Consider the following 60,948-nt stretch of genomic DNA (forward strand, 5'->3'; position numbering starts at 1 on the left):
ACATAGTCAGAACGTTTGTTAATTCCGAAATTGTCAAAGTTATTTATACCAACACTGTTCATGGCTGTCGTAACTTGTTCAGCACACAAGAGAAGGCCTATATACCCAATGCCTTAAACTTTGACACGGAGTTTAGGGAAATGTGAAAGAGTGGAAGAACAATCATACGGACCTCTTATACAATTGTAATTGTTCTGTGTGTTCGCTACTATTAAAATAGGACACATACAAGCGAGTTGTGGTTGCAAATGTGGAACATTAGCAGTGTAAATGATGGGCGGAGATTTTCACCCATTCAATAACTACTAGAATGTGTCTGTCTTTCCCCAACAATTTGTAAACTATTGCCTGCTGCACATGTACTTACCGGATGTGACGCAACTTAGTCTCTGTTTGGAGTAGGTATACAAACTGTCTACAAGACTTCGAAGGACACGCCCGACTATTTCAGTTGTTTTTAGAGTTTCGGTAATATTGACAATGATGAAGCCCTTGTTTTGGCATGAAAGATAATTTCAAAGGTTTATGACCAGAACTATCTCTTTGAAACCACTCCACCATAATAATTATTCAAGTTTGAAAAGTAAAGATGTAAGTTTAGTCAGGTTACCTTCCTGCGAGATGGCACTGAAACAGTATGTTTTACGTACTTCGTTTCAAACTAAAAATGTGGACCGCATTACACATTGCTAAACCACTATCCGGTCACCTTTAGAATACGGTTGGCGAGAGTAAAATGATGCATTACACCCCGTGTATTTTAAAGGGCATATTTCAGCAGAATTCTTGCAGGATCTTGTGTCTTCATTGAAAGGAAAATCTGCATGTGAAAGAGTCATGTGTTTGTTCACTTCAAAACCTTACATGCCCGGGGCTTTGATCCTGTAAAGGGTCAGAATTATGTAGAAATTTCAAATCATGTTCCTTGACAATTAACCAGAAGATATAATTCTGTTGTGTGGATCTCTTTGATTGGAATGTTAAATTGTAACTATTTTCGAAGTATTGAGTGCTTTTTAGTTTTAATGAATTTCATGAATGATCTTATGCAAAATATGCCTTCATCACAGTAGGATGCAGGTAAAAATAATATTGATCATTTATTGATGATGTTGAATGTCAGCCGGCAAGGTAACTACTGTAATTTTAACAGAATATGTGTTGATCTTGTGTAATAGAACCAATATTTGAAAAACGCCAATTTCCAGAATAAATCGATTTCTTATTCATTTTTTTTTTCAACATTTTCGAGATAATTCATTGATAATTGATATAAGAAATTGTCTGAATCTAGAATTTAACCTAAATTGTTGTATATTTCTTCAAATTTTGAAAGTATGGAAGAAAAAAAGAAAAACAGAATTTGATCTTTGACCTCATTTTATGCAAAACTGTTACCACATTTCTTTTTGACGACATCGATATTTCAATAGTACTCATTTTTCCGAATCCAATGATATATAATATAGCAATATAGTATGTTTGACGATTAAATCTAAAATATATTGGGTCTGGTCACCGTACTATAGACAGACAGTGGGAAAAGTTTAGTTGATTATATATGAAATCATCGAGGCATGACAGGAGTGGGCAACCCTCTGGTCAGTCAGAGCCCCCACCCCTTTATGGAAAGTTCTGGATACGCCACTGAGATTTGCAGGTTTTCTTTGTAAAGATACCTTAAAATATCACCAACTCTGACTGAGCACACAGTTTGATTCATTTTAGCTCATTAGCTGGGCTCACTGGCTAAAAATTTTCATTAGCCCGTACGAAAATTTCAACAGGAGTTCAACTGGACTTCAGCTGGACTTGAGACGTATTCCAGTCTGACTTTGAAAAGTCCAGTCTGACATGAGCCGTACACGTACTTTTTCTTATACTTCGGTTATTTGCCAGCCGGTATTTTCTTAAAAGTCCAACCGCACTTTTTGTAATTCTGACAAGAAAATAAACACGGCTGGACTTTTGAGGGAAATTATTCTTTCTGTAGATTGATCAGCAGGATTTTTGTCTTAGAAAATTTTACAGTCATTTATGAGCAGGAATTAAGACTTAGAAAATTTTCATCAGCCAAATCTGCCCTTACAGAAATAAAAAGTTTGTCACTAGGATTCTGTTCTTTGAAAGGAACAATTTCTTTCAAAATGGAAAAGAGTTATAAATGAAAATTTGCAAGTTATAATAATGATATCATATTCTTTTACAATATACTTTAAGATCAAACTATAAGATGTGATCTTTTCCCCTAAAATTTTCAATTCCATTATAACATATCTAAAATAAACTGTAAATGGAAAGTTGAAATTTAATATAGGTGATATAATTTTGATTGAATTATATACCAGTTAATATGTTTTCAACAATTATTTAACATTTTTACTTTTTCATGAAATAAAACCCCTAGCAAAATTACATCTATTAATTGGTTAAATTTATACATTTTCTAGTATATTTATATTTAATAAGATGAATGCATAAAATAAATAATTATCATCATTCTTTAATATCAATTAGAAACTTGAGCCATAACAGTGATTTAATAGCAGTAGTCTTGTGTTTTAGAAAAATAAAAAACTCAAAGAGATTTTGCAGTGCACTTTTTTTCATTCCTGCAGAAGGTGCAACAATAAACTAAGTTGGGGAAAAAGTTTGAGAACTTCCCCACAGGTAATAATTGTAGTGAGATGTGTTGATAGATGGACAATAGATACCTGACAATAATTGGTGATTTAAACTGTGTACCTGGGTGGACTAGATCATGGGAAACTCATAAATATTGAACGATCGAATAAAAGAGGGTGAGTTTGGGTAAATTCTGTCATCCTAGAATAAAGCAGCCAACAGGAAAGTCTCAATGTGCGCTAGGTCCAATTGGTCCGTTTTGCTTTTAAATTATTTTTCGGAATTATTTACAGAAATATAAAGGTGCACTTGATCAATTGTAAAGTTATAGAGTTTTGTGTATTCTTGTTGAAAGTATGAGTGCTACAGCACCAACAAAACTGATAGTTACATAGTTTTTAAAAGGTGCATTTTCTTTAAATTCCATTCCCAAAGTAAAAAGAAAATATTTGAAAAATAGAATGAAATTCAAAACAGTGTGGCTGTGGCCATTGATTGACACATTAAATTCATCCATTGACTGGAACAATTTAGTGAACGTTTGTATGTAACAACTACTGCTCACTATGTACTTTTTAAAGACACCTAAACTATGGGGTCACCAAAGGTTCTCAACACCTTAATAAAGTAATTCGAAAAACTAATCAGAAATAACACGATGTTTTGATTTATATCAATTATATAAATCAAAACATAAAGGTTATTCCTGATTAATTTTTTGAATTATTTTATAATTAAAGGCGTTAAGAAACCTTTGGTGACCCCACAGTTTAAATGTCTATCGTAGGTACGTCGTGAACAGTGGTCGTTACAGACAAACGTTCACGTAAATTGTCCCAGTCAATGGATGATTTAATGTGTCAATCAATGGCCACAGTCACACTGTTTTGAATTTCATTCTAAAAACCAAGGAAAACATGAGCAGCATTCCATAAAAACTCCACGAAAAAAAATAATAATTATATATATACTAACAAAGAAAATAAGAACTGCCATGAAAACAAAACAAACAATAAAAACCTAAATACATTACAGAACATCTTTTTAACAAAGAAAATAAGAACTGCCATGAAAACAAAACAAACAATAAAAACCTAAATACATTACAGAACATCTTTTTCAAGTGTTAACTGTTTGGTGTTTTTTTTTTTTTTTTTCTTAAATATTTATTTCAATGTTTCCCTTTAGTTATTTTCTTGATTTTATGTCTTTTATCAGTTTAGCTAGAATATAAATCAGTTATAATGATTTAAGGTCAAGAAGTGATCATTTGGATTTTAGAGTTGTGGCAACGAAGTTACCCCTGATCCGAGGATGTTTTTTTTTTTCAAATTTAAAATTAGAGGCGTTCACTCGTTTTACCTCATGTTTGCAAAAGACCTTGTTTCATTGATCTGATCATTGATAAGATTCAAAAAGATTCCTTGCCTCTTCCATTCCAAAGTTCTATATATATGCTTTTTCATATATATATATATATATATATGTACTAAAAGTTCCGAAATTATTTTGTGATTTTTATCAAAATCTTTTGTACGATTGCTGTCCTGGGTTAAAATATTTAATATTCTTCCCCCTAATTTATTGATCATTTAGATTTTCAACTGTTTTGATTAAACGTAATTGTATATCATATATTATATACATATCAAGTCAATATAATATGTCTACGACTCAAAATGATCTTACAAATTCCAAAATGTATATATTTTTTATGTAAAAGAAATTTCGAAGGGTAGAAGATCACAGCCGATAGTCCAAAATTATTGAATAAACGAATGCTCCCTCTTGTCCCCTTATGTCAAGTTAGGTCAATTGTCGTTCGTTCGTAAGATGATGAGAAACCTCTGTTTAGAGACAAACAATTTTAACTGAGATAAAATGAATAAGTTGTACTTATTATCTGAATAAAAAATGCACATGAATTTTGCAAGAGGCTATTCCCATGTGATAATTATGAATTATATTGATTAATGTGTTATGTTCAGTTGAGTTTACGAATTAGAACATTATTGTGGTAAATAAAGACTGGTCTAAACACTATATATTGACCTTATACTTCAGGATTATTGATCGTTACCCAACCATATACTATAAAAATAAAGAATGTAGATATCCACTTCGATTCTTTAGTTGTGCTAACAGTGAGAAAACGTACCAAATAACAAAATAGATTTAAATTTTCAATAATGTCGGACAAGAAAACAGTAGAATTGTATTACGATGTACTATCTCCATATTCATGGTTTGGATTTGAGGTGAGTTAGTATTTTGGGGGTTTTACGCTTTAGTGAAATAATAGTGAAAAAGTCAGACAATGGTTTTTTTTTTATTTTGCGAGAATACAGAGGATTACTGTCGACTTATAGCTCATTATAAGCTAAGCTACAAGTCGACAGTTATCCTTACTATAAGCTCTGTTGGGATTTCAAAATCTATCTTCCTTGGACATTTGGGTTTATGCATATTAGAGAACATTAACGTCAGGCATTAAAAAGGGGAGCACCAACCATTTGAGTTTCTAATACAATTATGGCGATTTTCTGAACATTTGACATATTCATTGATGTTTAGAAATTGCTTAAATGCAATGTCGTTGGATTCAAACAAAATTGAGCAAACAAAATGAATCGGAATGAATCAGATCTTGTATCAAGTGTATCTCTTAGAACAACGTTTAACACAGTATACATATAAAAATTTGAAGTAATGTATAATCATTTAAAAAATCATATTTCAGTATTTAATTTAGAACATTTCACCACCTTGGGATTTAAATGTTTTTAAACCAAAACTAGGTATTATTGAAGTTAATCTGTATGTTCTTATTATTGACCTTAAAGCGGACTAATACTTTATAAAAAAAATAACATTTCAGTTATATTAATTCAGCCGGTCCACTTCCGGTGAAAAGTACAATGTGTCTAAATTCACAAAGAAAATTTACAAAAAAAGAAATAACATTTCAGTTATATTAATTCAGCCGGTACACTTCCGGTGAAAAGTACAATGTTTTTAAATTCACAAAGAAAATTTACAAAATAGTTTTTGTGTCATGTCTAAGCTACCAAGACGAGACGTGCGATTAAAAAATCGATCCTATGTAGATTGTAAACAAACTATCTGTTGTTTCTGGATACAAGGTTATTTCCTGAGATACTTGGTTTATTACACACATCTTTATACTTAAGAATTGAATGCTTCTTTTTGTAACTTTATTGGGGTGTAAAAGCGTTGACCGAAGTACATTTTGTATGAAGCGCGGAAGCGCTTCATTCTAAAAATGTGCGCATGGTCAACGCTTTTACAACCCTATGAAGTTACAAAATGAAGCATTCAATACTTATAATTACATTTTTTAGCTAGGATCATGAAAACACGATTTACATCAAGTTTTTATTTAATTTACCTGTGCACTTTATTATGGGACCTCGTGTCATCATGAATGATAAGTTTTATTGTGTGATACAACTGCTTAAGGATTAACACGTGATGTGCAGTTTGCCAATCATAATAATGTATTATAATGAAACATACATCTAATGTAATTATTTAAGAATTGAATGCTCTTTTTTGTAAATTTATTGGGGTGTAAAAGCGTTGACCGAAGTACATTTTGTATGAAGCGCGCGGAAGCGCTTCATACTAAAAATGTGCGCACGGTCAACGCTTTTACAACCCTATAAAGTTACAAAAAAAAGCATTCAATACTTATAATTACATTTTTACCTATAGGATCATGAAAACACACCTTTTATCAAGATTTTATTTCATTTACCTGTGCACTTTATTGTGGGACCTCGTGTCATCATGAATGAAAAGTTTTATTGTGTGATACAACTGCTTAAGCAATAACACTTGATGCACAGTTAGCCAATCAGAATAACGTATTACAGTGAAACTTACATTTAATGTAATTATAAGAAGATAATTTAAATATTTTTCTTTCTAATTTTCCTACTTATCTGGTTGAAAGTCCCTTTGGTATCGGTCGTTTGCCTCTCTTTTGTATCAATTAATTTTGCGAAAGTGTAACTGTAAAACATCTTATGAAATTAACGGTCTTACTCGTTATAATATAACATTTTTAAAGTATTATAGATGAATATATAAACATCTGTGCTATTTTTTTGATTCCTACATCTAACTTCATATTCGAAGTCAAAGTTAGTGTCCAATAATTTGAAGTCATAGTTAGTGTCTGCCTAAAAAAAACCATTTATATAGATATAGGGAGATGTGGTGTGAGTGCCAATGAATGGCTTTGGAATGAGCTGCCAGATGAGCTTCGAAAGCTATCATCTTTAAATCAATTCAAGAACTTGATAAATTCTTGGTCTGGCAGCTCATGTCAATGCTTTGCCTGCAAAACCACTTAATCTATGTTCATTATTTTTTTGGTTTGTTGCTTTATTTTCAGCATGGCAAATTTATTTTATTATCTTTACTATAGTGCTTCTGCTGCTTTGTGCTAATTTTAGAAACTTTATGTGCTTTTAATGTGCTTTCTATGTGCAAACCTATTTATTTGTGCTTTTGTTTTAATCTCATAATTGCATGTATCAGTATGTGTTTAACTTATACGATGCTTAAAGAACTTTTGTGCTGCATGGTTATATACTGATATGAACTCTTGCTTTATATGTTTAATGTTGTGTGCATGACTCGATATGTATGTTTTGTTTTACTTGTTGTTATGTCGGTTTTAAAAGCTCTTCAGAGCTTATGTTTGTAATTGCTTGCTTATACCGACTCTAAATAAAGCTTTATGTCTTATGTCTTATGTCTTATGACAACTCTCCATCCAAATAACAATTTATAAAAGTAAACCATTATAGGTCAATGTACGGCCTTCAACACGGAGCCTTGGCTCACACCGAACAAAAAGCTACAAAGGACCCCAAAATAACTAGTGTAAAACATTCAAACGGGAAAACCAACGGTCTAATCTATATAAAAAACGAGAAACAACGAGAAACACGTATAAATTACATAAACAAACGACAACTACTGTACAACAGATTCCTGACGTAGGACAGGTGCAAATATTTGCAGCGGGATTAAACGTTTTAATGGGTACCAAACCTTCTCCCTTTTTCTGAAACAATAGCATAACATCACAACATAGAAAACACACGATAAAATATCAAGTGGAAGGCTTAACTCAACCAAAAAAACGTAAATTAACACACTATGAACGAATAAATTTGATATGCGATACATGAGTGCAATTGCATAGTTAGTAAAATGTTAGGGACAAACATACAAGGCCAAAAAGCAAACAAAAAAGTCCAAACAAAGCCATGGCAAAACACCACCGCGAAATATTTAACCCTTCGAAAATAATCACTTTAGAAAAAAAAACGGTTTTTTATCTACAGGTAAATGAAAAATAACTTTGTCGTTTTAGGTATACTACTCATGTGTATAAAATTCTACCAATAATTAGGAATACCAAGAAACTTATGTCATATAAATACATAATTTAACACTAGATACAAATTGGGGTGAATATCAACAATAAAACTATACAATTAGAGCTAGCTAAAACTTCCCTGTACAGATTTAAGAAGAATAATCTTGATGTTCATACAAATGTAGTACGAAGAAGTGAAAATTAGTAGATATTTCAAATAATCAAAGCTGGTATATATAGACAAGATCCATATTAAAATAAAATAACAAAAAACATTATTAAAAGTATCAACAGGTCCAATTAACAAGAAAATACGATTTGAGAGTACTCGCAGTTACTGACAGCTATTTAAAAGCCAAAAAACAATTAATAATTAAAAAAATCATGCGTCAGAGACTAAAATCAACTAAAACACATCCCAGGGATTTAGTATTTTAACGTCATGAACAGTCAGAGAAGACATGACTTGTGCAATGCCAAAAAATAAATGTATCGACAGGTAGTAGGATAGTGAGGAGCGACTTCTTTAGAGATAAAAAAAAAATAACGTGTTTGTGTCTCTGTACATCCCGCCTCAAAAGAAGATACAATTTAGTTATGTTTTAATTTGCTAATGACAAAATCGATATTAGTGCCAATGTAAACTATATTCAGAGATTTGATTACAATATTGGTACGATAACCCTTACTTATCAGTTTGTTAAAAGGTTCGATGAGTTTACATGTGTTTATTTGAGCGGTTAGGATTATGTTTATTTTGCATCTCCGGAATGATGTTTTCTTCACAAGTGATAACAAAATTCCCAATGACAATTCAAATTGATTGTTTTAGCTTTCATTTTAGACAAAAGAATCAGTTATGAAAGAAAAAAATATTTAAAAAAAAATATATCAAATTTTAATGTTTACTTTATTCTAAACTATTTATGTTACAATTGAAGAAACCTGCATGCACAACAATATTTGCCAGATCTGTTGAAACTATAGTTCTCAGATTGCGGATGTGGGATCGTAGAAGGCATAACATTGGAAATATGTATAGACAATGTGTTCATATATATTTCATGTTTGGAATCCCGCCTCAAATTTCAACAATCTTGATTCAATTCCTGATATGAGGCATACGTCATTAGGCTACTGACCCAAAAATACACAAAAATCAACAAAAGACATCAATATGTACATATCGGATCTTCCACAATAAACAGCTTCCTATACAAAATATTCAGCAGTTGATCGGTCAGAGTCTATGAAAGTTGTTGATAAAAAATTTAACAATGATAGCCAAGTCTGCTATTTGAATTTTCTGCTATTATGAACGCCTCGTCTACATTTTTGGGCGGTTTAAAGTGTAATCTACTGTTATTTGTATACTTATAGATTCTGGAACGTTATGTATCTAAATGGAAGAAGATGGACCTAAAATTGAAACCGGTCTCATTAGGTGATATAATGAAAGCATCAGGTAATTGCAGAGGTTTGGGAAGTAGTAAAATGTTAATTCCTCTCAAAGCACCTAATTTTATTGCATTATTTACTTATGACTGATATTATGATTTCTATTATAAAAAGGAGATGTGGTATAATTACCAATTAAAACAACAGAGGAAGATAAAAGCAAGTAAGTATTCCAAGTATTGAAATCGAGAAAGGGCGGTACCGGACCATTCAAGCTGATATACGACTTTGTAAAGTTTGCGGAACTGGAGCCGTAGAAGACGAAAAACACTGTGTATTACATTGCCCTTCCTATTCATTACAGAGAAATAGTATGTGTATGGACTGTCAGAGTTATAACTGTAATTTTGATTATATGTCTGATCCGGATAAATAAAATTTTTACTTATGATATAATGTTAAAATAGTGTCAAAATTTATCACTTAGTCTAACATTTCTAATATTTGAACACAAACATTAATGAGAAAAAAATTAACTACTTGTTTATTGTATAATTTAATTGATATCTGATACTCATAACATATAATTATGAGAAGCAATTTAGTCCATAATAAGAGATGGACGAAAGATACCAAAGGGACAGTCAAACTCATAAATCTAAAACAAACTGACAACGCCATGGCTAAAAATGAAAAGGAGAAACAAACAACAGCACACACGACACAACATAGAAAACTAAAGAATAAACAACACGAACCCATAAGCCTATGAAGGCTGACTTACAACAAAATGTGTTTCATATTTGTATTATTGTGTTATATCAGGTTGCACTTTAATAAAACAATATAGATGTCTACTGACTGCGCTAAAAAAAATAATACTAAGTGGCTCTATTTAATTATGACTTGGTTGTAGGTTACAGCCATTTTGGATTTCGATTTAAGTCCTAAACAATACCTGTAACTGGTATTGATTACATTATCTTTAGATTGTCTTGAAAATATATGAAACATTTGCCGCTGGACGTTAATCAATTACAATCAATGAATCATTATATATTCGTCGCAAGACTGGACCTATTTCTACATTTCAATTCTGTTCGACAGTGGCTATTTTTTCTTCCTTTGCAGATAATCAGCCTCCTGGTGTTAATCCAATCAAAATGCAATACATAGGAAAAGATCTAATGAGACTCGCAAAACACACTCAAATACCAATGAAAATTCCTTCTGTAAGTAAAAAGTAAAAAGAAAATCATTTTATGTGAATAAATAGTATTTCGTTCACCATTCATACTCTTCAACTTTGTACTTGTTTTGCTTTATAACTTTTATTTATCATAAGACATTGAACATTAAATCAATAACAATTTAGATGAACACATGGAGGTCTCGCAATATTTTACAGAAAAGAGAAAGATGGTCAGAGAGTGCAGAACAAAGGTCCAAACATAGAATAGAGAAAAATAAGCAAAAAGACCCCCTTCTAAAATTGTATCAATTCATGTTAAACATATTTCTGAAAAGGGGTTTCTGATTTTTTAAATCATGAATTTGCATGAATGATATCCAACAACACATAAACAGCATAAGATCATCAATGATGTCAATACAAAATTTTATTTTTTGTGTTATAATTTACTAGTAGTTTTAGTTTCCAATATTTATAACAATAGGGTTTATTTCTTTAAAAAAAAAAACACAAAAAAAACACGTCGATTAAAGACTAAGATTTATTTTAGAACCCGGAGGAGGTGATATTTAAAAAAGGTTCAAAGTCAGCCATGTTGTTTGTAACTGCAGTAGATATGGATTACCAAGAATACACAGAGGAACTTTCCCGCCAGTTTTGGATGAGAGTATGGAGCAGAGTAAGAGAAAATATTCATTAGATGTAACGTGTGTATCTACAAAACCTTCCAAACATTCATGTTAAATTGTTCATTCTGGTTATTTCTACACATTTGTTTTAGTCATAATGAATGTAAAAACAGAAATACATAAATTTAAGGCCTGTTCTAATATGACCGATAATAAAAGATTAAACTATAAAACTACACGATAGGTTGAAATACCGTAGAAAGGAGTATGCGCAAAGGAATTTCGTCAACAAGCTATCCTCAGGCTGACAGCAGTACAGTTTTAGTACTGACACTTTTGTCTGATTTTTAAATGAATTTTAACTGTAGCGGAATTAATTACTTTAACTCGATCTTTCGCCAATATATAAAGTATTTCAGGTGACATAAATATTTTAGTAAACCAACATTTAAGAAATATATAATGCGTGCCATATTGCCTTCTTCTGCAATCAAGACCTTAAAACTCGATCGATAACATTGTATGTTTGTTTTACTTTCAGGATGAAGGAATAACAGAAGATACACATTTCACACAGGTATTTACCAAAATTTTACACAACAAAATGTAATAATCGGAATTGCTTAATTATCAATGTAGTACCTCCTTGTAGTTTTGATGATTGGTACTTTTCGATGTTGTTTTTATCTCTGCTTTTGGTTTTTGTCGTTTTTTCAATGATTTGTCCGTTTTTACTAAACATACTTGAAACTTTCAAACTTTATGCTTAAATCTTATAAGGTACTCAAAAATATAACTTTCATAATAGCAATTTATATTTTTCAATGTTGTGCACTGAGATTTAACACAATACATAGGAAACAAGATGTCAAGTATTCCCAAATGTCTTTTAAAAGAATTGAAACGAACTAAGTATAAGCTAGATACTGGAGTTAAAATTATTATTTTAAGAATGAAAACGTACTTGAATAATGTTATATATTTATTTGACTATAATTATAATCTTTTTGCAGGCAGCAAAGAAGGCAGGAATGAAAGATGACATCATCAAAAAAGCATTAAAAAGATCAAAAGACAAAGATGTTGCTGACAGACTGCAAGCTTTTGCTGATGAAGCACGGGCTAATGGGGTAGGTTATACTTATACAAATGAAGAGGCATCGGTTAAGCTTATAGGTAATAAGTCAATGATTGATTGGACATTGGTCCCTGGGAAAGAAAAATGGCAAGTGAGACATTGGCTTATGGGAAATGAAACGCCTGATGAAACATTGGCTTATGGGGAAAGTATAAACGCTGATGAGGCTTTGACGGGCTAATAAATAAAAGGATTTAGGGAAGGTAAATGACTGGTGATGCATTGGCTTATGTGGTTTTGTAAGATGTCGAAATTATGGAGTATATTTCTATTAAACGTATATGGCTGATAATGCGTTGGCTAATTGGATAGATTATACGTTAATGGTTGATGATGCATTTACTTATGGGATATGTTACACATTAAATTTTTATGAGTCATTGGGTATTCGGATAGGTTATACGTCAATGGTTGATGAGGTATTTGCTAGCGGTAAAGGTTATGCGTCAATGGTTGATGAGGTATTTGCTAGCGGTATAGGTTATGCGTCAATGGTTTATGAGGTATTTGCTAGTGGTATAGGTTATGCGTCAATGGTTGATGAGGTACTTGCTAGCGGTATAGGTTATGCGTTGATTGTTGATGAGGTATTTGCTAGTGGTATTGGTTATGCGTCAATGGTTGATGAGGTATTTTTTAGTGGTATAGATTATGCGTTGATGGCTGATGAGGTATTTGCTAGCGGTATAGGTTATTATAGGATTAAACACATTTTATAGAGGTTATTGATGTGTAAACCGGAGCGATTAACTCACAAACTGAATAAAGTCCGAAGGACTTTTATGTCAAGTTTGTGAGTAAGAGACCCGGTTTACACATCAATAACCTCTAGAAAAAATGTGTTTAATCCTTATAATTCTTCAGCCAAACATACGCGATTATTAATTTACATTATTTGTTTGATGGCTACGATATTTACCATGCATCAAAAGCACATTTGCATCTCGTAACTAAGGAGCACGCCGCCATCTTGACTTTCTAAAAACCATCAATGTCCGATAAATGCAACAAAATCTAAAATGAAATAGCACCTACCTCACAAACTTCATTTAAATTAGATATTATCCGAATTTGAAGCGTACACGTAACGAAATAATATTTCCCTTGAAAATTTTCATTCGTTTGACGTCGTGTTTTGCCCTGACGTAAATTCGCCAAATCCTTCATGAAATTTCGCGGAACTTTATTTAAATTTTATTTTTATACATTTTCGAAGCTTTACTGCATCTATTTTATTTCTTTGTTTTGTTATATATGCATTAGAATACAGACAACTGTTATGCAATTGTTTTATAATCTCAATTTGCTGAAAATCCCATTATCCTGCAAGAACGTGTATCGCGCATGAATAAATTACGAAAGTAGTTTCGGAAACATGGTTTATCGAAGTGTAAACCAAGAGAAAAATTCTAATTGACCAATCCAATTCAAATATTTATAGATATGCAAATGATATAAGAATTATACGTCAATGGTTGATTGGATATTTTCTAGTGGTATAGGTTATGCGTCAATGGTTTATGAGGTATTTGCCAGCGGTATAGGTTATGCGTTGATGGTTCATGATGTATTTGCTAGTGGTATAGGTTATGCGTCAATGGTTGATGAGGTATTTGCTAGCAGTATAGGTTATGCGTTGATGGTTGATGAGGTATATGCTAGTGGTATAGGTTATGCGTTAATGGTTGATGAGGTATTTGCTAGCAGTATAGGTTATGCGTTGATTGTTGATGAGGTATTTGCTAGCGGTATAGGTTATACGTCAATGGTTGGTGGGTATTTCCTAGTGGTATAGGTTATGCGTCAATGGTTGATGAGGTATTTGCTAGTGGTAAAGGTTATGCGTCAATGGTTTATGAGGTATTTGCTAGCGGTATAGGTTATGCGTTGATGGTTGATGATGTATTTGCTAGTGGTATAGGTTATGCGTTAATGGTTGATGAGGTATTTTCTAGCAGTATAGGTTATGCGTTGATTGTTAATGAGGTATTTGCTAGTAGTATAGGTTATGCGTTAATGGTTGTTGAGGTATTTGCTAGCGGTAAATGTTATGCGTCAATGGTTGATGAGGTATTTGCTAGTGGTATAGGTTATGCGTCAATGGTTGATGAGGTACTTGCTAGCGGTATAGGTTATGCGTTGATTGTTGATGAGGTATTTGCTAGTGGTATTGGTTATGCGTCAATGGTTGATGAGGTATTTGCTAGCGGTATAGGTTGTGCGTCAATGGTTGATGAGGTATTTGCTAGCGGTATAGGTTATGCGTCAATGGTTGATGAGGTATTTTTTAGTGGTATAGATTATGCGTTGGTGGCTGATGAGGTATTTGCTAGCGGTATAGGTTATTATAGGATTAAACACATTTTATAGAGGTTATTGATGTGTAAACCGGAGCGATTAACTCACAAACTGAATAAAGTCCGAAGGACTTTTATGTCAAGTTTGTGAGTAAGAGACCCGGTTTACACATCAATAACCTCTAGAAAAAATGTGTTTAATCCTTATAATTCTTCAGCCAAACATACGCGATTATTAATTTACATTATTTGTTTGATGGCTACGATATTTACCATGCATCAAAAGCACATTTGCATGTCGTAACTAAGGAGCACGCCGCCATCTTGACTTTCTAAAAACCATCAATGTCCGATAAATGCAACAAAATCTAAAATGAAATAACACCTACCTCACAAACTTCATTTAAATTAGATATTATCCGAATTTGAAGCGTACACGTAACGAAATAATATTTCCCTTGAAAATTTTCATTCGTTTGACGTCGTGTTTTGCCCTGACGTAAATTCGCCAAATCCTTCATGAAATTTCGCGGAACTTTATTTAAATTTTATTTTTATACATTTTCGAAGCTTTATTGCATCTATTTTATTTCTTTGTTTTGTTATATATGCATTAGAATACAGACAACTGTTATGCAATTGTTTTATAATCTCAATTTGCTGAAAATCCCATTATCCTGCAAGAACGTGTATCGCGCATGAATAAATTACGAAAGTAGTTTCGGAAACATGGTTTATCGAAGTGTAAACCAAGAGAAAAATTCTAATTGACCAATCCAATTCAAATATTTATAGATATGCAAATGATATAAGAATTATACGTCAATGGTTGATTGGATATTTTCTAGTGGTATAGGTTATGCGTCAATGGTTTATGAGGTATTTGCCAGCGGTATAGGTTATGCGTTGATGGTTCATGATGTATTTGCTAGTGGTATAGGTTATGCGTCAATGGTTGATGAGGTATTTGCTAGCAGTATAGGTTATGCGTTGATTGTTGATGAGGTATATGCTAGTGGTATAGGTTATGCGTTAATGGTTGATGAGGTATTTGCTAGCAGTATAGGTTATGCGTTGATTGTTGATGAGGTATTTGCTAGTGGTATAGGTTATACGTCAATGGTTGGTGGGTATTTCCTAGTGGTATAGGTTATGCGTCAATGGTTGATGAGGTATTTGGTAGTGGTAAAGGTTATGCGTCAATGGTTTATGAGGTATTTGCTAGCGGTATAGGTTATGCGTTGATGGTTGATGATGTATTTGCTAGTGGTATAGGTTATGCGTTAATGGTTGATGAGGTATTTTCTAGCAGTATAGGTTATGCGTTGATTGTTAATGAGGTATTTGCTAGTAGTATAGGTTATGCGTTAATGGTTGTTGAGGTATTTGCTAGCGGTAAATGTTATGCGTCAATGGTTGATGAGGTATTTGCTAGTGGTATAGGTTATGCGTCAATGGTTGATGAGGTACTTGCTAGCGGTATAGGTTATGCGTTGATTGTTGATGAGGTATTTGCTAGTGGTATTGGTTATGCGTCAATGGTTGATGAGGTATTTGCTAGCGGTATAGGTTGTGCGTCAATGGTTGATGAGGTATTTGCTAGCGGTATAGGTTATGCGTCAATGGTTGATGAGGTATTTTCTAGTGGTATATGTTATGCGTTGATGGTTGATGAGGTATTTGCTAGCGGTATAGGTTATACGTCAATGGTTGATGGGATATTTTCTAGTGGTATAGGTTATTCGTCAATGGTTTATGAGGTATTTACTAGTGGTATAGGTTATGCGTTGATGGTTGATGATGTATTTGCTTGTGGTATAGGTTATGCGTTAATGGTTGATGAGGTATTTGCTAGCGGTAAAGGTTATGCGTCAATGGTTGATGAGGTATTTGCAAGTGGTATAGGTAATGCGTTGATGGTTGATGAGGTATTTGCTAGTTGCATAGGTTATGCGTCAATGGTTGATGAGGTATTTGCTAGTGGTATTGGTTATGCATCAATGGTTGATAAGGTATTTGCTAGTGGTATAGGTTATACGTCAATGGTTGATAAGGTATTAGCTAGTGGTATAGGTTATGCGTCAATGGTTGATGAGGTATTTGCTAGCGGTATAGGTTATGCGTCAATGGTTGATGGGGTATTTGCTAGTGGTATAGGTTATACGTCAATGGTTGATGAGGTATTTGCTAGCGGTATAGGTTATGCGGTGATGGTTGATGAGGTATTTGCTAGTTGTATAGGTTATGCGTTAATGGTTGATGTGGTATTTGCTAGTGGTATAGGTTATGCGTCAATGGTTGATATTTTCAAGGGAAATTAGCCTTTAGTATCTGATATATTTTGTCTTCGAAAAACATAGCTTATAATAACGTATCATCACATTTAAACTTATTCGCCTCTTTTATAACAATTTCAAGAACTATTTCAATTGAAAACTTTTTTTCCTCATTATTTGACTACTAATAAGACATTTTGACGTTATTTATATTTATAATGCAGGCATTTGGGGCACCAACAATGATTGTTCATGTAAATGGCGAAAAGGAAATGTTATTTGGTTCAGATAGATTTAATATTCTAGCTGAAATGTTGGGTAAGTAATAATCTAATGATGTGACCTTTATTAATTTATTATGAAAAAAGAATTGTAAACAACAGATTAATTTCCGAACTAGTTGTATTTTTAGGGAGGGGGGATCTTTTATCAACATGTCGTTAAAATTTGGTTGATGAGATACATCATTTCAAACCTGGACAAATAAATTCGATCTTTCGAACATATTTAATTTGTATGATCCTACTATCGACGAGAGCAAGTAAATACTACATGTAGTAGTATTTTCAAACTTAGTTTTAAACTTTTTTTTATCGAATTGATTATAATAAATCATAAAAAAAAATCCAAGTGAGATATTCTTCATTGTTTGCTATAAACAGAAGAAGGTATATTAAGTAATTGTCCGATTGAATACTTTATTAAAACTATTGGCGTTGGCGCGGTGACAAGTGAGCAGTCTAATCCTATGTCTCTGAAAACTGGGACAACACATGAAGTATATTTATCAATGCAATTGCGACCAAACGAAAACATAGCCAAATGAAAGCAGCATACTGTCTTTTATAATAGGCAGGTGTTTATACGATATGACAAGTTCTAAATCATCCAGTCTATAAAACTTTTATTATTCCACTGATAGATATACAAACACGAATGGAATACTCAAACATTAATATTCAAAAATAAGGGAAATGAATGGAAATTTCATTTAGCCATTTTCGGTTTATCAGACTATCAGTAAGTAACTTAGATATTTTCTCTTTTTGCAGGTGAGAAATATGATGGACCGCAGAATCAAATATCAAAGAATAAAGTATAAGACGACCGTGTAGTAGTAGATGCATTTCTATTTTGACAAATATTTACTTGATACTATAAAAAATAGTATTTATTAATTGTGCTGGTAACTTATTTCATTATTGTATATACTGTCATTAAAATGATTTTCACTTCGATTCAACTTTTTTCAATAAAGAATAAACAATATTGGGCTTATGAAATACGAAGATTTAAATAAGAATTCGATTTAGGTTATTTAGGTGGATTGGATGAGAAGAAAATAACAAAAATTCATATAATTGAAAATCGAAAAATACCATGATTCAGAAGGGTTAAACGTTTTACATTCAGAATTTCCACAAGTCATTTAGTTTTATTAAATATTGGAAGAGAAATCCTCAAACCTAGAGAATTCAATTTATTCAGGACAGAAGCAGCAGGCAGTTCCTATAAAAGAGAGACGAAAGATACCAAAGTCAAACTCATAAATCGAAAATAAACGCCTGGCTAAAAATGAAAGAAGACAAACAGACAAACACTAGAACACATGACACAACATAGAAAACAAAAGAATAAGCAACACGAACCCCTCCCAAAAACTAGGTGTTTACTTATCTCAAGTGCTCCGGAAGAGTAAGCAGATCCTGCTCAACATGTGGCACCCGTCGTGTTGCCTATGTTATAACAAATCCTGTAAATAGTCTAATTCGGTAGGTCACATTCATGAAAGGGAAGGGAATTGTAGTTACGACGCAAGAAACATATCCGATATAATTTGTGAAACGGTTATTCCATAACGGTCAACCAACTCGTGATGGCGTCCGTAAAATTTACGAAGGGATGATTTCAACTTCACCATTTGGAACTCTTGGTTTAATAGCTTCCTTGAGAGCAGCAGCCCTCTATCAAGGAAATCATGATAGGAAATACAAGCACAGGGATATCGTATCAATTGGGAGATATATACCCTGTATGCAGGTACTGCTGGAATGTTGCTACTTAGAAATGGAAAATTCACAATTGGAAAGCTGAAATTATCTCTTTTGTCGTAAAGTTTTGTTTTCAACCGACCCTTATTGTCAATTTCTAGATGTAAGTCAAGATATGAGGCCGACTTAACTGTATCTGTTGTATCCTTTATCTCTGTAGTTCGATGGGATAGATGCGTTCAACAGTCACCAAATTTTGAATTATTTAGTGAAAGAACGTCATCTATATAGCGGAAAGTGGAGTTAAAGGATATTGCTAACTTCTTATCTTTCTTCCAAAGAAGTTCCTGTATGAAGTCAGCCTCATAATAATAAAGAAACAAGTCGGAAAGAAGAGGGGCACAACTGGTTCCCATTTGAATGCCGACAGTCTGTTGAAAAAAAAAGTTCTCCGAACGTAACAAATATGTTGTCAATTAAAAATTAAAGCATCTTGATAATGTCAGTTTCAGAGAATTTTTTGTTTGAATCAGGGTGATCCTTTGCAAAGTAGGATTTATCCCTCTCTAAGACAAGATACTTGTATTTACGTTGGTCATTCTTTTTTATGAAACAAATCAATACCAACTCTTTCAGTTTGTATTTTAGTTTGGAATGTGGAATACTTGTGTACAGTGTAGAAAAGTCAAACGTTTTATTACTCTTGCAAGATGAAAGAGAGTTAGATCGTATGTACTCTAAAAGATCTTTGGAATTTTTAAGTATCCACATCTGATTCACGCCACTTCTAGAATAGGCAGTTTCACAATAACTTTGGAGCCCGGCTTTGATTGCTCATAAAATAGATGTTAATAATTTAAAAAGTTGTTGACATAGGGAGAAATACACAAAAAATATTCCAGACATTAAACGTAATGTATCAATAGTTTCAAACCAAAAAAAGCGTTCGGTTTTTCAAAAGCTATCCCCCGAAAACAGTAATGAGTCATATTTATCGATCGATTTTGGCAATATGGATAAACATGTTTGCCCCAACTATTTAGAAGATACTCTTCTTGGGAGCATCTGCTTTTAAGATTAAATGTCGTTCTGTCTATATAGAAATGGTAGTCTCACTCCAATCCCCATATTGTCTTGGGGTTTGTTTTAATCGTGTTGTTTTTATTGCCTCTTGACTCTTTTCAATTTAAGTCATAGAATTATACTGGTTTTTTTTAAATTATATATTCTAACTGCATCTGTTCAACATTTCCCCCATTTGGCATTTTTCTTATTCATGGTAGCATCAACAAAATAGTTTTCGACTTACAAAAATTGATTGCCTTGGTTCCGACGCCTAGGAAGGAAACCACGAAAACATTCTAGATCACAACAAATAATGCCGAGTTAAGTATTTTTCAAATTACATCGGACATTATTAAAAATAATCAGAAACTGCAGTAATCAGCAAAAATTATCAGCATTTAAAAATCTACAGAAAAGTCACATTAGATTGAAATCGTTAATTGACTCTTTGAAACGATAGTGACTGGCAATGCTAGTCATATAACATGTATAAGACATTTAAGGAAGCAAGCTATCATTATCCTTTAACATCTCGTTCCGCCTTATACATAATGCTCTCACTAAATATTCCAAATGTTGAAAGCTTCTGTCCTATAGAACTTGAAAGAAAGAACAACACAGATACAGTTAATTTCACCTTTTATATTGACGTGTGTATTACGAAATTGACAATGAAGATTGGTTGAAAACAAAATTTTACGACGAAATGGAGGTCTAAATTCCCAATTGTGAACTTTCGATTTCAATGTAACAACATTCCATCAGCCCAGTATATGAGGTATATATCTCCAAGTTTATTCGATATTCCAGAGCTAACTTTTCCTATAAGGATTTCCTTGGCAGAGGATTGCTGTCCCTTTGAAGGTTTTACGGACGCAATAGGTTGGTTATCTATCTTGAAAAGTCTTTTTTACAGATGATCACGGATATGTTTTACTTGTTGTAACAACAATCTCGTCTTCTTTTTTCTCGATTGGGACATGACCGAATTTGTCTTTACCTTTAAAAATTGACGGGTTCCACTAGCACAGTGTAGATACTATTCTGTACGCTATCCGGAAGTCGAGATTTTCGAAGCGATGATTTCCAACTGGCTAACAGGACGGTTTTGCCTACGGTAACTTTTCTCATCATTTGTTTACTCCTATATCTACAAAGTGCTTTGAACATCGTCAAGGTATATATAGCATCATAAATATGAGATACTGTAACAAAAACATGCATTAGAATATAAAATATACGTGTGCATCACATCAACTTGGTAGAAAAAAGTGAAATCGATGGACAATTTTGCTCTCGTAGTACAAAGCAAATAATCTTTTATTGCAAATATTTGCATCAGTTTACAGTTAAATATATACTGTTTCAATATTCTTTTCGTATTTAAGTAGAATATTCGTATTTCCCATAAAAAATATGTTTTCCTTGAGGATCTAAAAATCAATTACTGTACGATCAGTCTAGAACTGACTGTATTCTAGAAGCGATTTCAGATTTTTTGACTGTATGACCAGTCGTGATTTTGAAGAAAAAACAACAGCAATTTGAATGTATAGACGTGTATATGTGATATTATGAACTATCCAGGTAACTATAACGTGTAATTACTTTCATCGGAAAATACAAATATATTTCTGATGAGTTTTTTAGATGACAAAATAATTGTATTTTTGTTCCATCAGTCTTATTTAAAATCAAATGCCTAAAAAGTAATACATGATTCGCTTGTGGACTTTGTAATAGTGTATCGTTACAGTTAACTGTTTATAGCTATTACATTTTTAAAATTTTTATTTACACCGTCCTCCGTTGACCAATTGATGATAACATAAATCAAGCTTGTCTCTTTTAAAATAACAAAAATTAGATAAAGACAGCTTTGCGTAGGGGGTTAATTCATGTGATATAATTTTGGTAAGTTTACAGAAATAGAAGGTCCATAATGCATTAATCGAGTAAAAATGGAGCAATTTCAGAAAACTTTAATGATTGGTTTAGGAGGTGTTGGAAATACCTGATAGGTGCCCCATATAATGCAATGTTCAAGTCCGTATCTTATATAAAGTAACCCCATAAAAGATTTTAACTAAAATTCGAAATAGACGGTGCACAATACAGTCATTATCATTTATGATAAGGAATCCGAATAAGATTAATTAATAGTTATATCAATGACGGATTCAAATAAAGGGGATCCGGCAGTTTGAAACCCTTTTTTAACTATCAATGCATTTGTATGGGAACATATATTTGAAATCCCCTTTTCTCCTGGATTGAACCCCTCTCCATTTAAAAATGGCCGGAATCCCCAATGTATATAAAGTGGTTTATGAGGAGATGCGCGTACAAAACCGGCGAAACATATTGTACCGTTCCAACGGACGAACGGAAAGACGGACTTCTTTATCACTATAACCCCCAGCTTGACAAAATGGTGTACAATTGAGTGTCAAAGAGACAGCTCTACATCTTAAACCAGTTGTAGAAACTGTGATCAATTTTAGGCTACAGTGCGGCCTCGAATGTGTGTAAATACATGCATTTTTATATAACAACTAAATCTGTGTTTGTACAATTTTAAGTATAACGGAGGACATTTCTGAAACTTATATACTAGTATACATCAAACCTTCCTCTTATTTTAGCAACATTTAAACATCCTTATACTTAATTTAGAAAGTCGAGTACACCCTTTTAAGCTTAAAAATGTTTCATAAGTTTTCAGGATGTGAATGTATTGAAGTATATTTGTGTTATTTAGAAAAATGCCTCCTTCTAATGTATCGTAAATAACTTCGAAATCACCACTAGAATACAGTGACATTAAGACTGATCATACAGTTTTAAAATATACAAGCGAGACTGATCGTACAGTGAGAAATTCAAACAAGTGTAATTTTCTTATTTCTGGGTTCAAAGATCTGGTTGAAACTTTTACCACCACTTGAAATATACTTCATTTAGTTAATTAAGTGCTGGTTTTTACGTTAATTTGTACACTAAGAGGGTAAAAAGATTGTTTTTAGGTTCGCCGACTGATTTTTCTGAGTGATGCACTTGAAAATCTCTTGATAAAGGCTAAGATACAAATAATGAATGTGCGGAATTTAATTCTAAACCATTTGAGAATATCGATGTCGGCTGAATTAATCATTAAGCAATGTACAGATGATCAACTTGCCGTTTAATTCAGTATACCCATCAAATTTAAAATGTGATCCAAAAAGTTCTCGCTTCGAAAATCGCGACTTCCGGATAGCGTACAGAATAGTATCTACACTGTGACTAGTGAAATAGAATATGTTTAACTTCCAGATCATCTGTTATTATAGAAGGTACACATAATAGAGATTAATTGGACAAATGGTAAAACAAACAGAGAAAAATGTACCACAAATATAACGAACAGAAAATTATTGGATGCAAAAATATAAAGAAAAGAGAATAATGGGTCAAACAAAAAACAGTGAAGAGAAATAACCTAAAATATTAAAGGAGGTTAAAAAAAATATTTTTAAGAAAACAGAACTGATCCCCCTTTTCAAACCCCTCTTGTATCATCTGTTTCTTTTTCATTTTTTTTTTCTATTGCCTTCAATGACAATTTTGTACCAATATTTGCATATTATTACACTATCGTGAAAATTATAATAAACAGCCAGATAGATATGTGAAACTATAAACAGTGGCGTCATTTATGTGCACCTCATGTTTGTAGGAAATATTACGAATGATACCTATTAGAACAAGACTTACTCTACAAAGCGAATGAATCGCATCATACTGTATTCGATGTAACTAGTCTATTAATTCACTCTGTCACATAATTTGTTAATAACTTTTGAACGAAATTTTGTTATTCCTGATATAAAAGTTATGGTATTAACTATATGTCGATTCTAAAATAAAGGTTTAAAGGACTTCTGGATAATTCTAATTTAAATCTCTATCAAAACTTTGATTTTTGAACCCTGTATACCACCATTCCTCATGTAAAATTGAAAAATCGTGTAACAGAAATAATTCACAATACTTTCCTACATAAAAACGTTAGCATACTCTATAAATGTATTACTTTGGGATACCATACGGCATATTTTGTTAATAGTGATCAAAAAGATAAACATGTTACACAGAATAAACAAGTGACCAGTATGCTAGAGTTTCTTATTGACAACATATTTGTTGAAGTTGGGGGAAGACGTTTTCAACAAACTGTAGGCATTCCTACATGAACGAACTGTGTGTCTCTCCTTGCCGACCTCTTCATATATGCGTTGGATTTCCTTCAGATACTTGTCAAAAACAAGATCAAAGAATTAAGCCAGATCACTAAATATCACAATCAGATGAATTGATGATGTTCTTGCCGTTAATAATCCGAACTTTTCTGATAGAATTCCATTAATATATCCCCCGAAACTAGAAATTAAAGTAACAACAGACACGACTTCCTCCGTCTCATCTTTAAACGTATACCTCGAATTCGACATACACAGTCATCTCAGTACCAGAATCTACGACAAGCATGACGATTCTATTTTGGAAAGTATCAATTCCCCCTAAGAAGCAATATACCAACTTCGCCTGCATAGGGGATATATGTGTCCCAGCTTATTCGGTATTCAAGAGCTTGCAGCTGCTATTCGGTTTTTTTAAAACGTCAACAGTGTCTGAGTAGAAAGTTGATGAACCATGGTATATCAAAGAACGTCTTGTTTTTTTTTCTAAAACAAAAGTTCAACAGAATGTACTAAGACCTTGTTTATAAATATTCCTTATCAACTTCACAAATAGTACACGATGGTGTTGAAGTATAGATTTTGTGTACTGACGTTGTTTATCATCTTAATAACCCGTTATAGTATTCTTTTATTTGTCTTTCTGAATATTACTTTTACTGTTTAGACTGTTGTTGGGGATATCCATTAGACGTGGCTCTGTGTTATGTTTTTTTTTTTTGTATTAATTTTTATTATTGTCCTTCAGTTTTGATTATGTGTTTTGAATAAATGCTTTTTGTGTTTCTTTGTTACATATTTGTTTGTTTTTATTGTGATTAAGATCAAAATACAATATTAACTGCCGAATCACTATTTCGACATTCAGTTTTCCTTGTTCATGTTTATGGGGCTGTCATAAAAGTGAGAGGTTAGGCTAGCTATACAACCAGGTTTAATCCACCGTTTTCTGCATGAAAAATGCCTGTATCAAGTCAGAAATATGACAGTTGTTATCCATTCGTTTGATGTGTTTGTTCTTTTATTAATGCCATTTGATTACGGACTTTCCGTTTTAAATTTTCCACAGAGTTAGGTATAATTGTTATTTTACTTTTTTCATCACTACATTGAATACTTCCACAACATATTTCAAGAACTTTACAAGGGAGGTTCTTTAAAATATGACCTAATGTTGAGGTCTGGTTATAGAGTCGGCAAAGTCATTAGTCATTAAAAAAAGACATTGTATGACGACACCATTCAATATGTGCAGAAAACCGGTAACGTCTACATCGGCACAGTCATATGGATAAAAACTAGATATTTACAACTGCTTTCCAAAGAAATCAACAAAAAACATATAAGAAGCTGCTGTCCATTCATAATCCAGAAAATCGCTTTGGAAGCATGAAATTTATAACTGTTGTTTTCAATTTATACAACACGTGTTATTACATTGTCATATAGCATAACACTTACTTCACACATATTTGTTTTCTTTTAGTAATGTGATGCGGACATATTAACTCGTAAAATATACCTTGCTTAGTTTAGGGACGACATCAAAAGTTCAATGAGGGATAAAAAACTTAATTCACATAGTTTTTTCACTGACCCCCACCCCATCCCCCCCCTTTCCTCTTAAACTTAATTTGGGAAAAATTGATTGACCAATAGGGATATATGTAAAATCGATTTTAGATTAACAAAACTTGCAGCAATGTTGAACCCCCACCACCACCACCACCACCACCCACAAACTATTTGATTTAAGTTTTTTATCCTACATCGATCTTTTGATGTCGTCCTTTAGTTTAAACACTATTTTATTCAAATAAATTGAATTGAATTGGGCAACAATGTAAGTCCTCTCCTCTCTACCTTGCTTATAATGTAGTACGTAAGACAATTGTTACGTATTAGCAATACTCTGAAATTTAGAAATAAAATGTCAAAATCTGTCTGAGGTTACCATTGTCTGTGAACAAAAAAAACCTTACTGTTCGAACAATCCTAATTCAACATTCATATGTGGTAAAATTGAGATAATTTATGTACCAATGAGATTATTAGTCGTCACAGAAGCTTTAATTACTGGTTTGGTGATGCCCTCCAGAACGAATATGAGTACAAATAAAAAAAATCCGACATGGACCGGGAAACTAAATAATTGTTTGAGGAAATTGTGTGATATTCATTGTTAATGTGTCACAATTGCTTATAAGGTTCTAAGTTTTTCCAAAAAATGACAACAGTAGTTTACATCCCGTCATTGTGCTATTGTAAATTCTTGTATTTTTGTATTTCAATTTCACTAATGTGCTTTGTATATATACCTTTTTGTGTTTCTTTAATACATATGTTTTTAATCTCAGTAATTAAGATTATAACACAATGTTGACTGCTGCTCACTTCGTTGTCATTATGATGGAATGTTATGCAACTGTCATACACGTGAGTGGTTTATCTAGCTTTAAAACCAGGTTTAATCCATTTGTTCTTCATAAGAAAATGCCTATACCCAGTCAGGAATATGACAGTTGATATCCATTTGTTTGATGTGTTTAAGCTTTTAATTTGCTATTTAGTTAGGGATTTTCCGTTTTTCATTTTCCTCGGAGTTCAATGTTTTACCTTGGCCATATTTAGCACAACTTTTTATTTTGGATCCTCAATGCTCTTCAACTTTGTACTTGTTTGGCTTGATACATATTTTGATATGAGCGTCACTGATGAGTCTTATGGAGACGAAACGCGCTTCTGGCGTACTAAATTATAATCCTGGTACCTTTGATAACTTTTTAAGAAAAGTTGAAAAATTATTTTGAAAATATAATCAGGACAATCAAGGCAATCCTAATTTTTTGTTGCCACATCTTTTTTATATATATTCGTCAGGACTGTTAAAACTATGAAAAGATTTCAGAAGCCATCATCCTTTTGAATTGCATGTAGTAATTAATAGTGAGGGTCGATTCAAAATTCACTGCCAGCAGCACCTGTATATGAAGATAGTGCATATCAGAGTATGCGTTCGACTTTCACATCAGTATTTGATTGATTGAAGGTTTGTGGTAAAAAAGTTCTCGAGCTAGGTGCTTCTTACGTTAAAGTTGACTAAATGTTTACGGACATCGTAATCACTTTTAACAAAAAGAAACGGACAAATACCAACGGGACATCCAAACTCATAATTTGAAAATCAAATGAAAATGTCATGGCTAAAAACGAAATGGATCAACAGATAAAGTTTAATTCTCAAAACGTCACATAAAAAATATAGACTGAGCAACACGAACCCCACCAAAAACTTTTTTTTTGTAATTATTTTATTTTTGATGATGAAACATGTGAAATTACATACTACAGTATTCGATACACATTTTAAAAATAAAGTAATACTTGATAAATCAATTAAGTCATATGGATATAATAAGATATATATATATAAATATTACAAAAAGATTTTGTTAATTAATCAAATAAATTAAATAAAAGCTGCTTTTAACATATGCCATTTCTGATCCATTTTTACTTTTTGTACAGGGGTTAAGAAACATACAGAGTATTTTTCTATATTAATCCAATATTTTAAATATTCTACCCCACCATATTTTGTGGGGGATATGTTCTTACATCTACATTTGTATATATAGTATTTGAATAACAACAAAATATTGTTAACTGTTTTACTGTTAACAAAATCCTCAGACACACCTAACATGACTTCTTTTGCACTGAAAGGCAGGAGAATGCCACAATTTTTAATCCAATCTATAACGGATAGCCAGAAGTTTTGTGATACATTACATTCCCAAAAAATGTGAAAAATATTTTCTTTAAATTCTGAACAAAAAGTACAAAGTTCAGTTTCTTTTAATTTACATTTCAATAAAAATGAATTACATGGTAGAATCCTATGAACAATCTTAAATTGAAAGTTTTGCAAAAAAGAGTTTCTGGTTATAATGAAGGGCATGGAATAAATAGCATTCCAATCCTCAATCTGCATATTTAAATCTCTTTCCCATTTTTCACGGGAAGATAAAGATAATACTTTATTATCCTCCAAAAATAATGTATAGAAAAATTTACAAGATTTTGGTTCCTTTTTAACTTTATCTATTAATTTATTTTCAATAATTTCCAGTTATGAACTACCTTCTATAATACTTTTCCATCTCTTTGGAATCGCACTTAAAATACTATAAAATTCTACAAAATTAGTATTGATATCATACTTTTTTTTAAATTCATCATATGAGAATAATGTATTATTATCTGACATCAGATCATTAATGAAGAATATACTATTTTCAACATATTTGAACCTCAAAATCATCTTGCCATCCATTTTGATGTTGATGTTGATGAACCCCACCAAAAACTTGCAATGACCTCAGGTGCGCCGGAAGAAAAAGCAGATCTTGCTCCACGTGGGGCACTTATCGTTTCGGGCATGCTACTAATAGTACAAACCCGTTAAATAAGTCTTATCCGGTAGGTCACATTCGCGAACAAATAAACGGGAATGTATTTACGACATTTAGAAAATATCCGCTATCATATTTGAAATTATCATTTGACATTTACGAAAGAAAGGAACTTCACCACTTTTAATTCTTGGTTTAATGGCTTCCCAGTTAGCAGAATTCTTTATCAAGGAAGTCCTGATAGAAAATACAAGCCCGGGAATATCTTTTCAATTAGATGACATATACTTGGTAAGCAGTCGCTTCTAAAATCTTGCTACATAAAAAAAATATCCACATATATGTTTCAATCGTTTATGATTACAACTGAGCTCGACTTAGCACCATATTTTAATTCTTCATGATTGAAAAGACGGGTGTCAAGATAATACAATAAAATTGTATTTGAAAATAGAACCAAAATTTTTGAAAAACAAAGCCTTCGTTTTTACAATTATCGTTTCATCTCGTCAATATCTAAAAAAAATAATGACTTATTAGTACAATATTTTTCTAATTTAATCGTCAAACATACTATATGGATATATTATATATCATTGGATTCGGAAAAATTAGCAATAGATTACAAATTATTACGGAAAAACAGGCACATAGTTGGTGAATTGGGTAAAAATCTTCGCCCATCCTTTACACTGCTAATGTTCAACATTTGCACCGACAACTCGCTATTATATGTCACTTCTGCTCGATCCCATTTCTCTAAACATTGTGTCAAAGTTTAAGGCATTTCAAAGGGATCAGTCATGATTCATTCAGATGGTTCACAATGGCAATAACATGTTCTTCGTCTCTTTTCATTGCTGTTTGTTTTATTTCCTCGTGTGAATTTGCATTATTTGTAGCAACTCCAGCCCTTTCAAGCATCACACGACTAAGGGATTCTAGGAAATGCCTAGTAAAGGCCCATCTAACAAGCGCAGACTTTTGATTTGTTATGCCTACAGTGCCACCTGATCCCCTCGATGCTTTTATAACGGTACTGTCTGTAACCATGTCGGTCCATATACCGTTAAAATATCCAGGAGTATGTTTAATAGCAAATGCGACTTCTATAAAGGTTTTGAGATGACGATCTCAAAGTAGTGACCAATAACCTCTCGTTCTGCTCTTACAATTGACAGCAAAATGTCTACTACTTCAATGAACATATCCCAGTATTTGAATGCAAGTGATATCCCCATTGTTTATATATATGTGTATCTATAAGAGGCTGTATATGAACTTCGAAAGCTTCGTCATATGAGCGTTATGACTTGTGTCTGTCTTGAATTGTTTAAATAATGCTTCTAAAAGAATTTTATATTATTATTAATTAAGGTATGAAGTATCATAAAAATATTGATTATTTTACATTTTGCGTAAAAACAAATGAGGAAATTTAATTGAAACCTACTATTCTTTTCTATGCAAAATATTCGTAGTGTTAAACTTTTACAAAAACTCTTTAATAACGAAATGATTTTGCTAAACTTTATTTGAAATCGATAAAATAATTTGTTACAACAATGTAAATAATAACAGAAATCATATCGTATATGTTCGTTTACAATGTAGACCTCAAAACTTTTCACAGTCATTTTCTCTTTAAATTCAACTAACGTACTTCAAAGCCCATTTTTACATAAAAAATTGTACCGTACGATTTTTTGACGATAAGTCAAAATGTTAAGTTTAACCTTTGAACTACCAATACTGTGATTTATAGCCGTATAGTCCGAATGACAATTAAACTAAATAAGCGACCTTTTCTTACTTGGTCACCGTACTATATAACATAGACATAGAAAATATGTTTTCCAGAAATCGCAATTCAAAAATGCAAAATGCGACATTTGAAAAGCCGACTTTTGGATGTTTTACCAGATAAAATTTGACAATTTTCTGTCAAAAAAGAAGAAAATTAAAATCTTAATTTTATCAGTAAAAATATTTTTTGTTAATCTATGGTTCTTAATTTATACATCAAGATGTAAAAGATAGACGAAAGATACCAAAAGGTCATCGACATTTCAAGTGCTTAACATATTTTGATTATATAACTAATATTTTTTGTTCGTATCATGCAAATATCCTTCATTTTATTTTCCATTACTGCATTTTCTGTTAAAGCTTTTCTATTTCCTATTTCTGTTCAAAACTCTACTCACTCTAAATAATTATTTATAATTTCAAAATTGAAATATCGAAGTCCCATCGCAACTGAATTTTAATCTGTTCTTTTCCATCTAGCCCATTTATAGTTCAACTAATTGTACTACGTGAGGTTCAATGTTTAAAGGACAAGATCAACATGATCAGCTAAAAGAATACAATTAAATTAAATATTGTTTATCATGTATACGGACATATTTAATAAAGTATATTCCATAAATTACCGACTCATTGTTGTAATACTTTATATTTATCAAACTATCTTATGTAAATACATAAGGACATCTAAGACTTCGTTATGTACAGGGATTATAAAAAGAAGTTTCAAAATTCAGTCATTCCTGATGTAAAAAGAGTAAATTTATATTATGACATATTATCACCGTATTCATGGTTATGTTTTGAGGTAAGTGATTTGAAAGTTCTGTATTAAGGGTTTTCGGTCGTTTTTGTTTACTGTCTTATACTGTCCTTTTAGGATGTAAAGCTCGAGTCTCAAGAAGAAAACTACAGGGTTTGTAACATACTAACTAGACAAACACAAACAGTACATTTTTAAAAATATTGTTTTCCCTTTTGTAGATTCTGACACGTTACAAGTCCAAATGGAGGAATATGGATCTAAGATTAAAACCGCTTTCACAGGAAGACGTTCTAAAAGGAGCAGGTGAGTTACATAAATCATACATTGTACCAGAAAAACAGACAAAATATTAGATATTTTCAAAATATCTTTTTGTAAGAAATATCTAGAAGAGGAGCAGCTTACCAAAACACCTTACAACCATGACAGACGTATTATGAAACATGCACCATGGTACTTGATAAAACAAAATATCTTGCATTAACATATTTAAGCATAATCATAATCATAACATATATAGATAGAAAAAAACGTGTACACTAACATAAACAAAAAAATGCTTTGATTGAAAATTCAAAACAATAAATTAGTCCATATTTATCAATCTACTTTGAACAACCAAGACTGTTTGCTGTTTCTCTCTTCTTGTGCATATGAAAAGTACGTAATAGAAGATTATTTGCTCTTTCTTTATACCACAAATCAAATGTCTGCACATGCCTTAGTTTTGTTGAAATGTTAACGTTTTATTTATCTGGGAAACTTTGATATAATATAAAAAGAAGGTCTGGATAGGGTTAACAAGATAGAGACCATCGGAGGAACAGTGCAGGATAAAATGAAAAAAAAATTAGAAATAGAAATAAAAACAAGAACTATCTTTAAAAAAGATATCCGACGTATTTAAATTTGAGTATATGTTTAAAACTATCACTTCGATAACCTTCAGAAGCACAATGACTTAATGATGCAGGACCTCTTTAATTAAATCGCCATCTGAATGTAACTACAAGAAGGCAATTGCAGTGCACTGAAAACCTGCATAGTTTGACACAATTTGTCCTTGGTGGCAACGCCCGTTCACTACCTTCATCTTGTGAACAACAATACTCTAACTTTCTAAAAATCAATGAATTACCAACAAAAGTACGTTACAAATTGTTTGGTGAATATTCCGATTATATTTAAATAAGTGATTTACCATTTAAATAACGTTTTCTCTGTTTGTGTTCAGTATTCTCGGTCCTCGTATCTTTCTGTTTACATTCACCAAAAACCCCGCGGAAATCTCACATGTGTAGGTGCGTTCTAAAAGTCATGTACGTTCGTACAACAAAGTTTACATTAAAAATTATATAATTGTCCCGAATAAACAGCTGTCATGGATGCAAAGAGCTATTGGAGAAACAATTATTTTAATAAAAATATAAATCTTTGTAAGATCTAGTTCAAATATTTATAGTTTTTCACTTGCTTTCCATTACGATATAATTAACGAGACGTTTTTTTCAAACACAACCAATTCACCTACCATGACAGCATTTTGTCCAATCACAGAAAGGATTTTCGAGCATGCGTATTCTGTTGCCATAGTTAAGCGTCCTTAAGTTCAAAGGGCACAAACCGAAACTATACCGACTACGTCGGAAAAATGGGCCCCTAAATAGAGAATAGAGAAATGAAGAGCCTCCAACCACCCACTTATAATTATTTAGTCTAAGAATCTGGAATAAAATTAACTGATATTTATTTGTAATTGGTAGGAAATCAGCTTCCAGGCAATGTTCCAATAAAAATGCAGTATATACTACAAGATCTAGCAAGACTAGGAAAGTACCACCAAGTACCCTTCAAAATCCCTGCTGTAAGTTTCTATGATACCAAGGGGAAAATCAAATATAATAAGTTCAATACGAAAATGTAATCACTTAAGGCACCAAAGACAAACAACTGAGAGACAAACAATAATAACAAAACAGGACAAAGTAAATCAAAACAATGCCTTTAATAGCGGCAACTGCGGCGTTGCTAATATAAGTGAAAAACCGGTGAAAAATATTACAATAAGTGCATATTGAATGATTCCAGTATAGTAGATGTCTTTTACTTTTCAAACAAAAACTTAACGTTTTCACTTAAAATATATATATTCTTTAATAAAAAAAATTTGCAAAACATTCAAATCAGTAAAAAGCATGACGTTTAACTATTTTGTTTTAATCAGGATTTGAAAGACGTAATGTATGTGAAAGGATCAAGACCAGCTATGTTATTTATAACGGCAGTTGATATGGAAAACCCAGAATATACAGAAGAACTTTCTCGACAGCTGTGGTTGCGAGTGTGGGGCAAAGTAAGTTATATACAGAAGAACTTTCTCGACAGCTGTGGTTGCGAGTGTGGGGCAAAGTAAGTTATATACAGAAGAACTTTCTCGACAGCTGTGGTTGCGAGTGTGGGGCAAAGTAAGTTGTGGGATTGTCTTGATAAATTAAAACAATAGTAAAGGATTTAGAACCAGTTGTTATCAAAGAGGAACGAATGACGAGAAGACAGTGTACGGAAAAGATATGATTGAGAAGATACGGACAAATAATGAAAGACGTATATGACCACATCCGAAATAGGCGCCAATAAGACAAGTACGATTACAAGGATGAATAATACGGAAGAGAAGGCGTGTGATAGGCTGTATATGACAGCCATAGTGTTCCTCATACAGACCGAGTCAAACTTGTGTATGGTCAAAATTGATCAATAGACACGATTCAGATATGAAAATATATTATATAGTAATTTGTAAAATGCTCGACAATCGAAAAATCCCTAGTGGAACTTTTAACATTTTTACATTAACTATATCAATTTACTAAGTACAAATTTATTAATATCTCTTGGTGTGTTCATTTTTTTCCATTTGTATATTTTCCCTAATTCCTCAACGCTTAATACACAATGAAAATGTGTCCGAATTCTTTAAAACTTCATTTAGCTGGTCTAAGTAAATTGCTGTATAAAGAACAAAAAGAAAACAATGTATTCAAGATAAACGTGAGCTATGTGGTGCATTGACAACTTTAAGAGTATGAAGTAATCCAAACAAAACATTACTTTGCATTTCTTCAGCTAGTTTCATTCGAAAGTAAACACTGAACAATTCCAAAAAAATAAATGTTTAAGAATGGAAATCTAACAAAAAACACGAAACGACAAATACTAGAATATTTCATTGTTTCTTTTGCCAAATGAATTTCAGAAATATAAAAGTTAAGTACGTTTTGTTTTAGGATGAAGGTATAACTACGGATGAAGATATATCACAGGTATGTTTTTTTTTATATTAAACTATTAAACATAAAAAAGGAAAGGCCTTCATAAATATATTTTACTTTAAGTCATGCTTAATAGCCTTCAACCCCTGATACCATTTACAGAGTGGGTTTAGTGATATGAATGCATTATACATCATCCATATTTGAACGATATTTTACGTCAGGCATACATGTACAAACTCAGTTTTTTTCCTGTCAAAACACGACAAATATAGATAGTAGGACACACAGTATTTTCTTGGTACATGTATTAGTGTTTTTCACATGGGAATATAAATTCTGACGAATAGAATACTTATATTCTTTAGTTTATAAGGTAATTTGGGATATAGATTAATTAGACAGCAACTTAAAGAGAGGCGAAAGATATCAGAGGGACGGGACAGTCAAACTCATAGATCGAAAATAAACTGACAACGTCATGGCTAAATCGTACCGAGTCCAAAAATGTTCGGAACAACTACCAGTATTCGGAAATCAAAAGTATGTTGAGTTTTTTTTTATTAGAAAGATCTATATGATAATAGTTATCCAAGTTACCAGGATTGTAATTTAATACACCAGACGTGCGTTTCGTCTACATAAGACTCATTAGTGACGCTCAGATCAAAATATTTATAAAGCCAAACAAGTACATAGTTGAAGAGCATTGAGAACACAAAATTCTAAAAGGTTGCGCCAAATACGGCTAAGGTAATCTATGCCTGGGATAAGAAAATTCTTATTTTTTTCGAAAAATTCAAAGTTTTGTAAACAGGAAATTTATAAAAATTACCATAAAATTTGTTTATTTTCTGCGAACGATTAATTTCTTATTGTACGTTGATTCCATTTGTTAAATTAAAGGCTGCATCAAAGGCTGGAATAAGTAAAGAAATGATTGTTAAATGCTTGAACAAAGCAAAGGAACCTGATGTTTCTGCTCGTTTTAAAGTTTACACAGACGAAGCACTATCACTCGGGGTAAGAAGTCGATATCTAATATTGAATTGCAACGCCCAAAATTCAGCAATACATCGTTTGTAATTGTCTTGATATAAAAACGTTGTTCTCTAAAAAAATTTCTTTGATATGTTATGCATTTGAAGTTGTTTCATGTTAACCTATGCAGTAAGCTACTATTTTCAAACACACTAAAATAGATCACAGTTCTTCCGATATATAGCATGTTGTTGTTTTGAATTATATTATAACTGTTTCCGCTAGCATTGTATTTACTGTCTTATCTGCGATAAAAACGTAGTATATTCTCATATTAAATTTTAAAAATTGCAAGACAAAATATCTTTAGATATAAAAGACGAATATAACACTTTATAAATTCAAAGCGTTTTTTATTGATTTACTTTCCTCGGTAACGCTAAAAAAACACAATTTGTAACAGTTTATGAATGCGTGAAGAGTTTAAACTTTGGCCAAAAAAAAAATGGCAACAGTAGTATACCGCTGTTCGAAATTCAATAATCGAAAAAAAAAAACAAATCCGGGTTACAAAGTAAAACTGAGGGAAACGTATCAAATATAAGAGAACTACGACACAACAGAAACACAACATTAAAATGTAACACACAGAGAAATGAATTATAATATAACAATGGCCATTTTCTTGTCTTGGTACAGGGCATTTTAAGAAAAAAATGGTGGGTTGAACCTGGTTTTGTGGCATGCAAAATCTCCCGCTTTAATGGCTATGTTAATTATAACATTAAAATGACAACATTACATGACAGGACTACAACACAAATAAATGAGAGAAAATATAGGACAGAGAAACAAAAATCAGAGCTGATGATAACATCGCGGACTAGCAGTTCAACAGCAGCAATCCCGACCCAGTGCTAGAAAATGAAAAACACTTTTCAAATGAAAGAATTCCGATGGCACAACCACCGTACTACATGAACACAATAACGTTTAACTGTTTAATTCGTCGAGATGAAAATCTATCCGTACTTGTATATTCGACCGGGGTCTAAATTGTATCACAATGCTTATTCAGGCTTTTGGAACTCCGACTATTGTCATTCATAATAGTGGTAAAAAGGAAATGATATTTGGATCGGATAGATTGGATTTAGTTGCAAACTTTATCGGTAAGTTATACAACTTTGGGGAAGAATAAATAGTAATAAAGTACAAAACTGAACTGTTTATTGACGATTTAAAAAAAAATATGTTTAAAACGATAAGTAAACGAAATAAGTAATAACACTTTATACATCTAGAGTGTACGAACGCTTTTCTGAAAATACCTCCATCAAGGCGCTTTATTTTAAACATTTGAAAGTGAGGGGTGTATAATACGTAGACACATAAGAAGCAACAAATATTAAGGAACATGTAGAGATTAGCGCTTCTTCGATAACACATGCAATAGACAATTTTCAGTTTTATCATACCGGTGTGTCAAGCTATAATAACTTGCATAAAAAGCTCTAATTGAGTCAATTACAGAATTAATTGATAAATTTCTTTTCTCTATTGTGAAATTTCCTCCACACTGTTGAGTACTAGAAGTTGAGTACACAGTATGATAAAATACAACATGTTTGTTATTTAACTAAGGTCACACAAAAAAGAAGGAAAAAAGATAGTCATATCAACACAAATAAACAACACAGAACAAATTGGAATATACAACCTCAATTGTCAGAAAAAGAAGTGTGAGACAGGTATTAACCATGCTCCGTCAAATTGTAAGAAAGAACTCTGATTGAAACAAAACAGTCTTTGATACTGACATCATATAGATTCTTCACTATAGATATATAGCTTCATATTTTGAAAGACATACCAAAAAAAGGAAAAATTGGAGACGGTCAAGAGCTAAACTTTATGACATAAAATTTAATTGTAGCTTTTCATCTATATATCTAGATTACAGTGTACATACACCTTCCAGTTGATACGCTATTCCAGAGCTTGCATGTCCAATCATAATCACCTTGATTGAAGTTGCCTAAAATGAAGATTTTGTTTAAAACCTTCCTATTGTTAATTTTATGGCCATTCCATCGAAAGTTTTACGAGGCATAGATTACCTTAGTCGAATTTGGAACAACTGTTTTTCAATGCTCTTCAACTTTGTACTTGTTCGGCTTTATAATTATTTTGATCTGAGCGTCACTGACGAGTCTTATGTAGACGAAACACGCGTCTGTCGTATAAAATTATAATCCTGGTACCTTTGATAACTATTGACGGATGCCATTATAATTTGTTTCGATGGTTATGAAATAGCTGTGTAACATATGACCACAGATATGTACTGATTGTCATAGACACAATCCTCTGCTCCTATCTTTGATTGAGACATCACCGAGACGATTGATGCCCTATTAGTGGAATCCACCCGATTCATCGGCGATCCATAAACTTTATTAAACAAAGACACAAAATAAGAAACTCATCTTTTGTATTTTCAGTATAAGAAAGGTGTGCATTGAAAGATAACAAAGGGACATTCAAATTCATAAATCGAAAATAAACTGAATAAGGCCGTTAGTTTTCTCGAGCTCGTTTGAATTGTTTTACATTGTCATATCGGTACCTTTTATTGCTACAAGGTCATGTTTTTCTCTGACTTTTTATGACGTCCTTACACTAAATCCATTGAATGTTTGATGTGTACGGATTGATAGTTTAGTCTTAGATGCATGATTTTTTAATAGTTGTTAGTGGCTTTGAACTAGCTGTCAGATAACTGCGAGTACTCTCAGATCTGTTCCTAGTGTCTTTTTGTTGGGATGTACAAGTACCCGGCCACGTCCAATTGTATTTTTGTCCATCTGATGAGTTAAGCCTTGTTCAACTGATTTTTATAGTTCGTTCTTATGTTGTAATGTTATACCACTGTCCCAGGTTAGGGGGAGGGTTGGGATCCCGCTAACCTGTTTAACCCCGCCACTTTATTTATGTATGTGCATGTCCCAAGTCAGGAGCCTGTAATTCAGTGGTTGTCGTTTGTTTATGTGTTACATATTTGTTTTTCGTTCATTTTTTAAAATAAATAAGGCCGTTAGTTTTCTCGTTTGAATTATTTTACATTGTCATATCGGGACCTTTTATAGCTGACTATGCCGTATGGGCTTTGGTCATTGCTGAAGGCCGTACGGTGACCTATAGTTGTTAATGTCTTTGTCATTTTGGTCTCTTGTGGACAGTTGTCTTATTAGAAATCATACCACTTCTTCATTTTTATATTGACAACGACATGGTAAAAGGCAAAAAGAAAACGGCCAGATGACAAACAACAGTATACAAAACACAACTTAGAAAAAAACTCAAGAATGAGCACAACGAAACACAAAAAAATACCGGGGTTGATTGCAGGTGATAAGTCTTTTTCATGTGGTCGCATTCGGTCAAAGGAAGACGTGATTGAGGTTATGACGATGGAAACATATCCAACGTCACCGAAACTCCATAATAAAAAACCAACTCGTCATGACGTCCGTAAAATTATTAAAGGATTGATTTAACTCGACCACGTTGAACTCTTGGTTTAATAGCCTCATTGTGAGCAGCGAACCTCTATCGACGTAATCGCGATAGGAAATGCAATCAAAAAATAGTAAATACATCGTATCGTACAATCATTGTGTTTGAAACAAACTGTATCCAAGAATAATCATAATATTTCTGAACTACCCATTCACGTTAATAACAAGCATTGTTGTTATATTATCGACTTTTTTCTGTTTAGGTGAAACATATGAAGGTCCACTAAATGATCTTTCTAAGATTAAACAGTGAATATGATTGCAGCGAATGAGGAGAATGGAGATATCTTATTAAAGACATGAAGACTATTTCTTATAATCAAACGATCATCTCAACAAATGAAAATGTGAAATCACCAAGCAATTTACTTAATCTTAACATCAAATCAGCTGTTCGTCATCATGATCTTTCCATTCATGGCAAACTATATCTAAAGTAAAGTCATTCTGAAATGAACATCTTTTAATTGTTCGATATACTACCAGTGTTCTAACCCAGGCATAGATAACCTTTGTATTTGGCAAAATCTTTTGGAATGTTTGGTCATCAATGCTCTACAACTTAGTTGGCATTTAAACTTTTTTATGCACGTCTGGCGTACAAAATTTTAAGCCTTGGTGCACGAATCTGATCATGGGTCACATTATGTTACAGAGTATCTGAAAAATAAAAGTCATTCAATCACCAATATTATGGGCTATGTATTTAGCCCAATATCCAAAGTAATTGTTTCCAAATTTATAGAGCTGTAGAAAATATGTATCTTACTTTTATTTAATGTGAAAAATATTTTTTATGTTCATAACCATTGTCCTTATTTGTTCAAAATACCGATACCAGGTCAATTTGAGTAGAATAATTGGTGTGTATACTGTTTACAAGAACAACCTTAACACACTATTATCCACTTTGTAATTTTTTTGGCAAACAGTAATAAATAAAATACATAAAATGTTTGGACACCGTTATGAACAGAAATATTGTTCTCAAATCTATCATTATGTTCCCTGTGTGAATAAACAAACATTTCAATCGCTTTATAGGTGAATTTATTGTATCAAACAATACGAAATTATAGCTTAAGGACTAAACAAAAAGTTACATTCTGTTAATAAAACCATGATTATAGACATTTTTAAAACGTTCATAACAATATTTCAAAACTGTGCTTCCGTCGTTATCATGGTTATGAACAATAACATTTTCCCAAAATTCAAATGAAAGTCGCAAATAGCTAGCAATTTCAACAACTCCTCTTTTAAAGCAACATAAGATTTCTTGGAAATACAACTAATTTATCATTTATTGCTCAAAATCATATCAAAATAATCAAATAATAATCGTTCATAACAACAGACACAAAAATAGTGTGTTTTCAAATTATTAAGGGACGACATCAAAAGATCAATGTAAGATAAAAAACTTAATTCAAATAGTTTGGGGGTGGGGGGTTGAACTGCTGCTAGATGTGGTTATCCGACATTGATTTTTACATATATCTATATGGGTCAATCAATTTTTCCCAAATTAAGTTAAGAGGGGGGTGTGGGGGTCAGTGAAAAAACTATGTGAATTAAGTTTTTTATCCTTCATTGAACTTTTGATGTCGTCCCTAACACTGCTGATATCGAAAATTTAATCTTCATGACAAAAGTTATAAATGTGTGACGTGATAAAATAAAATCAGACATCAAATGTTTTCGATTATGTTTAAAAGAAGCACCATTAATCCATTTTATTTATTAAAAAACAGATTTATAACATTTGTTCATAACTCCAATACTGTAAGCTAGTGTTAGAGTTATGAACGGCATAATTTACTGTATTTAAAGTTTATTATACATCCTAGATTTACAATTTTGACATTAAAATATTATTTAGACTTAAAGAGGATGTTGTATTTTCGATTTCAATGTTGAACAAGTTTCATTTCAAGTTTAAATTTTAATATATGTTTTGTTCAAAACTATGGAAACCATGACCCTTTCCGCCAAGTCGGTATAAAAAACTGAATTTTTGCAAACTGCAAAGACTATAACACTGATAATTACATTACTTTTATTTAATAGTTACTATACTTTGATAAAAAGCTCATTTGACACTGATACTGTTCACAAAAATCTTGAAAATTCATTAAAACTAGCTACTCTTTCTTTTCTTGCGTTCCATACGCAACTATTATCAGCACCCGCAGTGCGCATGCGCTAAATTTGATCGCAATCGATATCGATAAATTTACTATAGATTATTAAAGGAAATATTGAATTTTGGTTAGCTGACAGTAAACAAATATAAATATCTTTTTCATTGGCATCACATTAGAAAATACATTTTCTTAGCTTTCTAATGACATATTTTATAATTGAATCGGGATAGCAGAAGTTACGGCCATTTTCATTTTAAAAAAAGTGGTTCATTCCCTATTACTTCATACAATTCAAAATCAAAAACGTTTGCAAAGGAGTTTTCATATATGATTACATCTTTCACTATTTTTAGAAATAAATTCATTGGCATAAATATATATTCTTTGTTTTATAATCTTTCCAATGATATATATTTGATATTTTAGAAAATTTAATGAATCGGGGCCTTTTTTATCCAAAACTGGAGTTATTGTCATTGTTTGAAGATTGCGAGAAAAATTCTAAGTCCATGGAAGTATTATATTGATATAGTACTTCCATGGTCCTACCAAGTAAATCGCTCGATCAAAAGTCACAAAACAAAGTTTAATCTATTTGCATATAAAATATTTATACATTTAATACAAAGTTTTATATCATGAATTTAAAAATTCAGTAAATAAAGTAAAAGAAGTGTAACTTTTAATTTAAAAGAATTTCTTTTGTCCAGCCGTCAGTTTTCTTTATTTTTGATAATATAAAATCTTTCACTACTACATTAACTCAGACTTTTGGATGTTTTTCGTGAAGCGTATTAAAAAAATTGAAATCCCATCTAAAATGATTTTTTTTTGTTGCAATTTTTTTACATATCTTTTTAAAAGTTTTTTTTTAAATAATTAGGCGGCCGTAACTAAACAATTTTGATACTTAAACATGCTCATCTGATTTACATAGAAGTAATAGATACATATTTTATATATATTATTTTCATGTTCTAAAAAGACCAATTAGTTTTGATGAAACAGGAAAAGTGTCATTATCTTAAATTTTTCAGATGCAGTAACACTTTCAGAAGATCATTTGTAGTAGATGGATTTGGAATGAAATCTTAAACGTCAAATTTTCTTTCATCAATTTTATATATATATATATAATTAATTCTAATTTGTCTCTCTCCTTTTAGAAGTTTCTATCGGGAAATATATTTAATTTTATACTTGAACATTTATGTAAAATTTGTATTAAAAAGGAAACTTATTTTAATTTTTGTATTGTTAAGGTAAAGTTTACGGAGAGCTGTCTCATTGGAACTCATACCAACTCATCCCCGGAAATCTTCTTGCATTTATATTGTACATGTATTTGCAGATTTTTTTATTTTTTTCATTTATCGAATGAATGAGATAGTTGGAATCGTTAAAATTTAGTATTGTACATGCAAACAGATGCCTGCGACCCCTGTTGTTTCGATTAGCATGTTTTCTAAAGATATCCGTGTGAAGTTCACAAATTTCATCATTCATTTGATCACCTGTTGTGAATTTCAGATAACACTGTCAAGTTCAGTCAGTTCCGTGGTTTAAACTTTCCTATACATATCAGTAATATTATTTTCCGGGTAGGGTATTCCCCCCCCCTTTTTTTATATATTATACTCGGAACATTATTGTAAACACTTTTTCTGTGGGACTTTCTTTACGGTTTTAGGAAAATTTGAGAATATCAGTATATAAATTCATTAGTATGTGCTTCGATTGGCTTATATCTATATATAAAAAAGTAATCTAAGACTATATCATTATTGTAAGTGAGAGACCTTTCCATCCATCAACGAACATGTGAAGCGTGCATAAATATTGTTGAAACTGAGAAATATGTATTGGTATACTGTCCATTCTAAGATCACCTGCAAACTGATCTTTATAGAAAAACTTTGTCACTTCGGAACATCCAAACTTTAAAAAAACAATCCAATTTGAAAAATTGTCTATTGTTTTATAGGTAGGCAGTGAATGTGATAGAAGTGCCAAAATCTGCAATCTTATTTTACATAGAAGACGCTGCTTTTCAAATCGTTAAACAGTTTGTCTTAACTGAAGACATTTTTAAAGAAATTAGAAAATTTAGCTGTACATTTATACTTATTCATTATTAATACGACATTTGTCTTTTTTTCACATAGCAAAATTAATGCTATTTAAAGGACAATACGTTGATGTACTGTAGCGTGTTTTCCATTGTGATTTATAAACAAACTGCATCGTCGCGGGCAAAAGTATTATTAAACTGCATCGTCGCGGGCAAACGTACTATTAAGCATTTAGTGTTGAAGGCCAATTTTTCTCTCAGAAATCGTGGCTGAAAGTTAGAGCAAATATTGATAAACAAACAATTCTGGGAGGTAACTGAAAATAAGAGTAAAATCAGTGAATTTATTCTTTAAATAAAAAAGCAAAATGTTGCAATGAGTTTGTGTTTGTGTATGTATATTCAAATTCTACGCTGTCTCATATTCGGGTTTATACGTCGAAAGATATATATATATATATATATATGTTTGGTAATCATGATCTCATATTTGTCCTTTTTCGACTTTTTATTTTGTATGCATGGTTTGATATTCGGTAAAATCGAATTGTATATCTTTCGGGAAATAAAGTCAGTTTATAATCTTTATACAACTCGTATTCATGCCGCGGAACCTAGCATGCTACAGTGTCATATATTTATAATATTGTTTACTTAGGTTAGTCAAATTATTTACGAGTGTCAACATTGTCTTTACAAACTCAGCATGTTGTCTTGATAAGATATCACACACAGAAAAGACTGATCAGACGGATAAGAAATCAAAATCATGCGCGATAACTCGTACTGGCTTACACTGAGGACAATAGTTGGCCATGCATAACTACGCATTCTATGGACGGACACCGACGTTGTGTAGGTGGTCACATCTCTGTGTGTAGTCACATCAATACGATAACTATGTAATAACCTTGTGTGTACTGGAATGTTCCATTCCATATTTTGGGGGAGCACATTGTATTGCTAACAACGGATTTATTACGTATTTTTACGTTCATAACAACTGGACACCTCGAAAACCTGAATGACAATTTGGTCAATATTAATTGTTCTTTTAAGACTACGTGCTTAATTCAACTGCTTGCTCGATAATATTCGATTAACAATGATTTTCTTTAGTTGTAGCTCTAATTAAGAATGTAAACATTAAGATAATTTTGACATTTTCTTCCAACGTTTTATTGGACACCGCTGTTATGAACATGATTAGTTTTTTTGACGATATATTCTGACTTAACTAAATGATAGAATATGACTGTAGTACAAGAAATGGCAATTCATGTGTCAGTTTTATTCATTTTTATAAAGCGCTGTTCATTATTCACAAACATATTTAATACAGAGCCTTCTAAAAATCTAAGGTGGTGGAATGTAACATTTCCGGTTCGAAATTTAGCCATTTTTTTTGGAAAAAATGTTCAAATAAAAAAACATGGAAGAATTATTTCTCCCATCTTTGGTATTATCAGATTCCTTGGTTTCTAATCTTTATTGCCATATACAGTTATCCAGGTAACAACATATGGAACAAATAGAAATTGACAGATTTTTAGTCACATGTAGTGATGTACCCATGATCAGATTCGTGCACCTTGTTTCTTTGATTATTTTTTTTATAACCACTTGGGTCTTTTTTATTAAACGCATAAATGGCTTTTGTACAATCTAGCGTTATTGTCCACATCTCAGCAATTGCTGAGTGTTAAGCCAATAAAGTAATGGAACATAAAGGCACTGAAGCAGCTGAAATGAAATCAAGTCCTTTGTGGGATTTTGAGTACGGACTGAGTTTCTGATTTTGGCTCATCCGAATCCCTTTCCATGCCCCGTTAAGTCAATTCAATAAAAGTTTGCCTAATACATCACCTTGAACTGACACCTTTTACTCCTATAGCACTATTTCGTACACTTGAAGCAGGAAAGACAAATAAGATTTTTAAGAATGTGTTTAGATTTAAAACAAAAAATAGCTATTCTCAAACAATAGTTATAGATCCATCTCAAACAATAGTTATAGATCCATGTGATGCAAACTGTCAAATACTTTCAACTAGATTAATTTAAGCATATTTTATTTTCAACCAGATATTACATAACATTCACTCTGAAATCAATGAAGTTTCCTGGAACGACTTTAACTGGTCACCCGCTGATGGATACTTCGACACAGATAGATAAGATTGAAACATCTCAGAGCGTTTTAACCTTTTGGAGACAGTTAATAATTAACCTCAAAATTTCAGAACACCGCTCACTCTATTCTCCGTTGGTAATAGTACTTACTTGTTTTGCTGAATCAAAAATTGGTGAAATGTTCTTGACAAACCACGAGGTAGCTCATAAATTCAAATTACTTTCGGCATCAAACATGACAATGTTTTCTTGCAATGTTCATAACATTACTTCCTCACAATAAGAAATTGATATATTATCACCGTCTTTCTTTCAGCCTTTTACTACAGTCACTGTTATCTCATTCTTATCAATTCAAAACTTGTTCAACAGATGTAGATATGTTCTGAAGAACAGTCGCTGAAAAGGACATGGATACAAAATGAGCAGAGTATTTTTTCCGTTCTTTATAAATGATATAAGAATAAACTCACCCTAGATACAAATGAGTAATGGTATGATTGTCAATGAGACAATTATCCGTAAAGCTTATAAGGCCAAGGACAATGATGAGAACAATCAAAGGTTACAACACTGCTTTCAGCAATTAGCACAACCCATACCGTATAGTTTGCTTTAAAAGACACCACCCAGTATGACAAATTTGTTTAGCCATTCAAAAGAGAAAAACGGTTAATGGTCTGATTTGTATGATCTCTCAGAAAATCCCCCACCCGGAGGTGGGCCTCAGCTGGTCCTTAAATAAAAATGTGTACTATTTCAGTGTAAACGAACGTCATACTAAACTCCAAGCATATAAATGAACCAAAATTTAAAAAAAACTACAAGACTAACTAAGGCCAGAGGTTCCTCGTTTGGAAAAAAATGCAGCGGGGTTAAACATGTTTTGTGAGATCTCAACCCTCCCCTTTACCTCTAACCAATGTAGAATAAAAAAAGACACAGTAAAACTCCGTTAAAAAAAGTCCAAGTGTTAGAACAGCCAAAAAAAGCAAAATGACAATGATATATAAATCAAAAGAGGACTTCTAGCAGTAACTGACATGCCAGCTCCAGACCTCAATTAAACTGATTGAAAAATTATGTCTTCATCATATGAATATCAAGCAAATACCCTCCCGTTGGATTTTTAGTAACATACAATCATTAAATATACGAGAAGAGCATAACCTTTATCATACCAACAACTGGTTTTAGAATAAATGTGTTTAATTCCAATGCAATAAGTCTATGAGTGAATCAATATTAATGCCAAAATATGCAATCCATATTGACCTGGCAACAGTATCGAACTATATCCATTCTGAATCAGTCTTTTATATGATTTGGTTAGCTTTTAAGATAAATGCAAACATTTCTGTGATTTGTGAAGAATATTACCATAAAAGATATGATTTGAAATACCTCAACGTATAAGATGTCTGCATGTTGATTAATATAAATTTACGAATAATGTCCTAATACTGATAATAAAAGTAAGTACCAAGTCCGGAATATGACATTTGTTGTCCATTCGTTTGAGCTTTTGATTTTGCCATTTGATTAGAGACTTTCCATTTAAAATTTGCCTATGAGTTCAGTACTTTTGTGATTTGACATTTTAGTAAATGTTTTGAATAGTTTGTGATATCAAAAACCCTGGTGTAATATTTTTTCAATATACAGAGATTTCTTTCCTCAAAATCAAATATGTTGTTACATACACAAGTGTATCAAACAAGTTGAGATTTATACCACCAGAAGATGGTGACAAGAGAAAATCATCATGTAACCAGGTGCTCCGCAGGGCGCAGCTTTATATTACTGCAGAGGTCGAACCCCTGAATATCTGGGGCAAGCTTGACACAGCTCTGAATTTGGATTCTGATCAATTTTTTGACACAATATGGGTTTCTGATACTAACCAAATATCAAAATCTTACAAATCTATTGCACGATATTGTGCAATTAAAGTTTTCTTCTTCAAACATTTCACAAATTTGGAATTTTTGGCCCTTAATTTCTTAACTATTGAGACCATAACCCCCAAAATCAATCCCAACTTCCCTTTAGTGGTCTTGAACCCTCTGGTAAAAATTTGTAGAGATCCATTCACTAAAACTAAAGTTATTGTCTGGACACTAAATGTGTCTTCGGACGAAGACACAGACAACATGATAGCATTATACAACGCAAATAAATTTTAACAATAGGAAATGAAAAATCATCCTTTTTATCATAGCTTCCCATTAAAGAATTTACAGTTAGTGTATACATTTGCAGCAGAGATATGACATAGAAGCAACACAGCATTTGCACATAGTCCTGAGAAATTATATCTGTGTTCTTTCATATAGAGTGATGTATTTTTTTATTTTCATGAGATCCATTCAAAATCTACCTTTCGTAACGCATAAGGTTTTATATTGGTTTCTTTTGGCTTTGATAAAACACAAGGACAGAATGTTTAATTCTTTATTCGAATCTTCATGGTAACTTAGGGAATAAAATATACAGTGTAAAACTATTGCACATATTTCATAACATTTAATTTATAGCAATATACAATGTATGATTACATTACCTAAATAAAGTTAAAGCCTCATTTTACTTGTTTCAATTGTTCTTCACATACATTACATACAAAATCTTTCACACAATACTATAAAAACCCAAACATGAATGATGTTGATGTATATAGTGATTCTTAATACACACAGTTTTAACATAGATGTTACTAATACTAAGTATATACCCACACATAATTTAACTTCTTTTTAATAACAAAATGGCCTCTCTGCTTATACTTAGGAGCATAAAACAAGTCAATAAACATGTACTAAAGGTGAAGTCTGAGGTCATGATGACGATGTAGCTTAAGTGACAAATTAAATGCATTTCCTGGACCAGAACATGCAGAACATGTAAATGTGATATGAATAAGTAATAATTAAGATAACTATGATAAAGTTGAGAGATTTTCACCAAAACTGAAACTTTTCTTGACATTCATTACAGGCAGTATTCAATAGTCATTTTATCATAACAAACATTAACTAAAGATGTCTAAATAACTTGTTCATGCACTATTTTTATGTGTAAGCATTAAATATAACATGTAAGCAAGGTAACAGTAGTAATGAACATTTTTCGCACAATTTTTAGTTGTAATGAACTGTATTATGCTTTTAATGTAGAAAATATCACAGAAAAGAAATCCTCCAACCTCCCAATACTATACCCCATTCAGATCAATATTCATTGGCATTAAAAAGTCATGCATAGCGAATTTCCATGTCCATAATCTGGCTATTCTGTTAAATTCCTTTCTATCTTTCATAAACAATTTACCAATAGTAGGTTCCATACACACATAACAATACGGGTCTGTCAGTAATGATTGTATACTAATCAATACTTTGGATATAGTTAATGCTAAGCTCCAGTTATGATGTATAGAGTCCAGACCCACATCTCCATGTCGACTTATATTAGGATGAAATATACGTGTAATGAATCTCACTTTGGGTGGCCTCATTGGGTAACTGAAATACAAATAAAGATGTTTGAAGTAAAATTAAAGTTTGCCAAACTGGATGACATATACTGTAAAAAAAAAATGTAAGAGAGATTTACTTTACAACTAGGAATGTAGGTTAATACAAATTATTGTCAAATTGTCAAACTTTGATCTTCTCATAAGAATGCACCAACAAATTAAGAAAATAAATGAAAACAAAGAAAGTCATAATGGCTAAAGAAGAATGTATCTGCCAAAACTAGTTGGTTTATAGTTTATTCATCAAATGTTCAAAAGAAATCACTTGAAATATCTTGTAAGTGTTAAGGGTATTTGCTCAGTATTTGCCTTTTGTTACGAATATAGCCAACCATTAAACAGGAATTGATAGGCAATGCCATCCAAACTCAAGTGGTGTTACATGTCATATTTTTTGTAAGAAAAATAACCTACCTCTGTGGTATCTGCAAATATAATAGAAATAGTCCTCCTTCATATGGACTACCCTGTGGACCAGTAATTGAAGCTTGCCAGTGACAACAATGTCTATCCAATGGTGTGGCTTTAATACCTTCAGGTGGGTCTGATTTTAATGTTTTTAGTTCACTTCTTAGTCTTCTGTGTCTCCAAGAATTCTCCTCTATCGGTGGTGTGCTCTGCAAACACAAACATATAAAACATACAATAGTCTGATTCCTTTCTAACATAGGAACATGGGTGTACAAATGTATTTATATGTCAACATCTCTCTATGATTCTTGTTTAAAATAACATGTAGTATGCAATGGTACATTAAGTCATGTTGCAGTTTCTAAAGTGATGTTTATTCTCACGCCAGTATATACATACTTGCCAAGTGACATGGTATTCGTGTGTAATACATGCTTTTCAACGGTTTAAACACGATGATTTTGTCACATGGTGTTTACACGCTTTTTTCCTCACTTTACACTCAATTACACGCTTTTTCGTTCTTTTCATTTTTTGGTCGTAAGTGATATCGCTATTCTCTGGGTTTTTCTTATTCCGCAATAAATACAGAAAAATTTGAAGTAATTGTTTGGCTGCCATATTGTTTATTTTTCTATATGGACGAACAGCAAAAGGTAAGTAGATTGTGATTAGTTTTTACGATTTTGTGACTTTCATTCAAATTCACTTTATAGGGGAAATATCCACAGAGAGAGGTCACTTTCAGGGCCTGTACCATCGTCAAAAGCGCCTATTGCTAAGCTTACACGATGTGCATGTACCAAGATTCAAGATTTATAAATTATATCTTTGATTTCTCGTTTAAATGATCGAGTGACAAGTATCGCATTGTGCATCCTATGTTGCAATGATATAAACAATACATGTGAGAGGAGAAATACAATGCAGCTATTTGAATAAGCATTTAACATTTTTATTTAATGGAAATCTAATTATAAAACATTTTTCTTTTTCAATTTCAGTTTCAAATCTAGCCAACAGATTTCCACAGGCCATGGGGATGAAAATATCACAGAACTGTTGGATCAACTTTCATAGTACCAGCTATCTTCTGATGAACTACCCACTTTTGACCAGGCAATAGCAATGGGAGCAATGGCAGAGATAATAGTTGACATTTCACATTGCCAAAAAAAAACGTTATGACATTCTTTCAAATCTAGATATATAAAGCTAATTAAGTTCAGTCAAATATCAATTACTGTGGGAGAGCATTTTCAATTGACACTGAATTCTGATCAGAACTTGACTGTTACATTTATATTGTGTGCTGTTATCAAATAAATGTATTAAACTAAACTTGAAACTGGCAGTTGTTTTGAATATGTGCCTAGTGGTGTTGCATTGAAAGCAACATAACACCACTGTTGAATACAATAAAAGTTAACACTAGAATATATATTGTTTTTGATATTAACAAATTAGTATGTGAAATTATGAACATTACCACATTTATATTTAAAAGTCCGATCTACGTCACACGATTTCACACGCTTTTTGACATGATTTCCCATTGTCAGAGGTTGGCAAGTATGAGTATATGGTCAGCATATGTTCACTCTGTCTTTGATGATTGAAGTTTAACATTAATTTTACATTTATGTATCACATGAATACATTAGAAGAAATGTTGATTCAATGTGTTTTTAATGTCATAGATTTCAAATCTCATGTATTGAAATTCAAATTAAGATCCTCAGTTGTTTGTTTCTGTTACTCCAAAAAAAAATGTCAATAGATAAATTTACCATGCTTTGATGCAATAATACAAACAGCATTGGATCTTCTAATCAATAACAATTGAGCCTCACATTATTCTATGGTGTTTGCAGGGATATCAGTGATTTTGCTAGCGCTCGTCACTTTCGTATTTTACGAAAGAGTTTTCTCATTGACGAAAGTATTTCAAATCAATTTCGTCACTTTAATTTTGAAAGTGTAAAAAAAAATTCGCAATAAAAACTATAAATCTACCTGTCTTCATGTTTTTGACAAGTTTATGACCTCCAGGTAATTAACATTTTTAACAGGTGTTACAAGTTGTGATTATAACTAATCCGCTTATCGCCATCGGATGGGTCACTAATCTCTTAATTATTATTAAACCCCATAATTGAATGACCATCATAATTATTTCCCCAGGAAAATCAGTCAGTTGGCATTTCATTTCAGCAACCAGGAGTATAGTTTCGTCAATTAATCAAAAATGTATTAACAACCCGGACAGTTCGCATTTGAATTTCAATATTTCTCAAACGATCACAATCTGAAGTTCATTTGTCGTAGATTCGTCATTCGAAGGCATTTTCGTCATATTTGATTTAAATTGTCATCAAAAACTTTCGACAATTTCCATTTAAAATAAAGAACTTTAATGTGTTTATTCAAAACTTTCACGAGTCTGAAACAGGTGCTTCCTGTATTGTGTTCTACGCATGCGTGAAAGTATTCCCTTGACTATTTATAGACTTTAAAAAACGTAAAATACGAAATCATTTAGAATCAATTAAACGAGAGAGACAAATATATATCTCTTACTAAAGGAATTTAAATAAAAATATGATAATTTCCTGATGAATCCGGACTCGTTTTGAATTTATTATCCACGTGTCACTTCCCGTTTCGTTTCATTTTAAAACCGAAAGTAGTAAACGTGATGAATTGTTGATTTGTTTACAACCTCCTTTCAGTCATTATAATCGTTCCAAAAAGGATTTTATACATTTCCAACTTGATAGAAATGATTTCCAAATATCGACTTAGACGTTTTATAAGGATAATGATTATGCAGTGAAATAATCATTGCAAATTAATTTCTGCTGTGATTCATTGTTTAAAAAAAATAGAATCCAACTTTTGTTGATCAGGAATGACCCCTGGAACAAACTGAAGAGAAATTGTGAACTAAATTTCTGGATTCCATGTCAGAATTTTTCATAATAATGGCCAATACAGTCAAATCATACAATAACTAACAATCATGCTGGTGCCTCAATCCCTTTAAATCTGACTAAGTCAAAAGATGAAGCTAGTAAATTTATACATCATTGGTCCATTGCTTTTACACAAAATAAGGTTGATTTTAATAGTGCACAAAAGTGACTAAAGCCCTCAAAATCCTAGCTTAAACCCTGAGGGATATTCAAGCTTGCCTACTTTTAAATGGTATAATTCATTAAAGGATCATATCAAATATTGTTGTGCATTATGAGATTTTCATTTTTATATCTGTGTTGATTTGGGGATCATTTACTTCTGAACCCTTTTTCTGCACTTCCAATTTTTTAGGCATGTAACTTGAAGTATGCATCTATCTTATGTTCTATTTTTATTATGATATAATATTTTTAGAGGTTAAGTTTAATGTCATGTGTATTTTGGTGCAGAGCAGGCTCATGGACAAGTGCATGGTGTCTTATTTAATCAAGATGGTTTGTGACTCCCCAATGGCATTTACTATAGCCAGATATATAGTACAAACCTGTAACATCATGCTTTCTAAACAATATCTACATGGTGAACTTTCTAATCTGTAAATCAGAAAATAAATAAAATGTATATGTATCATGACGCTTTAAGGTGGTACCTAACACTACAGGGAGATAACTCTGTAAAATCAGCAGAACGTTTTAATGATATTTCGTTGTTAAGGGAATCTTAAGCTTCTCAATGATCAAAATGAGTGTTTGTCAAACTGCTATATAACCAGTGTAATTTTTCTGATAAAACGGTTGGTTCAAATTTTTTTATTTTTTTACATTTTTGTAAAAAGGTCAAAGTAAATACTTTGTAAAAATTTTAAGAAAATTAAACGAGCCGCATTAGTTTTAGTTAAGGTGTTGGGAACAACCTTAATAACATAATTTTATTTCAGCATTCAAAATTCTTAATTTCAAACTTTTAATCCTGTTTTTATAAACTTACAGATGTAGAAGTTCTTCAGCAGTTTAATTGATTTCATTTAATTATACTCATAAAGTCTGAATTTAAACAATTTAAGATATACTATATGTCTGTTCTCATTCCTGGGAATCCTGATGCTGTTAATTTAAATAAATAAAATCTCAAAAAATTTAAAATAAAAATACATTTCATTCATCCGTTTAAATTCTAGAAACTCTGATTGCTCAAGGATTTGTTCAAAATTAAGTTCACTGAATTTTTTTAGTTTAAATTAATTTCATGTCTACTTCAAAACAGAATTTGATTTTAGGGTGTGTAATGCCACTATCAGCTCTCTCAGCTATAGCATATGGCAACCAGTTTTTGTTGGTAGAAGAAGTCGTAGAGAGAACCATCTACCTTAAGCTGGAAATCTTACAATCTTTGGTAAATTCAGATCAGAGTCAAATACACCTGCCATTGAGCTGGTTCAAAACTCGCGAGTTGACAGGCTAGTGATTGGCATAGATGAACTACTTATACGAACCTGTCACCAATGACTTAGATGCATTTATGTATGAGTTACACTTACAGTTTAGTATAAATAGTTTTCCAGTCTTTCACTCTATATTGAGGATAAAATAATGGCCATCGTAATTTACAGAATTCTCTCCATTGTAATTCAGTTGTCTCCCCTTCTAATATTTGACGCCATCTAGAACACACTTGTCCAGCTGTCCACAAAGATATGTCATCTAGGTATTTGAACACTACTAATAATACTGCAATTAAAATATAGTTTTTCATAAACTAATACCACAAATGTATAATGACAAGAGAATGAAAGATGAAGAACAGGCCTTGAAGGCATAAAACTTTGCTCAGTGCTCGGAGCACAAAAATCATGCTCGAAACATGAAATCCAGCAATTTGATTGGTTTATTTTCGAGTCTGAGTACAAAAATCATGCTCGAAAGTTTTATGACCGTGAGACCAGGGCCATTACAAAAACACCCATTCATTAATATATATTATTTTTTGTTTTCCTATTCAATCTATATGATTTTTTTTTGTTTCTTATTCATTCAGGTTGTTTCATGTCTATATAAAGGTGTATTTTTTTAAAATGTGTTAAAATAATTTCATGGAGGTATATTAATGTCATACAAAATGAAATATTAAATTCAAGTTTCCATGATTCTTCTATAAAATGATAATACAAGATGTCAATTAGTCATATTATTTAATTTGGTAAATGTTTGTGATCTGCTGTATTATGATTCAAAACTAGTGGCTTCAAAAATTATCAGTGTAAACGAGAAGTCAGTAATCAATGTCTTTATATTCATATGTGTATTCAGGGGCGTAGCTGCCGTTAGGCACTTTAGGCACGTGCCTATATATCATTTTTTCACAATTATTTTTTTTTTAAATAAATAGTTGTAAGCCGGTGAAGTTGTAAAAACTCTTTAATTATCGAATGTCATGTGTACACTAGTCTCTCGTCCTTAATGAATGGAAAATTGGATAGAATAGAATGTTTTTTACGATTTTACCTCATATAGAAACTATAAACTAGAACTTTGGTTCAGATCATTTCACTTCTATCAACAAAAAATTAAATGAACCTCAACTTAGACACATGAGTTTTTTAATTAGTTGTTGTTAGTTTTCAACTAGCTTTCCACTTTGTCTGCACCCGACTTGCCAATGTTGCCTTGGTCGTCCGTTTGGCTGTGCAGGATGTATACTTACGCAGTCACGTCTGGTCAGAATGGAGACATTAAATCCGATGCCTAGTTGTAGAGAGAATGCAACTCTTTGAGGAGTTCGTAGTTGATCTACTGAAAGGCAAAATTTCTGCTCCTATCCCATAATCCCTCATTTTCCTATGCATGACATTTTTAAATTTCCAGACCTTCGTCCTGGAAGACACCTATTACAGGACCTAGCTCCAAGTTGTATTTCTTGTAAAAAAAACCAATTTCAACGGTCCTGAACTATAACAAATATTTGACACTGGATATAAAAAAATCAATCAATCAACTGGCTTCCAGTAATTTTGAGTACTCTCAAATCTACGTGTAATTGCCACAATTATTCAAAATTTCTAAGCAGGTAGGGATTTTACAGTGGAAGATATAAAGAAATACGAATTTCTTGAATTTTGTTAGGCATCAACTATGTCTGTATGTGTTTGTGTGGCTAGGGTGAAGGTTTAAGATTAAAAAGATTGATGGTTGATGTCTAGCCAAAAGGATAGTTCTATTATATAGCAGTATCAGTGTTTACGTGCCTATCTTTTTAGACGACCGCAAAAATTGAAAATTTTTTGGTCGTATATTGGTATCACGTCGTCGTCGACCGAATACTTAGTATAAGTAAATAGAAATCTATGAAATTTACACACAAGGTTTATGACCACAAAAGGAAGGTTGGGATTGATTTTGGGAGTTTTGGTCCTAACAGTTTAGGAATAAGGGGCCAAAAAGGGCCGAAATAAGCATTTTCTTGGTTTTCGCACTATAACTTTAGTTTAAGTAAACAGAAATCTATGAAATTTTGACACAAGGTTTATGACCACAAAAGGAAGGTTGGGATTGATTTTGGGAGTTTTGGTTCCAACAGTTTAGGAATTGTATATTTGGGGTTCTTTAATATATGATTAATCTAACCATGTATTTAGGGTCCAAAATTGAACTTTATTTGATTTCATCAAAATTGAATTCTTGGGGTTCTTTGATATGCTGAATCTAACCATGTATTTGATTTTCGATATTGGACCATAATAGGTAATGTCCAATTTAAAATTTAAAGTTTTTAAGTTTAAGTTCTTGGACCACATTCATTATGTGTCAGAAACCTGTGTTGAGTCAACTATTTAATCACAATCCAAATTCAGAGCTGTATCAAGCTTGAATGTTGTGTCCATACTTGCCCCAATGTTCAGGGTTCGAACTCTGCGGTCGTATAAAGCTGTGCCCTGCGGAGCATCTGGTTTAATGAAGGATCGTCACCAATATTTATATATATTAATCAGAACGGAATGGATATGATAATACCAAACAGGGTGTACTGCTTGATTAGAAGGGATACGCTGATCTACCGTCTGGGCAATGCATATTGTAAATATTTTTGTTTATATAACGGATTGTACTGCGTTATTTAATTCACCAGTTGCACAGGCACTTGTCTCAGAATTTTTTTCCCTATTTATGTTATATTAAGGTATATAGGGGAAAAAAATTCTGAGACAAGTGCCTGTGCCCAGTTGGATGTTATGGTACATTATTCATAATTCTTTGAAATTTTTCATCATATATATTATAATTATCATGATTAAATAACAAGTAAATTTAATATTTTTGTACATAAAATTTTGCAGCTAAAACCCTGAAACCATTTTGCGGCGGCCCCCCCCCCCCTGAACCCCCTACCAGGGCTCTGCCCTGGACCTGCAAGGGGCCTTAAGCGGCCCCCAAACCCCCTGCCGATTGGTGCCTACAGTTTACTGAATACCTAGCTACGCCCCTGGTATTAACTAAGTACATTTTTTCATGTTTTTACCTTCAGGTGGCATGGAATCAACCAGTCCTTCAGGAACACTGCCTGGTTCCCTAGGTGTAGTTAGTGATGTTATTCTCTCAGCTAATTTATCTGTTTTATGATTGAGTGATTTGATTTTCCTGGCCCTATACTCCTCTTCCTTTGTGTAGAAATCAAAAGATTCAACTGGTTCCTCATTTCCTGAATCTGCATCCGAATCATCCTTCTGTAAAAGCATGGCCATTTCTTAAAAATTTAGTTTTTTAAAACAAAAAAAGATTTCCTTTTTCTAAATTCTTTTTGAATGTCATATAAAACAGTTTCCTGTGTTGTTGCTTATTTTCTTTCGATGATTAATTTATTCCTATTTCAATTGTGCAGTCCTGTACTTTTACTAAGCCTGTCTTCCTGTCATTCAACCATTAAATTAGTTAATGAATAATTATTTTCTGCTAAAATTGACAAATATAAAAAAAAAAATTAATGATAAGTTACATGTATTCTCTAAAGCCAGGATCATAGATTCATACTGAAACTAACTGAAACCAGTTATTTAAAAAATAACCACTTTCAATAATACCCTTGACTGAGGGTTATATTCAGGGTAACTTCATGAAGAACAGTAAAAAAATCTTGCAAAATGATGTTCACAGTAATTTTTGGTGCATGACGATAAAATGTACTTTCTTTAAAACGATAAAAAAAAATCAAACAGTTTTGACTTTCTACAAATTACATTAAAAATTTGGCCAAAATCAACGAGACCTCTGACAAATCACGATAAGGATATTATGATGAATCACAGAAAATTTTAACCAAAAATTATAAATTTTGACTCTAACTGTAGCTGAAAATGATTTTGAAGCCTGAAAGTAAAGGGCTTCATACTCTCTTGACAAAGTTGACGTACCTCATTGTAAACTTCCTGCTCTCCCTCCTCTAAGTTAATGTCATTAGAGAAGAGAAATAAATGACAACTGCTACACACAGGTTGTCCAAAATTACTGCCAAGGAAACCAGTACATACCATGCACTGTTCATACTGTTGAAAATATATAAATGCAGTATAAAGAATTAAATGTATTATAATTCAGTTCTTTGGTTGACTTCTTTTTAATGAATATTAAATCAAGAGCCATATATTCAAGCCTGCAACTTGGTTTTGTTCAAGCCTCATTTACCAATATAATGGAATTTGATGCGACTGTCTTACAAGTGAGAGGTTTAGCGCTAGTTTAACCAGATTCAATCTCCCATTTTCTGCAATTATAAGAAAATGCCTGTACTAAGTCAGGAATATGACAGTTGTTATTCATTCATTTGATTTATCCATTTGATTAGGGATTTTCCATTTTGAATTTTTCTCATACATTGTAGTTCAGTATTTTTGTGATTTCACTTTTTTGGGTGTCAGGGTAATCATAGCTGTTATACAATGTACATGTACAAATGTAGTTAACAGGACATTGACAAAACCAATCATTTCATACGCTTTCGAGACATTTAGACCATGATCACTTTCTGCCTACAGTCTCTTAGGCCATACACTAGCTGGGCCTTTGGTTGTTTCGGCCCAATAAACATTTTTTTCCTTATAGCTGACTATATATATATCATGATATATGCGGCATGGGTTCTGATCTTTGTTGACGACAGTATAATGGTACAGTGACCTATAGATGTTAACTCTATATCATTTGGTCTCTTGTGGAGATTTTCTTAAATGAGACAAATGCAACTTTAAAGTTAAAGTTAAACATTCTGTATTATTATCACCATTTTTTATAATAAACATCATGACTAAAAGTGTAAAAAAGAAGGGTATGAGGGGTCCTGATCCCAAAATCCTTGGCTTAAAAACATGAAATCCTGAGGTCCCAAATTTATAGAAATCTAAATCCTGACATCCCGAATTTTAAGAAATCTAAATCCCGACATCCCGAATTTTAAGAAATCTAAATCCTGAAACTACTTTTATAACAAGGCCGAAACCACCAAGGCCGAACTAGTTACATGGCCAAAATGTCTTGTTGCCATAATTTTCAATTTTAGAAATATCATCTGTTTCTTTGATTGGTGCACCAAAATAGGGGTTACACTAAAGACCTGAAAGTGGACGTGAAAAGACCTGAAAATATACGACTAAAATTATTCAAATTGCAATAACTTTTATTATTTGATGGAATTTCGTCAAGTTGGAATACACCAGAGAAAGATTGAATGTGTTTGCTTATGTGGGAAGCCCGATTTATACGAAAATATGATAGGGTGCATGTATGAAGCTAAAAGAGGAAGAGTTACATGTAACAAATGGAGTCATCAAACTTGTGAAGGGGTTAGCAGTGATTGGTTTTGTGATGAACATAGACAGTGTATTTAACTTCATGAATATACAAATTTTATATTAGAGTAAAAGTAATTTTATATGTGATTAAAGTAGACTGGGAATAATATAGCATTTTAATGTTTTATAGTTTTGTGTACCTTTACAGTATGTAAACGAATTTTTCTGATTTTCTTATTTAATATTTTAATTAAGTATTTTTTATTACGCAATTATTCTAGAATATTAACACTTTTACAGTATGTTGAGTCACTAAGTTTTCTTTTTAATTAACATGAATTAAACTATTTTTAGATTTGTATTATCATTTTGTTTTTATAAGCGTAATTACATGACAATAGATAAACTTGTTCTATAATATTTGTTTCAATTAGTGTTTTCATTGTAATTTATAATGTGATTTAATTGTGTATAATTATGTAATTATGTGTAACTGATAAAACCTCATTTTAAGCTAATCGTTAACATTAAATATGTTTATCACAAGTTGCTTTTGACTCTTCTTGAATGAAAATGCAATTGTTTCATAAGATATGTTGAATTAACTTATATATCCAGGTTCATTCAGGACTTCATTTTTCATTCAGCAGGTCCGACGTTTGTCACAAAGTGCAGGTTCCAGACTTGGGACACCACAAAAATTGTGACGGGGTTATCATAGTTTAAAGACACCAAACCTTTTTCTGAATTATTTATTTCTATGGTATATCATGTCTCTTTGACTTATACGTTTTAACATGCGAGTTTTGGTTATTCTTTGGTATCTCCCGTCTTCTTTTATACTTGTATCAGTTTTGCGTATCATATTAGTATCTTCCGTCAATAAAAAATAGAAAGAAGATGTGGTGTGATCCCAATGAGACAGATCTCCACAAGAGACCAAATGACATCGAACATGAAAAGTTATCAACCATATTTTTCGTCTATGTTTATTATTTATCCACTTTCAGGTCTTTAGTGTAACCCCCAAAATAGTCCATAAAGAATAATTACATGTACCATAGAAGTAATGTATTCACTTGCACAGATTTGTCTTTCCTCAAAATATATTTTAAGGTTCAAACGCGTAATAACTTAAAAAAAGGTTCTGAACTGTTCAGAGAAAGGATGAATTTTATAATTTGTAAAGGATAAATATTTACTGTCAACAATACTGTAGTGCCAAATATGAATGAGTGAAATTCTCAATATTCAGATTTACACATTTATATAGACAAATATATTTTCTTCCTAACTCAGTGCTTCAAAAATTATTAAGTTAAAGCTATATTTGCCTCGGGTTTTAAAAAATCTTCTATTTTCCCATCGCTACTGGAGGTCGCCATTTGTTTTCTTAGATTGGGCATGAAGAAAAGAAAGATTTCATTGAAAGACAGCATCCAGTTTGGTTATTGCTGTGTTTTACCAAGGGCTATCTTTGAACTTATAGTTACATCTACTTCTTTTTTTTTTAAATCTTTCTTTAAATACCCATATTTTGTTTTGTTTAGACAGAATATTTCGAATTTAAAAAAAAAAAGTGTAACTGAGGACAAAAGGGGGGGGGGGGGGGGGGGTCGTGACAACACATCCCGGAACGTGATGGTGGCCAGTACCTAGTTCCTATTCGATCTGGATACCTGATATCAGATTGTGGCTGAATAACAGACAAACAAATAATATTTTAATAAAAAAAAAAATAATTGCACGTACTCGCTATCTATATATATCATCTATCTATATTTATATTCACGTTTAAATTG

General features: G+C 32.1%; 3 protein-coding genes and 1 long non-coding RNA gene across 4 annotated transcripts; 3 read left to right on the forward strand and 1 right to left on the reverse strand.

Moving 5' to 3' along the window:
- Positions 1-4,733: 4,733 nt before the first annotated feature.
- On the forward strand, positions 4,734-18,209 carry LOC143079266 (glutathione S-transferase kappa 1-like). Its single transcript, XM_076254508.1, has 8 exons — positions 4,734-4,883; positions 9,422-9,506; positions 10,571-10,671; positions 11,182-11,310; positions 11,802-11,837; positions 12,274-12,390; positions 17,196-17,289; positions 18,024-18,209. The coding sequence occupies exons 1-8, from the start codon at positions 4,815-4,817 to the stop codon at positions 18,071-18,073; spliced, it is 681 nt and encodes a 226-aa protein (XP_076110623.1). The 5' UTR covers positions 4,734-4,814; the 3' UTR covers positions 18,074-18,209.
- A 12,984-nt stretch (positions 18,210-31,193) lies between these two features.
- Positions 31,194-34,602, forward strand: LOC143078550 (glutathione S-transferase kappa 1-like). Its single transcript, XM_076253411.1, has 5 exons — positions 31,194-31,300; positions 31,477-31,561; positions 33,022-33,122; positions 33,483-33,611; positions 34,546-34,602. The coding sequence occupies exons 2-5, from the start codon at positions 31,510-31,512 to the stop codon at positions 34,600-34,602; spliced, it is 339 nt and encodes a 112-aa protein (XP_076109526.1). The 5' UTR covers positions 31,194-31,300; positions 31,477-31,509.
- An 824-nt stretch (positions 34,603-35,426) lies between these two features.
- Positions 35,427-39,543, forward strand: LOC143078065 (uncharacterized). The gene is made up of 3 exons (XR_012979030.1): positions 35,427-35,553; positions 36,590-36,683; positions 39,296-39,543. It is a non-coding gene; the product is annotated as an uncharacterized LOC143078065 (long non-coding RNA).
- An 8,338-nt stretch (positions 39,544-47,881) lies between these two features.
- Positions 47,882-60,568, reverse strand: LOC143079271 (uncharacterized). The gene is made up of 7 exons (XM_076254516.1): positions 60,481-60,568; positions 57,773-57,904; positions 56,884-57,088; positions 53,909-54,098; positions 52,916-52,964; positions 49,396-49,598; positions 47,882-48,967 (listed from the first exon to the last, which is right to left on the reverse strand). The coding sequence occupies exons 1-7, from the start codon at positions 60,550-60,552 to the stop codon at positions 48,658-48,660; spliced, it is 1,161 nt and encodes a 386-aa protein (XP_076110631.1). The 5' UTR covers positions 60,553-60,568; the 3' UTR covers positions 47,882-48,657.
- Positions 60,569-60,948: the final 380 nt, after the last annotated feature.

This window comes from Mytilus galloprovincialis, chromosome 6, assembly GCF_965363235.1.
Source record: "Mytilus galloprovincialis chromosome 6, xbMytGall1.hap1.1, whole genome shotgun sequence".
Taxonomy (NCBI): Eukaryota; Metazoa; Mollusca; class Bivalvia; order Mytilida; family Mytilidae; genus Mytilus; species Mytilus galloprovincialis.

Excerpts from the sequence above, each read along its gene's own strand:
- LOC143079266 (XM_076254508.1), top strand. The coding sequence starts at position 4,815 with ATGTCGGACAAGAAAACAGTAGAATTGTATTACGATGTACTATCTCCA. Across the intron at positions 9,507-10,570 it reads TGATATAATGAAAGCATCAG|ATAATCAGCCTCCTGGTGTT; the intron begins GTAATTGCAGAG and ends CTTCCTTTGCAG. Across the intron at positions 11,311-11,801 it reads GGATGAGAGTATGGAGCAGA|GATGAAGGAATAACAGAAGA; the intron begins GTAAGAGAAAAT and ends TTTTACTTTCAG.
- LOC143078550 (XM_076253411.1), top strand. The coding sequence starts at position 31,510 with ATGGATCTAAGATTAAAACCGCTTTCACAGGAAGACGTTCTAAAAGGA. Across the intron at positions 33,123-33,482 it reads TACCCTTCAAAATCCCTGCT|GATTTGAAAGACGTAATGTA; the intron begins GTAAGTTTCTAT and ends TGTTTTAATCAG. Across the intron at positions 33,612-34,545 it reads GGTTGCGAGTGTGGGGCAAA|GATGAAGGTATAACTACGGA; the intron begins GTAAGTTATATA and ends GTTTTGTTTTAG.
- LOC143079271 (XM_076254516.1), bottom strand. The coding sequence starts at position 60,552 with ATGCCCAATCTAAGAAAACAAATGGCGACCTCCAGTAGCGATGGGAAA. Across the intron at positions 57,089-57,772 it reads AGCAGGAAGTTTACAATGAG|AAGGATGATTCGGATGCAGA; the intron begins GTACGTCAACTT and ends ATGCTTTTACAG. Across the intron at positions 49,599-52,915 it reads TAGAAAGCATGATGTTACAG|AGCACACCACCGATAGAGGA; the intron begins GTTTGTACTATA and ends TTGTGTTTGCAG.